This window comes from Macrobrachium rosenbergii, chromosome 33, assembly GCF_040412425.1.
Source record: "Macrobrachium rosenbergii isolate ZJJX-2024 chromosome 33, ASM4041242v1, whole genome shotgun sequence".
Classification (NCBI taxonomy): domain Eukaryota; kingdom Metazoa; phylum Arthropoda; class Malacostraca; order Decapoda; family Palaemonidae; genus Macrobrachium; species Macrobrachium rosenbergii.
The window spans coordinates 4,814,311-4,886,399 of NC_089773.1; the positions used below are offsets into that span (position 1 = coordinate 4,814,311).

Consider the following 72,089-nt stretch of genomic DNA (forward strand, 5'->3'; position numbering starts at 1 on the left):
TTATTTTTCGAACACAGAAATTCAGACATGTTTCTTGACAGTACTGTAGATTGAATCACATCATGGAATTTAGCAGACAGGTCAACTGAAGACGAATACTGTTCCCTAAAAAAATATCTCTAAGTACTGTAGAATAGAACAGAATACAGAATTTAGTCCAAAGGCCAAGTGCTGGAACCTCTGATAAGGTCATTCAGTGCTGAAACGGAAATTGACAGTAAAAAGGTTTGAAAGGTGTAACAGGAGGAAAACATCAAAGCAGTTGCACTACGAATCAGTTGTTAGGTGAGGATTGAGGAAAGTAAGATGGAAGAAAGAGAATATGAACGGAGGTACAGTAACCGAACCAGTGTCTAGAGAGACAGCTGGACTCAGCGGTAAAACCATGTGCTCTGTGAGGCTGGCCTCGGAGCTGGCGGTTGTATGCGCTCTCTGAGTGTGATATATTATGTATTGAAGTTTTTTTTTAGCGTATAAGTGATTTGTGGAATTATAATCAGACGCCAGACCACGTTCTTGGTCAGACTTGTCTGTGTATTGCCGATTTATTTATTTATTTATCTATGATATGGATTTATCTGTTTGTTGACATTTTGGATTGTACAGTCTCTCTCTCTCTCTCTCTCTCTCTCTCTCTCTCTCTCTCTCTCTCACACACACACATACACGTGTGTATATATATTTGTATATATATATATTTGTTTCTTTGTTAATTCATTTATATATATACATGTATACAGTATATGTACTACATATATATACAGTGTATGTATTTTGTATATATATATATGTGTATGTATGAGTGTATGTTTGTATGTACATATGCAAATCAACCCCCAAAAGTGAATGGAAATATAGATGGCTAGACAGTTAGCATCCAAATTCTCATTGGCCCCCCCCACCCCGCTATTTATATACATGTTCTCGATCACAGCTCACAAGAGTCGCTTCTTTAATAATTGAGAAGGCCAGGTCATGGGACATTCTTGGCAAATGAGGAGAAATGTCAGTTTTAGGAATGACGAAGGAAATGCTACTAAAACAAGTGAAAAACCCCAAAAGTCCTCGGAATGGAAATGTTTTCTGATGGCCCATGAAACAGTTAGCATCCAGTGGTGGCTCATGTTGTTGGTACCTATAGCGCTGCCAGAAGTACGTTCATGGCTAACGCTTACGTGTAAATAAAATCAAAACAGCTGAGGAGGCAAGAGAGGGCTGCAATTTGGTATGTTTGATGATTGGAGGGTGGATGATCAACGGGACATTGCAGCCTTGGCCTCAGTAGTTTTAAGATCTGAGGTCGGACAGAAAAAAGTGCGGACAGAAAATGTCGGAGAGTGCGGACAGAAAAAAGTTTAGACAAAAGTGCGGGCAGAAAAAGTGCGGACAGAAAAATTCAGACAGAAAACATGCGGGCAGAAAAAGTGCGCGCCGGGAAAAGCGCTCGGACATAAAAAGTGCGGACAGAAAAAGTTTTCTGTCGGACAAAAAAAAATTGCGGCCCAAAAAGTTCAAACAGGAAAAGTGGTGGCAGAAAAAGTGGACAGAAAAGTGCGGACAGAAAAAAGGGCAGAAAAGTAACTTTAACAGAAAAAATAAAAGTTCAAAACAGAAAAAGGCGGACAGAAAAAGTGGCAGAAAATTTGCAGATGTTTGAAAATTGGCAGAAAAAAGTGCGGGCAGAAAAAGTGCAGATATAAAAAGTGCAGACAGAAAAGAGCGGAGGCAGAGAAAGTTCAAACAGAATCTGAGGTCGGACAGAAAATGTGCAGACAGAAAAAGTGTGGACAGAAAAAAGTGTGGACAGAAAAAGTGCAGACAGAAAAGTGCAGACAGAAAAATTGCAGGTAGAAAAAAGTGCGGACGGAAAAAAGCACAGACAAAAAAAGTGCGGACAGAAAAGTGCAGACAGAAAAAAGTGTGGACAGAAAAAGTGCAGACAGAAAAAGTGCGGACAGAAAAAAGTGCAGACAGAAAAAGTGCGGGCAGAAAAAAGTGCAGACAGAAAAAGTGCAGACAGAAAAAGTGCAGACAGAAAAAGTGCAGACAGAAAAAGTGCAGACAGAAAAAGTGCGGACAGAAAAAGTGCAGACAGAAAGAAAAAGTGCGGGCAGAAAAAGTGCGGGCAGAAAAAGTGCAGATAGAAAAAGTGCAGACAGAAAAAGCGCAGGCAGAGAAAGTTCAAACAGAAAAAGTGCGGACAGAGAAAGTGCAGACAGAAAAAAGTGCAGACAGAAAAAGTGCAGACAGAAAAAAGTGCGGACAGAAAAAAGTGCGGGCAGAAAAAGTGCAGATAGAAAAAGTGCAGACAGAAAAAAGTGCGGGCAGAAAAAGTGCAGACAAAAAGTGCAGACAGAAAAAGTGCGGACAGAAAAAAGTGCGGGCAGAAAAAGTGCAGACAGAAAAGAGCGCAGGCAGAGAAAGTTCAAACAGAAAAAGTGCGGACAGAAAAAGTGCAGACAGAAAAAAGTGCAGACAGAAAAAGTGCGGACAGAAAAAAGTGCGGGCAGAAAAAAGTGCGGGCAGAAAAAGTGCAGATAGAAAAAGTGCAGACAGAAAAGAGCGCAGGCAGAGAAAGTTCAAACAGAAAAAGTGCGGACAGAGAAAGTGCAGACAGAAAAAAGTGCAGACAGAAAAAGTGCGGACAGAAAAAGTGCAGACAGAAAAAGTGCAGACAGAAAAATTGCAGATAGAAAAAGTGCAGCCAGAAAAAGTGCAGCCAGAAAAAGTAGACAGAAAAAATGGACAGAGAAAGTGCAGACAGAAAAAAGTGCAGACAGAAAAAGTGCGGACAGAAAAAGTGCAGACAGAAAAAAGTGCGGACAGAAAAAAGTACGGACAGAAAAATATGCGAACAGAAACAGTTCTCAGAAAAATTTTCTTTTACAGAAAACTACCAATAAGAGACCTAAAAGCGAAGTTCTGCACTCGGCAAGGTCACCTTCCCAGAGGAACTTTATATACTTTCACTGACAAAATAATGGAGGGTCCGCGACGCCACCGAGTTTCCCGAGGCAAAGAGGAGCACAAGAACTTTCGCATAAGAACAAGCAGCTTGTTACTTTTATGGTTACTTATTACTTCTGGAAAGTCGACTGTTACTTGCTTGACATCTGAAGACAGTTATTGTGGGTATCTACAAGGTCTCATACAATTATTGCTTATTATTTTCAGTCTGGAACGTTTCTACTTAGACATGCATAAGTATATGTATATATATATATATATATATATATATATATATATATATATATATATATATATATATATATATATATATATATATATATATATATATATATATATTTAAATGTAAAAGGAAGTAGCTTTGGCAAAACAAAAAATCCCTCTAACTGCAAAAGCGCGGAGAAACCCTAATGCTGAATACAACGAGAACATTAGTAGCCTCTTCCTGCACATGAGCCTTAGCAGCACTTCAAACCCTCCTACGCAATCTGCGTTATTCACTTTTATCCTGTGTATATTCTTCCTCTCATTCTCACCTCTCAGGATCCGTCGGCTGACGACACCAGACCCAGCCGATAACGTATCATCCCAGTAGCGGGGTAGCGCCGTCAGTGCACCTTGTGCGGTGCACTGTAGGCATTACTTAGTTTTATGTAAAAAAAGCTATTGAGGTGGCTTTGTCTGTCCGTCCGCACTTTATTCTGTCCGCACTTTTTCTGTCCGCCCTCAAATCTGAAAAACTACTGAGGCTAGAGGTCTGCAAATTGGTATGTTGGTCATCCAGCCTCTAATTATCAAGCAAACCAAATTGCAGCCCTCTAGCCTCAGTAGTTTTGATTTTATTTAAGGTTAAATTTATCCATAATCGTGCTTCTGACACCTCCATAGGTGCCAACAACACAGGCCACCAGCGGGCCGTGGCTGAAAGTCTCATGGGCTGCAGCTCACGAAGCATTATACCGAGGCCACCGAAAGATAGATCTGTTTTCGGTGGCCTTGAGTATACGCTGTACAGAAAACTCGATTGCGCCGAAGAAACTTTGACGCATTCTTGTTCATTTTTTACAAGTTTGGACTTGGCCACCTGAACAAAGCTCGGTCTGAGAGAAGAGGCAGGGTTAGATCGGGGAAACACGGAGGGAATCTTAGAATTCCATAATCTGGAAGCGATTAATGTGTATGATTGATACAGGAGTCCGAGAATTCCAGATTCTCGAATGCATTTCGGTGAATCAATAAATCAATAGATAATGTGGCGAAGATTCGATGAAATTATAAGAAAAAGGAATATTCCATAAAATGTGAAAACTATAAGCATTCAAGAAGAAATTACAGCCGTATCTACTCAAAAACCCGTATGGGGGCAGTGCCGTCAGTGCACCTCATGCGGTGCACTGTAGGCATTACTGAAGGTTCTTTGCAGCGCGCCTTCCTTAGGCCCCTAGCTGCTATATAACCCCTTTCGTTCATTTTACTGTACCTTCTTTCATATTCTCTTTCCACCCTCGCCTAACAATTAATTCATAGTGCAACTGCAAAAGGTTTTCCTCCTGTTACACCTTTCAAACCTTTCCGCTTCAGCGCTGAATGACCTCGTGGGTCCCATTGCTTGGCCTTTGGCCTAAATTCAATTCAATTCAGTTCAGAAGAAGACACCTTCCTGTCAGACCAATCGAGCACCTTTTGAGACAAACCAAGAAAATAATGATTATAAAAACAGGCCCAGTTCATATATCATTACTCACACAGCCGAGCAGAGACAAGGACGCAGAAAGTGGTGAGAACTGTGGGTAGCATTTTAGAAAGGCAGGTGTGAGCCCCGGGCACCTGTCTACCGACGGCGTGGACGAAGGTGGGCCTTGGAAAGTGCTGAGTACGCGACTCGGCGAGCTAATGGTTCCTTCAGCGAACTCGCTCACCTGGCGTCAGGTGTTGTACTGAGCAACGAGTGATCAAGTGCTGTCCAGGTAAGCACAGGTGAGTGCACATGGGCAGGGGGAGGTCTTACAACGAAGACTCGGGTTAATTGCTTTGGGAGCTGCTGGTTTATTTAGTATCGATATGGTTTTTTTCATTTGTTAGTTTTTTGTTCGAGACATCCTTGGGGCTTGTTATATTGTCCTTTTGGCAAAGATAGCATAAACTAGTTTTAGTTTTCTGCAAAAGAAAACTAGTATAGAGATGGCTATTTGTCTGTCCGTCCGCACTTTTTCTGTCCGTCCTCAGATCTTGAAAACTACTGAGGCTAGAGGGCTGCAAATCGGTATGTTGATCATCCACCCTCCAGTCATCAAACATATCAAATTGCAGCCCTCTAGCCTCCTCTAGCCGCTAGAGGTGCCAACAACACATGCCACCACCGGGCCGTGGTTGAAAGTTTCATGAACCACAGCTGAGAGTTTCATGGTCCTTGGCTGAGAGTTTCATACAGCATTATACGCTGTACAGAAAACTCGGCGCATTTTTTGCTTGTTATATTAAAGCATAGGAAATGTATATATTTTTCAGAATTTATTCTAAATTCAAATAAAGGATCCTGGAACTACCAAGCATTTTGAGGAGCTTTTGGGAACAAAGGAATTGAAACGAAAATATTTGCGATTTCTCATTACAAAATTGATCTGATATGTAACTGCTTATGCAGTTGTTGATGCTCTTATATTGATTTGGAGGAGAGAGAGAGAGAGAGAGAGAGAGAGAGAGAGAGAGAGAGAGAGAGAGAGAGAGAGAGATTGAATGAAAAATTTGGGATATAGGGAGACATGTAAAATTTCCGGGTGCCACAGAAAAATTTTGGGATTTAGGCATTACTAAAGGTTCTTTGCAGCGTCCCTTCCTAAGTCCCCTAGCTGTAACCCCTTTCATTCCTTTTACTGTACCTCCGTTCATATTATCTTTCATCCATCTTGCTATCCTTAACCTTCTCCTAACAATTATTTCATAGTGCAACTGCTTTGAGGTTTTCCTCCTGTTAAACCATTCGGACCTAACTGATCTGAATTTCCTTTCCAGCGCTGAATGACCTCATAGGTCCCAGTGCTTGGCCTTTGGCCTCAACTCTATATTCAGTTCAGTTCAATCCCACCGCTTCGTGTAGGTTTCTGCTACAGTTTGAGTGTGAATGTGGCTCTGATAATTGTCTTTTCTTTTCTGGGAACCAAGGGAAAAAGATTCAATATATGTGTATATGTATATATATATATATATATATATATATATATATATATATATATATATATATATATATATATATATATATATATATATATGTATATATACAGTATATATATTAAAAACAATTTTATATATATATATACATTTATATAAATATATGTATGTGTGTGTGTTTGTATGTCTGTTAATATATATATATATATATATATATATATATATATATATATATATATATATATATATATATATATATATATATATATATAATATATATATATATATATATATATATATGGATATACATATATATATATATATATATATATATATATATATATATATATATATATATATATGCATACAATCATTATACAATCATTACACATAACTGCCATTCTTTAACATGGAAGCTGTCTTATCAAGTTCATGGCCATATCAGTTAGTGATACAAAGTTCTCATTTTGAATAACGATTATTGTAATGGTGAGACCAACAGATGCAATGGTAGCAAATATCTAGAACTAAACCTCGAGTGTGCGTGTGTGCGTCTATCTGTATGTATGTGCGTGTGTGCATGAATTCAATAGTGCAAACATCATAAGCTTTCGCAAGACACACCAACATGTCATTTCGGGCGTGCAAAACCAGTAGATTTTTTCGCGCTTCGTCGCGTGTCCTTGGTAATGACGACCAACTCGGAACAATAAAACATTCGAATGATCTCAGGTCATTTCTCCAGAATGGCCACTTACGTTATCTTCGCCCGTTAACAGCACGGACATTACGTGCACCGCACGAACCGCGCAATACAAATGGGACAGGATCCCGAGACATTATTATAGGCGCTGGCCCTTTCGCGAGAAAGACCGTCTCACTCCGCCCCTCGGAATGGGGTCGAGTCAGGCGAGGTGCATTATGAAGTCCCGCCCTCCCAGCTTTTGACAGTTCGCCTCCCACGTGATGTGCAAACTGCCCTCCTTGGTATTATCTTTTTTTTCTTTCTTTCTTCTTAGATTCTTTCGAAAATCTCGGCAAAGATCTGCCCAAGAACCTTCGTTTAGGAAGAACGAATAGGAAAGATTTAGGGAACAGCGGAGCAGATAGAGAATTCCTAAGCTAAGTGTGCAACTCGTGGTTGTTCACTTTCAAAGACCAGATGTGGGAAGAGGTGTCCTGTCGGTTGTTTCAAGGTGCCCTAATGGAAAGACTAACCGACTTTTAGATATTTTTTGGAAGTTAGGAACTCGAGCGTCAACTGATTTAAGCCGTCTTCCTGCCTATTCCCTTTAAGAATGTGGAATTTTCCTGTCCTTCCGTATTCCATGAATCCCAAGGATCAGTTCTTAATAAAGTAAAGTCCAGTACTGCGGATTTTCATGTGAAATAACAAAATCAAGAGCGTTTGGGACTGCAAACCTCCGCCAGGGTATCTTCCCCCCACATTCATATCTCTCCCAAAATTAAATCGCTCATTCTTTCAAGTGACCTTTTGACCTTGGTCAGATTTTTGTAATTTTCCTCACGTCAGTTTTTGCTTAATCTTCCTAATAAAGCAGACATATATATATGTACACACATATATACATATATATACATATATGTGTATATATGCATATATATATATGTATGATATATATACATATATACAGTATATACACATACATAGAGAGAGAGAGAGAGAGAGAGATACACATAACCTCTTCACAAATTAGTTCATACAGGAAATTCGAGGGCCCATATCTCGTCCAGACTCAGTTGTAGAACCAGCCAGTCAGACAGACACTGAAAGATGGCTGCCACCTCAACTCGTCTTTGGAAAAGTCCTTTGGAAAAGTCCTTTGGAAAAGTCCTTTGGAAAAGTCCTTTGGAAAAGTCCTTTGTTCGCGGCTCCTGCGTAAATCAACTCGAACCCGCTTCTCTCAAAGGGATGACGTGCATGAACTGCTCTCTTTCTCCTCTTCTCCTTCTTCTTCTTCTTCTTCTTCTTTAACCTGTTGTTGCGCCAGAAATAACAGCGTTAATTGCAGTGGGGCGCGCCAGTGGCCAGGCAGTTTGCGTAAGGGATTGACCAACTCATTTAAGGACATAAACTTCGTCTTTAATCCTCTGCTAATCCCTTAATGCACGGAAGACGGCCGGGGTCGAAGTTAATCCTTTTGTTGCCTGTGTTCGCAAGGGATTACATGACCTCAGAAAGGATTATTTTCCTCGGATGGGGAGACTGATGGATGGCAATCTTTAGGTCCTTTTGTAGCCCAGACCCAGTGGAGGCAAGAAACAGGGGGGTTAAGGAATAAGAATGGGAATATCTGGAATCCTTAGGTCCTTTTGTAGCCCAGACCTAATGAAGGCAAGAAAAAGGAATAGGAATGGGAATGACTCGAATCCTTGGGACCTTTTATAGCCCAGACCCAGTGAAGGCAAGAAACAGGAATAGGAATGGGAATGTCTGGAATCCTTAGGTCCTTTTATAGGCCAGACCCAGTGAAGGCAAGAAACAGGAATAGGAATGGGAATGTCTGGAATCCTTAGGTCCTCTTACAGCCCAGACCCAATGAAGGCAAAAAACAGGAATAGGAATGGGAATGAATAATATCCTTAGGTCCTTTTATAGCCCTGACTCAATGAAGGCAAGAAACAGGAATAGGAATTGGAATGACTCGAGTCCTTAGGTCCTCTCACAGCCCAGACACAATGAAGGCAAGAAACAGGAATAGGAATGGGAATGACTCGAATCCTTAGGTCCTTTCACAGCCCAGACACAATGGAGGCAAGAAACAGGGGCGTTAAGGAATAAGAATGGGAATTTGGGGAAATTGTAGTCATTTAAAGATACTTGTTTTTAGTTTTCTGTGAAAGAAAACTATTATAGAGATGGCTATTTGTCTGTCCGTCCGCGCTTTTTCCTGTCCACCTTCAGATCTTAAAAACTACTGAGGCTAGAGGGCTGCAAATTGGTATGCTGATCATCCTCCCTCCAATTATCAAGCATACCAATTTGCAGCCCTCTAGCCTCAGTAGTTTTGATTTTATTTAAGGTTCAAGTTAGCCATGATTGTGTGTCTGGCACCGCCTACAAAGACACAATCGGGCCTTGGGTGAAAGTTTCATGGGCCGTGGCTGAGAGTTTCGTGCAGCACTATACGCTGTGCAGAAAACTCGACTGCTCCAAAGAAACTTCTGCGCATTTTGTACTTGCTACAAATGATTTCATTTCAGTCATGAAGCATAAATGAACTGGGTAATATTTCGAGGAGCCAAAGATATCGACAAGACTGACGTTTCACTCGGGTCAGAACGAGACGAAACAGAAGAAGCGAATATGATTTTCGCTGAATTTCTTAAATTCTTCTTCATTCGTGCTTTCCGGAATTGTGAATTTTACGACCAGCTCGAGGAATGATAATTTCTGACCTAATTTGCATGCATGTCTTTTATTAATTCCTCGGATGTCATCATAATACTACGGTTCCATTGCACTAAAGCATTTTGCGTTTAGGGATCCTTAATTATTCACGTCATATACAGAAATATAGTCCTTAATAATCCTTTCAAATTCTGGAGCAAAATTCTCATTCAATTTCGTCACTAGGAATGAAACTAAAACAAGTAAAAAATCTAGTTTTCTGTACAGCGTATAATGCTGTATGAAACTCTCGGCAGTGCTCAGTTGCTACCCAGATGCGGTCGAATGAAGGTGCGTCGCGACGTCTCCGGAAAGCGCTGCCAGGCGAACGATCATGGCTAATTTTAACCTTAAGTAAAATAAAAACTAAAGAGGCTAGAGGGCTGCAATTCGGTATGTTTGATGACTGGAGGGTGGATGATCAACATAGCAATTTACAGCCCTCTAGCCTCAGTAGTTTTTTAGATCTGAGGGCGGACAGGAAAAGTGCGGACGGAGAGACAAATAGCCGTCTCTACAATAGTTTTCTTTTCAACAGAAGAAGGACAATAGTCATCCTGCCTATTTTATACCGTAAGGAATCCTTTCCTTCCTCAAATATCCTACCTTTTATTCCTTTATGAAGAAAATTATATATTTTTAGGGGGTGCCTATGATTTTCGGGACTGAAGAAAGAAAACAAAAGATTCATAGGATTGTATCCATCAATTCACACGTTTGTGTAGATATGAGATTTCCATTGGATTTGAGCATGTCTGTTTATATACGAATATACACACGAACACCATACACACACACACCAGGGGCGTCATTTAAGGGGGGCTGGGGAAGGCAACTGCCCCCCCCAAGACTCAAGATGCCCCCAGCCTCAGCTTGCCCCCTCACCCCACCAAGCCCCAAGAAGTAACAGGAGCTGGTTTTCCATTGTTCCTACCGAAATTCAAATGTGTCATCACATTAAGTTATATCTTTTTATCTATCTATCTATTTTATGTGCTTCAAAAAGCACATCAACTAGCTCAAAATAAAAAAAAACCCAGGTGATTAGGCTCGCTTCGTTCGCCAAACCGCCTTTGCCTCCCCCATCAAAAATCTGAAATGACGCCCCCGATACACACACACACATATACATATCCATGTGTATGTGCCTGTATACTGTTACCTAATAGTGTTATACGAAGAGGAATACAGAAGTTTGTTCCTCTAAATATATGGGTTTTGTCGTGTAAATAGCATTTTATATATACATATATATATATATATAAATATATATATATATTATATATATATATATATATATATATATATATATATATATATACAGAGAGAGAGAGAGAGAGAGAGAGAGAGAGAGAGAGAGAGAGAGAGAGTGTAATGTTTGTGTGTATATGTTTGTGTTTGTGCATACACATACACCATGTATTTATGTAAGCGTGACCCCTTGCGCGCCCGCGCGCCTGGTTCGACCCAACAGTAGAGGAAATGAACAGACATTAAATGGCTGTATTCAGTAATGACTACCTTCTTGCTCTCGTAAATGGTTGAACATAACCGCACAAGAGCATGTGAGCTGTCACGCTCTTTATATGCTCCGACCTGTACGGGGGCGGGGGAGGCGCCCCCTGTACCCCCCTCCCCCCGTGGGTCGTATGGTATATGGGAGGCTAGTGGAGACCCCTCAATATTCTTCAGTTATTCTTACTTAACTTACTGAAGTATCTTAGCGACTATGAAAGGAGGTACAGTAAAAGGAACGAAAGGGGTTGCAGCAGCTAGGGGCCTGAGGAAGAGACGCTGCAAAGAACCTTAAGTGATGCCTGCAGTGAGCCGCATGAGTTGCACTGACGGCGCTACTCCTTACGGGGATAATTTAAAGCTGTTGTGTCAGGCATTATACAGTGTCTGGTTGTATTTAGTTTTTAGTTATATATATATTTATATATATATATATATATATATATATATATATATATTAATTATTTATTTATTTTTTCATGTTTTTATTTATCTATCTATCTATTCATTCACTCATTTAGCCGGGTGTGCCCTTGTTCACTTATTTATTAATATAGACCATATTTTTTTCAAGAAGTCGTATATATCGTAATTTTAACTCTCATTCGTCCGTGATTTAGTTTTTAATGCTTCAGAGATCAGTAATAATAATAATAATAATAATAATAATAATAATAATAATAATAATAATAATAATAATAATAATAATAATATCTGTGTTCAGTTTGACATTTGTAGATTCTCATACACAAAACTACACAAAATAAAAAAACTCTCATTAAGGCTGCGAAGATTTGTTTTTAATTATCAATATAAAACTAAATAACAGCATAAATTCGATATATATATATATATATATATATATATATATATATATATATATATATATATATATGTATGTATATATATTTAAGATCATTAAATGATGAAATGAAAAAATCGAAATTGTTCTATATAAAGAAATATAGGTGAAAATATATGTCCTCTCTCTCTCTCTCTCTCTCTCTCTCTCTCTCTCTCTCTCTCTCTCTCTCTCTCTCTCTCTCTCTCCCATGACTTTCCTGTCATGTACCGTGACAGATACCCGCAGGAAGTTAACGTGGCGTCATTTCTTTAAATCTGGAATGACCATTCCTGAAATGACCATTCCTGGAATGACCCTTCTATTATTGCTAATCATAATTCTCCTTCCCTGGATTAACAGTCTGGGAATATATATATATATATATATATATATGTATGTATATATATATGTATATATATACATACATACATATATATCTGTATATATATATACATTTTTTCTTTAATAGGTACGTGTGTTTATATTATAAGGCTATTGGGAAGATGTGTTATAGATATTGGGAAGATATGCATCCATACACACATTCATACGTACACACATATATGTGTATATAAATATATATATATATATATATATATATATATATATATATATATATATATATATATGAAAATTGACATATACGACCTGAATGCTTCCTTCCACCATCCATCAAGAAACCATGTCACTCTGGTCTCCCAAGAGGGTAGGGACAAATTAATTGGTTAATGTTACGGCACACGCATACTTACAGAGCTGGAAAAAATGCGAGAGAACAAAAAAAATGTGACAAAATAGAGTATTCGTTATTTGTAATAATAATAATAATAATAATAATAATAATAATAATAATAATAATAATAATAAAAATCTGAGTGGATCTTTCTTGTTTGTCCGCCCCGGGTGGGGGCAGGGTATGTAGGGGATCGGGAGGGTAGGGGACACATGACATATCCACCCTCCTGCAAACTTGTTTGTGCACCCGGGTGGGGTGTGGTAGGTAGGGGATCGGGAGGGTAGGGGAGATGTGATGGGCAGTGCCGGGTTCCAGCACAGCGTAGAGCACATCATCAAGCTCATAGTAATAATAATAATAATAATAATAATAATAATAATAATAATAACAATAATAATAATAATAATAATAATAATCAATACATTGGTTAATAAAATCTACAACGATTTATATTTCGAGCCAATTTTTCCACTACGACTCACTCAACATATTTCATTTTTTCTCTATGTCATAAGCGTCATTCATGCTAAACATCCCATCAGAATTTTTTAGAGAGAGACAGTGAGAGAGAGGCATGACATGGCAGAGAATGTTGTCTTATCTGTATGAATCAAATTGTAATGACAAATAAAGAAAAAGTTTTGGATCTTTCCTAGATAGTGACCCTAAGGACTTTAAACCAATATTATCCACCTTTGCGGTGTGTTTAGTACAAACCCCTTGGGAATGACTGTAAAAACATAACAAAAGACTGTAAATATCCTAAAGATAATGACCCCAGGAAATATTAATATTCCTAGATGATGACCCCTGAAAACCCTTGGGGTCACTATCTAGGAAAGATCCTTGTAAATATCATAAAGATAATGACCCCCAAGAAATATTAGTATTCCTAGATAACGACCCCTGAAAACATTTGGGGGGTCACTATCTAGAAAGATCCCTGTAAATATCATAAAGATAATGACCCCTAAGAAATATTAGTAGTCCTAGCTAATGACCCCCGAAAACCCCTGGGGGTCACTATCTAGGAAAGATCCCTGTAAATATCATAAAGATAATGACCCCTAAGAAATATTAGTAGTCCTAGCTAATGACCCCCGAAAACCTTGGGGATCACCATTATGAAAGATCCCTGTAAATATCATAAAGATAATGACCCCTAAGAAATATTAGTTAGTCTTACATAACGACCCCCGAAAACCCTTGTGGGTCACTATCTAGGGAAGATCCTTGTAAATATCATAAATTTAATGACCCCCAAAGAAATATCAGTCCTAGATAACGACCCCGAAAACCCTTGGAGGTCACTATCTAGAAAAGATAAAAAGAAATCTTTTACGTCTTTTTCGTCTCTATTCCTGCGTACTAATTGATAGAGTGAAAAGCCTTATAGCTCTCCGTCTTTGTTTGTTTTGGCCTAATAGTACAACCTCCTGTGGTCTTATGCAAGTACCGATTGGTGGCAGATAGTGGGCTGACCACACGCAGAGGGTTTTGTCAAGATCTTATGGCGTCATTACCAACATGCTAGATTGGGGTGATAGCGAACTAATGATGAAGAAGGAACTAACGATGCGTAGATTGTATTTTGATGGGTAATTATTATTATTATTATTATTATTATTATTATTATTATTATTATTATTATTATTGATGTAAGATCAGTAGGTTCTACTATACCGATTTATGGACATTTATTTGATTTGAAACAATCATTGCTAATTTCTTCACTGGAATAATGATAATAATAATAATAATAATAATAATAATAATAATAATAATAATAATAATAATAATAATTATTATTATTATTATTATTATTATTATTATTATTAAAAAGACTTCATTCCACAACATTATTATTATTATTATTATTATTATTATTATTATTATTTAAAATATTTCTTTCCATATAAGCTTATTATTATTATTATTATTATTATTATTATTATTATGATTATTATTATTAAAAAGACCAGTTACTGTGTGATCCTTTGTCCAAAAATCAGCGGGACTGAAGGAAGGAAGGAAGAAGAGAGAGAGAGAGAGAGAGAGAGAGAGAGAGAGAGAGAGAGAGAGCACCCCCAGCTGACATGCTACACGGCTATCATCAGCAATTACAGCAACCAGTTGCTAGCACTAATTGCTACATTGGTTTCTCTCGCACGAGAGGGTCAGGAGACAGGTCGGGGGCATTTCAGCTGGAATTATTAATTTGCTGGTGTTTGTGCATTGTATGTTTATGTCCTCGTTTGTTGGTTTTGTTTGTTTGTTTACTGCCTTTGTCTGTGTTTTTTCGTAATGCCTCTGGATTTAATTGCGTAGACAATTGCTTTTTAGTTTTCCGTAAAAGAAAACTATTTGTCTGTCCGTCCGCACTTTTTTTCTGTCCGCCCTCAGATCTTGAAAACTGCTGAGGCTAGAGGGCTGCAAATTGGCATGTTGATCATCCACCCTCCAATCATCAAACATTCCAAATTGCAGCCCTCTAGCCTCCTCTGTAGTTTTGATTTTATTTAAGGTTAAGGTTAGTCATAATCATACCTCTGGCTCCGCCTATAGGTGCCAAAAACAAAGGCCACCAGCGGGCCGTGGGTGAAAGTTTCGTGGGCCGCGGCAGAGAGTTTCATACAGCATTATAGACTGTACAGAAAACTCGATTGCGCCGAAGAAACTTCGCCACATGTCTTACTTGTTTTATTTTCCTTATTCCACACAAATATACACTTATAATAATATAATCGTTATGGCTGGTCATCCAATCAGCGAAGGTATGCAACGTCGGGTCTGGTCAGTACTTGGAAGGGTGACCAAGAAATTCCCAAGTTCGTCGGCAGATCAGCTAACTGAACATGTCTGGCCGAGTGTAGGCCTGGCAACCTCATTCCAGATAATAAAAGATAGGAAAAAACATACTCTTGAGGCGCCATGGCTTCCCCCACCCCAAAACACATTTATGAATAAACACACATACACACGCACATGCACACACATACACACACACACACACACACTTCGAAGGGGAAACGAATTATGATAAAAAAAAAAGGCCTATGATAATTACGTCTTTTTTTGTCATAGTCAGGCAGCGGATGAACCCAGTACTGCGACTTAGACGAATCCAAAGTTATTCCAGTGCCAGTCTAGGGTTTTATGGGTTCATTATCTAGGACTATTATTTCTTGAGGGTCATTATCTAGGACTAATATTTCTTGGGGGTCATTATCTGGGACTAATATTTTTTGAGGGTCATTGTCTAGGACTAATATTTCTTGGGGGTCATTATCTAGGACTAATATTTCTTGGGGGTCATTATCTAGGACTAATATTTCTTGGGGGTCATTATCTGGGACTAATATTTCTTGGGGGTCATTATCTTTATGATATTTACAGTCTTTTGTTTATGTTTTTACAGTCATCCCCAGCACGCTTGTGCTAAACATGCCTCAAAGGTGGATACATACAAGGTTTTGATAAAACATGTGGGGCTCACTATCGAGGAAAGATCCTAACTCATTTCAGTAATCAATCTCAGGTGTCTTACCTGTCCCATTCGACCTCTGACACACTGACAGGGGGGTCAACACAGGCGAGGGCGTGATGGACATAGGGGTTGTTTCCAGAGGCAGGGCAGTCATGAGCACCCAGCTGCAGAGGTTGGAGGCACCACCATCTGTCACGTTGACAGTGAGGTTGAATGAGCCTGCTCTTGTGTACTGGTGCTGGACGCTCTGCCAGAAGGTCTCTGCAAGAGAAGGTGGTAATTAGCATTCACATGTTGCAATGGATCTTTCCTAGATAGTGACCACTAAGGGTTAAACGAAAACCCTTGAAGGTCACTATCTAGGAAAGGTCCGCAATGGATCTTTCCTAGATAGTGACCACAAGGGTTAAATGAAAACCCTTGAGGGTCATTATCTAGGAAAGATCGACGGATCTTTTCGTCGATAGTGACCCCAAGGATTAAACAAAATCTTGAGGGTCACTATCTAGAAAAGATCCGCAGATGGATCTTTCCTAGATAGTGACCACAAGGGTTAAATGAAAACCCTTGAGGGTCATTATCTAGGAAAGATTCGCAATGGATCTTTCCTAGATAGTGACCACAAGAGTTAAACGAAAACGCTTGGGGGTCACTATCTAGGAAAGATCCTTGGCGATTTAGCACCCTTGTGATGGAATTTCTGGACAGTTCAATGTCTAACTAAACAAATACTAGCGCATTAGGCTTATAGATAATTTCATAAACTTATTTTATTGCTCCATTAACTCTCGGGGCCTACACTGAGTCGCTCTTAAGATTTTAGATGAGTTAACCACGAAAAATGAGTTTTCTTTAAGACAGCGTTCGTCCAATAACAGAAAACTACAGACCTCTCGTTATTAAAGCGTCTTTTTTTTTTTTATTCATAAAAGATCAAGCATGAAAAAGTATAATGTATGCCTGGAACAACAAACAAAATCGACAAATATATATATATATATATATATATATATATATATATATATATATATATATATATATATATATGGTAACTATATAGGCTATATTAGCTCCGCGCCTGTTTTTACCTTTTCAACTGTTTTTTTCTACACTTCTAGGGGCTCTGATACTGGCGGTGCATCCGTTTGTTGTCGGCCAAATGGAATGTCCCTTCGCCGTGTTTAGTACTGGCCCGGGGGTGGGGGCCACCCATACTTTAACAAGTTATTGCACTTGCCGGACGGGATATGAACCGTTCGAAACAGACGTACCCGTGCTCTATCTTGTGAAGATCGCGTATGGAAACCCCTTGTTGGATGGACTTCGGGGGTTAATTACAGGTTAATTAGACTCGAGAGCCAAAAATGAAAGGTAAATTCATAATTAGCAACCAAAAAACTGTAGAAAAAGTCAAGTTATAGTGCCGTCGGCGGCTACGCTATGAGCTACCCTATAGTTCTATATATATATATATATATATATATATATATATATATATATATATATATATATATATATATATATATATATATATATATATATATATATATATATATATATATATAATAGCGGCTATATTTTACTGCCTTGATGAGGACGTTATCCATTTTTTCTATTTCCAGAGCAGGAGTAGGCATTTAATTTTTTTTATTTGGTCATTTGACAATAATTTCAATATGAGAAGAAATTCATGCGAAACATCACCTTCCTACCTACCTACCTCGATTCTGGCGCACTTGCAATTCCTGAAGCCATTTTCTTATAGCTTGGATTTTAATGAAGAAAAAATGCATTTCTTAAACAGGTAAGAAATGCGCCGAAGTTTCTTCAGCGCAGTCGAGTTTTCTGTACAGCTGCTGTAGCGTATAATCAAGGCCACAGAAACTAGATCTATCTTTCGGTGGTCTCGGTGTAATGCTGTATGAGCCGCGGCTTATGAATCTTTAACCACGGCCCAGTGGTGGCATATCCTATATGATAAACAGACCAATTTGCAGCCCTCTAGCCTCGGTAGTTTTTAAGATCTGAGGGCGGACAGAAAAAGTGCGGACAGGAAAAAGTGCCGACAGAAAAAGTGCAGACAGGAAAAAGTGCAGACAGAAAAAGTGTGGACAGGAAAAAGTGCAGACAGAAAAAGTGCAGACAGGAAAAAGTGCAGACAGAAAAAGTGCAGACAGGAAAAAGTGCAGACAGAAAAAGTGCAGACAGGAAAAAGTGCAGACAGAAAAAGTGCAGACAGGAAAAAGTGCAGACAGAAAAAGTGCAGACAAAAAGTGTGGACACAAAAAGTGCAGAGAAAAAAGTGCAGACGGGAAAAATGCTGACAGGAAAAAGTGCAGACAGACAAAAAGTGTGCAGAGTGCAGGAAAAAGTGCAGACAGAAAAAGTGCAGACAGGAAAAAAAGTGCAGGAAAAGTGCAGACAGAAAAGTGCAGACAGGAAAAAGTGACAGAAAAAGTGCAGACAGGAAAAACAGGAAAAAGTGTGGACAGGAAAAGTGCAGACAGACAGGAAAAAGTGCAGAACAGGAAAAAGTGTGGACAGGAAAAAGTGCAGACAGAAAAAGTGTGGACAGGAAAAAGTGCAGACAGAAAAAGTGTGGACAGGAAAAAGTGCAGACAGAATAAAGTGCAGATGGACAGACAAAGCTGTCACAATAGTTTTCTTTTACAGAAAACTAAAAATCAAAAGTGAAATTTTTCCTACTTTCCCTCCAGTCATAATCATAATGATAATTCTATGTAAATACCTTCAAAATCTCCTCTGACTGGCCCTGAGTTGTCTCCAAAGTCGAGAACAAATTTCAGATTCATCCAGTTTTGTGCAAAGACCTGCCAAAAAAAAAAAAAAAATCAGACCCTTGGTGTTTACATTGTATGTTTGCTAATATTCCACAGTGCAATGCATTTGTCATGCAGTTATTATATATATATATATATATATATATATATATATATATATATATATATATATATATATGCATATGCATTTCTATGCTTGTATGTGGATTAAGTTAAAATTACCGATAAGTCATTTGCTTCAGGTTCTATGTAAAGTGACTATGAAGGACTTTAAAATGAGCAATCTTATTATTATTATTATTATTATTATTATTATTATTATTATTATTATTATTATTATTATTATTATTATTATTATTACTTGAAAAGCACCATAAGTTGTCTTGAACTTCCTGGTTAAAAAAACTTTATTTAAAATGAACATTCACAAGAATGAATTTTTATTATTATTATTATTATTATTATTATTATTATTATTATTAATTAATGTGGGATCTTTCTAAATAGGGACCCCCAAGGGTTCTAACCCAGTATGTATATCCACCTTTGTGGCGTGTTTAGTACAAGCCCATTGGGGATGACCGTAAAAACACAAACAAAAGACTGTAAATATTATATAAAGATAATGACCCCAAGAAATATTAGTCCTAGAAAACGACTCCCGAAAATCCTTGGGGGTAACTATCTAGGAAAGATCCCTGTAAATATCATAATGATAATGACCCCTAAGAAGTATGAGTCCTAGATAAGGACCCCCAAAAACCCTTGGGGGTCGCTATCTAGGAAAGATCCAGAGATCTATAGAGACAAATACAAGTGGAAATAAAGATCAATATATTCTGAAGCACTGACCTCTATGTGGACAGTGAACGTCTCCAGGACAAAGACAGAGTCGCCTGGTTCCACCATGACGAGGGTCGTTATGCTCCCGGCGCCTTCGGAGTCGAACAGGCCACCAGCCCTGGGCAGGCGTCTGACAGGGCAAGCAGTGCACAGGTTAGGCATACCTTAGTTTAACCAGACCACTGAGCTGATTAACAGCTCTCCTAGGGCTGGCCTGAAGGATTAGATTCATTTTACGTGGCTAAGAACCAATTGGTTACCTAGCAACGGGACCTACAGCTTATTGTGGAATCCGAACCACATTATAGCGAGAAATGAATTTCTGTTACCAGAAATAAATTCCTCTTATTCTTCATTGGCCGGTCGGAGATTCGAACTCGCGGCCAGCAGAGTGCTAGCTGAGAGCGGAACCCACTCGCCCAACGAGGAACTAAGCAGACCTTCATGATAACTACTGTTATGATTGACTAGAAGTGTTAGTTTTCATATACAAAATGTGCACTAAAACTTCGGATTATTATTATTATTATTATTATTATTATTATTATTGTATTCTAACACTCACCCTCTCTTCATCTTCTTGCTTGCGAGAGCCTTTGTGAGATCCTCGACGTACTGGATGTCTTGTGGGGAATACTGACCCAGTGCCTCATTCCCGCCGTTGGAAAGGTCAGTGGAACTGACCCTCTCCCTCGTGATGACGTCATCTGCACCTCGCCTTGTGAACAGGACCAAAGCTCCTTTGCCCAAGCTTTCCAAGCTCACCAAGGCCACTGTCGGTGGAGAATAAGAGGATATGTTAACCTGTAATAATAAAATCCGAGTGGATCTTGTTTGTCCGGCCCGGATGGGGGCGGGCTAGGTAGGGGATTGGGAGGGTAGGAGAGACATGACACATCCACCCTCCTCCTGCAAACCTGTTTGTCTGCCCCAGTTAGCAGCGGGGTAGGTAGGGGAGACATGACACATCCACCCTCCTCCTGCAAACCTGTTCGTCCTCCCTGGGTTGGGGCAGGGTAGGTAGGGGATTGGGAGGGTAGGGAGACATGACAAGCAGTGCCAGGTTCCAGCACAGCATAGCGCACGCCTTCAAGCCGGTACTTTATACTAACGTTATAAGTAATGCTTCTGTTTCTCATTCTTCCTGCAATGCAAATGATGGTTTTCCAAATAACAACAGTGAGCCATTTCACATCCCAGGGGTGGCACCAGAGAGATAGAGCACAATTGTCACTGCCAAAGTTATGTCTACCATATGTATCTATACATATATATATATATATATATATATATATATATATATATATATATAAATCAAAATAAAAATAATCACCACACAATCGTGGAACAGAAAATAATTTCTGACTCACATCAGGATCGAACCCAGGACTTTCAATTGAAAGGCAAAGGTGCTGCCCACTAGGCCATACAAGTCATAAAAGAAGTTGGAGCCTGAGTGGGCAACGCCCTTGCCTTTCAATTGAAAGACCTGGGTTCGATCCTGATGTGAGTCAGAAATTTATATCTATATATATGTGTGTGTGTTTGTATATGTGTATATACATATACACATATGCAAAATCTTATGATGGCAAACTAAAGGTGTCTTTGATGGTCCTGTGATGTAATCTTAACAATTAAGAACAAGTGTAACCTATTTGTATCAAAACTGAAAAGATATTGGCCTTTAGGTACAAGATTTGGTCGTTAGATGCCAAAAGAACCCAGGAAAAAGAACTTATGTTCCAAGTGGCCGAGGAACGAAAATCCTACAGTCAATCAGAATACAAAAATTGGTGCCACCTTGGCTTGTTCTCTACTCCAAGGGGCTGGTACTAAACACGGCGTCCCAAGAGCTCCCGCCATGTTTAGTGCTAGCACTTCGGAGATAATTATATTGGTGCTATTTTGGCTCGTTACCTAAACCGAGGGGCTAGTACTGACACGGCATCCCAAGGAGCTTCTGCCATGTTTAGTACTAGCCCCTCGGGAATCAAAGATATCGTTTATTAATATACTTTGTCGACCACACAATACAGAAATGGGTGTATATAATACTTTGATCCCCAAGGGGCTAGTACTAAACACGACATCCCAAGGAGCTTCCGCCATGTTTAGTACTAGCACCTTGGAGGTGAGCGTGAAAACATGAACATAACAAATATATAACACAGAGAAAATGTAATTAGAATATTAAAAAATGTTCTATTAATTATATTCTAGTGATAAACAGTGTACATCGCATGCCAAAGTAGATTCATGACGTGTAGAGAGCTAGCCAATGTAGCATCTAAAAACTTAATGATGGTGAATATGTCATCAGAGTACTACTGTATCTTACCTAGAAATGTAGCCAGCCATCTAGTCTGCAAAGAGGAAAGATTTTATTTTAGAATAAAATGAATTATGTCCCTTATGAGCAAATGAAATCAGAACGTATGTTAAACCACATTAGATCACAAAAGCGCGTGTTATTGTTCATTAGTTGAATCCACTTGGAAAGTTCAAAATGAAACGACGGGGTGCCAAGTACTTTCGTGTATATTTTACACATCTTCGGGGCACTATTTGCACTTTGTGCCCCGAAGATGTGCTAAAAATACGCGAAAGCACTAGGCACTTTGTCGTTTTGAACTTTCCCAGTGGCTTCAGCTAATAATATTAAATCATGTGCATGTTAGTGTTTGTGTGTCTCAAAATTCAGTTTGTTTCCTTTCAGAGTTTAACCACCTGCCATTAAGTAAGCAAAGGGTGAGCTGAGGAGATTGACAAGCTTACAAACTAAAGTACAAATGGGCAAAGTAAAGGTTCATTTTGTAAGTCAGGGTTAAGGTCACCAGAATTCATGTGAGCTCAATACTAAACTTTCAATTTAGAACAACTTTTCAGGCTGTGAACCCTTCACTTCTTCTACTGTGCATGTTTGTGTGAATGTACTTGAAATTGGCAAAGTTTTTTAGTTATTAGTTCATTAGTTATGTTTATTAGTTTATTAGTTAAATGAGAATGAAGTACGAAATAAGATTCTATATGTTTTGGCGTTCTTGAATTAATGTAACTCTTGAAGCTTTTGGGTTTTAGATGATTTTCATAGGGGTCTGGGCCTTCTTTTAAGTTTTTTTTTAATTGCTTTAGTAACTCTCTCTCTCTCTCTCTCTCTCTCTCTCTCTCTCTCTCTCTCTCTCTCTCTCTCTCTCTCTCTCTCTCTCTCTCTCTCTCAAGAAACATTAAACTTCCTGTTAATGAAGAGATCTAAATATGCCTTTCAAAATAAATCGAAGCTACGTAGAAGAAATATAAAACGTGTTTCTGCGACATTATACCTTATGTCAAGTGACTACAAAGGCCAGGTGTCTCAACACAATTCAGGAACTTCTAATGAAAGCTTAGACCTAAATTTTATAGTTGCTTTGGAAAGAATATTGCCTCTTGGATATGTCTAGTTTCCATTTTTCAATTTTCTGTAAAAGAGAACTCTTGAGATGGCTTTGTCTGTCCATCTGCACTTTTTCTGTCCGCAGTTTTTCTTTCTGCTCTCAGATCTTAAAAACTACTGAGGCTAGAGGGTTGCAAATTGGTATGTTAATCATCCACCCTCCAGTCATCAAACATACCAAATTGCAGCCCTCTAGCCTCCTCAGTAGTTTTTATTTTATTTAAGATTAAAGTTAGCCATGATCGTGCGTCTGGCGTAGTGTACGATACTAATGAACCTTACCCTGACAGGACAAGCCATGAAGAACTGCTTCAGAGGTCTGCCTCTCACGTCCAAGAATTCCGCTCCGTCTCACTTCGAGTCTTCCAGGTGAGTCCTGGAACAGACAGAACTGGAAGATGGAGGCGATTCGGGTCAGCGCCCAAATCCCGCGACACTGGTGGGAACGATCATTAGCGGGTATTTAGTCCGATGGCGTGACTGATAAGATTTTCTTTTACCGCCCTTGCCACTAACGAAGTACTCCAGATTGTTGTGGGTCGTGGTTTGTAGTTGTGTATGTACGTATGTACAGGCCACTCAGAACTAACGGTTTCATGAGTATTTTTGGATAAGACTGTTGCTAGCCGTATAGAATGCAGCTAAGGCACTCTGCCTAGCTAAGAGAATCAAGCACGGGCATTGCAGAGTGTTTCTTCAATTACGCAGCAATATTTACATTTCATTAGCTCAAAAAACCTTAGCAACAAAACTTATGGCCTCGGAAGACCTTCCGTAGAGGTGATATGGTCTCTAGTTAGGGAGGCAATTCATTAGCAGTCCCAAAACATATGCAATTAGCGGGCGCCTGCTAAAACGACTTAGGAATACGCGATGTTTTTGTTTATCAGATGGTCGCTTATCTCACTGCGACATGTCTTCGCCTCCTTTCATATTCTCTTTCTTCCATCTTACTTTCCTCAACCCTCTCCTAACGATTATTCACAGTGCAACTGCGAAAGGTTTTCCTCCTGTTACGCCTTTCAAACTTTTATTGTCAATTTCCGTTTCAGCGCTGAATGACCTCATAGGTCCCAGTGCTTGGACTTTGACCTAAATTCTATATTCATGTCAATTCACTTCACAAGGTCGTGTTGTGTTTTGGAAATACATGTCTCTCTCTCTCTCTCTCTCTCTCTCTCTCTCTCTCTCTCTCTCTCTCTCTCTCTCTCTCTCTCTCACCATAGATGTTATGTCGTTCTAGATAGAATGAATCAAAAAGCATATTCTTATTAAAATTACACCACAACAGAATATGAACATGCAGCATGAAAAATAGTTTCATGATGGTTTTTATTTTGTAAACGAATTTTTTTAAAATAAATGATAAAGGGAAAATATAACAAAAAGTGTTAATGCAAAAGGGAAAATAGTTTGGATTTCCTTTCGCAGAAAGAACACAGAAACACGTTTTCTTAAGTAAATGCAAAACCTTTTGTTGTATTTGTCTAATCAGAAAAAAACCATTTAAAGTACATATGAGGCGTTCAGCAATAGAAGGACCTCTCTCCACAAAAAAAAAGTTTTGGAAATTCAACCAGCTCTGATTTCTTTATTCTTCAAGATACAAAGTTCAGTTTTGTGTGAGGTGAAGTATTTGCAATCAGGAATAGAACAGTATGCATAAAAGAATTATAGTTCAACCCCACCCACTTTTTTGGGACAAAAAGGGGGATTACTTTAAAGCTGATCAGGCGAAAAACGCCATTTTCAAAAGTTGGGGCAAGAGGTCCTTCTTCCAATGCTGAACGCTTGATATCCAAAAGAAAAAAGTTGAGGGAATTGCTGTCTTTATGTATACATTAGAAATAAAGAAGAACCCAGAACGCAATCGCTTCGCAGACAGTGAGGAAAGGGCAACTGTCAACCCAGCTTTCAAGAATCATAGGGATGTCGACAATCTTTAGAATCACATCGACCAATGTCCTAATGTTTGTTGCCTGGTTTTCTAAACAGTGTTGTACCCACCCACAGCTCTTTTGCAAATCTTGAAGGGAACAATATCTTGCTTGAAAACCAGCAGTAATAAAACAAAAACTGTTCCACTGAATCAGTTTTGTGCTCTGTAATAAAGGAACCTTCAGAATATATTCCAACGAATGCCCAGCATTTCTAGTGTTGGACATCCGTGCAGAATTCGACATTGTAGTACGCCAATCTCTATGACCATAATTGTTGTGACACCAGTCTTTATAAAGCAAGCACTCAGTCAAGCTTATAGACTTGAAACTGATAGGGGTGCACTGTAGGTATTGCTAAAGGTTCTTGACAGCGTCCTTTCGGCCCATAGCTGCAACCCCTTTCATTCCCTTTACTGTACCTCCATTCATATTATCTTTCTTCCATCTTGCCATCCATCATCCCCTAAAAATTATTTCATAGTGCAACTGCTTTGAGGTTTTCCTCCTGTTATACCTCTGTAACCTTTTACTCTCAATTTTACTTTCAGCACTGAGTGACCTCTTAGGTCCCAGTGCTTGGCCTTTGGCCTAAATTCTATATTCCACTTCCACAACTCTGTAACTGCATCTTCTGGTCCTTCTCTGAATACTTGCAGCCTTCCATCTGAAGACCTCGAAAAGGCATGCAGACACGTCACAAACTTGTCTCATGAGGTAAGCGGTCATCCTCATATCCTGGAAAACGCTTCACCTCCAAAACAGAACCTTAAACTTGATACAGAAATGTTTTATATCACTAACTTTAGCCATAACTATTTTCCTTGTCCAGACTCACAACTGTTCTTCACTTGTGAGTCCTTCTGTTATCAGTTTTATTTCCTCAGTCAATATCCTACCAGATACCTTCCTGGGTATTCTAAGCAATATGTCACTATAATTTTTAGGGTTGCCTGCACAAGGGGCACTTGTAGTGGAAAGTGGCCAGCCATTAAGTGGCCGGCCACTTAAATAAAAAAATTAAACACACGTTTATGTGGAAGAAAAGAAGTCAAGTATACCTTAGTTTAACCAGGCCACTAAGCTGATTAACAGCTCTCCTAGGGCTGGCCCGAAGGATTAGATTTATTTTACGTGGCTAAGAACCAATTGGTTACCTAGCAATGGGACCTACAGCTTATTTTGGAATCCAAACCTCATTATGGCGAGAAATGAATTTCTATCACCAGAAATAAATTCCTCTAACTCTTCATTGACCGGTCGGAGAATCGAACGCGGGACCAGCAGAGTGCTAGCTGAGAACGATACCCACCCATCCAATGAGGAACTGTTTATATGGAAGACCAGGGGGGGCAATGAAAGTTGACGACACTAAAGCTGCCTGCATAATAATAATAATAATAATAATAATAATAATAATAATAATGGTCTGTTGATCCTTACAGATAAAATAAATAATATGAACTTGTTACTAAGGCGCCCAGTATGACAACGTGAAGTTCAGCTTAGCGATGCATGTCCAGATTAATTAATAAATTTCTCCTGGAGTTGAGAGAGAGAGAGATGCTGGAGATTGTATGTGAAGTTAGGCCACATATACCGTTGCTCACTTCTCATTATGTAATCTTATTATTAACTTAGCGGGTTTGACCTCTGAGCTGTGGGACACGAAAACCATGATATCAAGAAAGTACGACCTCAAGGAATTACCGAAAAATAAAGCAATACTTATTAAATATTTATATAATGAACTAAAGGAGCCTAAAATTGGCCATTTAGATTAGATTTTTAAGTGATAAACTACGGATATAGAGGTAAAACATATAAAAATAAGCTTCGATAAGAGGATTCAACGTAACGGCCATGTCAGCATTGTTCGCTGGCACATTAACGTAAACAAATGTGACAGCTGTTTGTTATTATTCCCGTCGACGTGGTCATAAGGACTCGAAGGAACCTGCTGATTTACCCAGAGGATACTGTAAATAGCGTAGTCTGCCGTTAATGTAAAAAGGTATACCATATTATTACCGTAATTATTACGAAGAATGCGTTTGCTTCATAATACTTTAGTTTGATCAAAAGCAAAACCTCCTTGAGGGTTGTAGTCATTACTTAAGGGCCTTTGCAGCGTCCCTAAGGCCCCTAGCTGCAACCCCTTTCGTTTCTTTTACTGCACCTCCTTCATATTCTCTTTCTCCCATCTGACTTTCCATCCCCTCTAACAATTGTTTCATAGTGCAACTGCGAAAGGTTTTACTCCTGTTACACCTTTCAAACATACCTACTCTTGTTTCCTTTCCAGCACTGAATGACCTCATGGGTCCCAGCGCTTGGACTTTGGCTTAAATAGGGATATTCAGTGTTAGCCTACTTTGGAGGCCCAAGGTGGGGGCGATGCCTCCCTGGCCAGGCAGGGCACAATGCCCAAAGTTAGGTTAGGAAGGTAAGGTCTGGTTAGGGCATCACACGGCATTCTAGAAATGGTTGAGTGAAAACAAAGTAATTTTTACGGATATTTTGCGAGCAGTAATCATCTCAAGACTTAAGAGATTGCGATAGGCTATGATCCTGTACAATGACTGGACATGGTTTAGGAACATTGAAGATTCATTTATTTATAACTAGGTCAAGATCTGTGGTATCTGTAAGGTGGCAGTAGTGTACAGTATTGGCCATTTTTAGTTTTCTGTAAAGAAAACTGTTGTGCCGTCTTTGTCTATCCGTGCGCTTTATTCTGTTCGCACTTTTTTCTGTCCGCACTTTATCTTTCCGCCCTCAGATTTTAAAAACTGCTGAGGCTAGAGGGCTGCAAATTTGTATGTTGATCATCCACCCTCCAGTCATCAAACATACCAAACTGCAGCCCTCTAGCCACCAGTAGCTTTTATTTTATTTAAGGTTAAGGTTAGCCATAATTGTGCATCTGGCAACAATATAGGACAGGCCACCACCAGGCCGTAGTTAAAGTTTCATGGGCCACAGCTCATACAGCATTATACCAAGACCACTGAAAGACAGATCTATTTTCGGTGGCCTTGATTATACGCTGTACAGAAAACTTGATTGCACTGAAGAAACTGAGGCGCCTTGTGTACTTGTATATGAATGACATTAAGTGTATTTCTTGGTAATGTGGCCTAAACAGTTTAATATCTTGTGCAATGACCTTAGACAAGTTAAATGAACTTAGATATGGTTAGTCTGGTACGTACACTGTTGGTGTTTCCATCTAAATATGTCTCCCCTTCAGTTAGACTGTATTTTCTTCATTCCCCTTCATTTAGTATTTTTGCTCAACCATCAACTTAATCTAGCCTACCATGAGCTAATACTCAGACTTTTAAAGTACAGTATTGTTAGTCATATGTTAGTGATTTTATAATCTGTTGAAAAGCACAGGCAGTCCCGCTTACCGGCGGTATCAGTTAATGGCGAACCGGTTTTACAGCACTTGTCTAGCGTCACTATTAACTGTATTTTCGGAGTCAATCTCCAGTTAACGGCACCATTAGGCAGGTCATTAGTGCTGTTATCACCAGTTTTTGGTTAGTAGCACTTGACCGGGAATGGAACCCCCGCCGTTAACTGGGGACTTCCTGTACTGTAAATCTAGAAAAGTACTGTAAATGAACCTTGCTTAAGCTAAACTGCTATATTTTAATGTATTTTTTTACACAAAGCAGTAGGTTAATTATTGGTCAGTTTAGCATAGCTGTTGGTTATAGTTTTTCTTATTTACTTTGTTATTTAAACTTTATCACTCCATTTTTCCCCACAAACATATCACTCCATTTTTCCCCACAAACAGTTGGTTTTTGAGTTTCATCGCAAGTTGTATTGAAATTACTGTGAGACACTTGAACTAAAACTGAGGTATCAGGATGAAAATACAATAAAAGCTAGGCAATTAATGATTTAGCAGTGATAAAGAAGTACCAGTGATAAAGAAGTACAGTTGAAACAAAGAAATAAATAAAGTACATTCAGGTGATGAAATTGTGTTTGATAATTACATGTATATTTTCTGAGCTCTACATTCAGTACCTAACTAACCCCAGAGTCTAATTTTTCTTATTCTAGAAAAAATTCTTCATAAAACAACCTGATTCTCAACTCATTAATACCATATCCCAATATATGACTCGGTTCTGATGCTCCCTTAGGAAAATTTATGAATAATCAAACACCTCATGTACTTAGGTCTAAAGCCAGTGGTAGGTTTGTGTAGATGACATAGTGACAGTATACTGTGTTGACTTCTTTTGGTTGTTTTGGGGCACTCTGAAAAAGGTTTATGTTCAATACTTACATTGGGCTACATAAATAGTGGTTGCATGATGTCAGAAAGTTGCTTTTTAAACCAAAACTGTGGGATAATACTGAAAGGGGCGATGATGATTCCTCCAAGTGTTCGTGAGTAATACTGTCAGAAATGATGGCAATATAAGACAGGGTTGAGTTGTCACATTCTTATTTTAGGAACATGTTGCACCATTCCAAAGCTCAGACCATGGTACCTTCATTCTCATCATTATCATCATACAGTTTTATGGCAGATTATCCTTGTAAGGGATGAGCCGTGACATGAGTTCTCTCTGTTCTTCGCTGCCATGTTCTTTTTCTGCCCGAACATGCATCAGGTCTAGGTCTTCATCTATCCCCTTTTGTTATGATCTCCTGGACTTTTCCTATTGCATGTCTTCACTCTACTGCATCTCTGACCAACTGTTCTTCATTCCTCATCATATGTCCAGACTGTCTCAGTCTAATCACAGTTTTTTCTAGCCTCTTGATACCACATCTTCCCACCATTTTCTCATTCAGATTGTGATCTTCCCGCGATGCTCTAGCCTTAAATTTTAACATTCTTTGGTCACTCCTTTGCATAATGTCTTCCATTCTCTTTATCAGTGCTCAAGTTTCTGCTTTATTGAGGCCTTTATACATACCTTATGCATCCATTGTAGTTTCGTTTTGCACAGTTTTGTAGGGACCTTTAGTGAAAGAGTGACTTTGGGCTTGAATGACATTGTGTGTGAATGTAATGTTCATTACCAAAGACCTCTTTGACTGATGTTGTTATACACACTGAAAAAATTAACTTAAATAAATGCATATTGGATTTCATGATATAGAGCTTCTGAAATTTAAGTTATTTTATAGTAGCTGTATCTTTATGATGAATTTATGATGCTCTAAATTTGTTTTTGAGTATGTACAGTATTTCGTGCATTGCAAATAGAATTTTAAGCTTCTTCCCGTAGAAGTCAAACTTATGAGCAGTACAATAGTTAAAAAATGTGAAAGTTTTCAATATATGAAAAATACTGCTCATGATGCAGATAGATTTTATTAAACTGTATGTCTATTTGCTTATCAGGGTTCTGTAGTTCCTGGAGTGATTGCCATTACGCCGGATTCCTTCATATCGACAACTCTAGAGAGCAATGACACCTAGCAAACAACCAATAGATTTCTTGATATACCTTATATTATTTGGATCAACAATCTTTGTTAATAAGGTAAGCTATTGTGTATTATTGTTTTTGTACCTTGAAGTTATTACAGGCAGTCCTCGCTTATTGGTGGCATTGGTTAACAGTGTTCCGATTTTACAGTGCTTGGCTAACGACGTTGTTAACCAGATTTTCGAAGACAGTAAGCAGTTTATTGGTGTTGGTAAGTGGTTTATCAGCGTTGATAAGCAATTTATTGCCACTTGCGACGTCTTAAATGCCATTTATTACCATAATTATCAACAATTTTTGGTTAGCGCCGCTCGGCCGGGAACAGAACCCCCGCCGTTAACCGGGGACTGCCTGTATGTAGTAGTAATATTTTAGTGAGGCCACCAAGTGGGCAGAAGGGATGTTATAAAAACCAGCACTTGAAATTGTGTTGCAGCAGTCACACTAAGTAGCAGCCATGCTACTTAGAAGTTATTGTCAAAACTTTACTCCTTCATGTGTGTAACATAGGATTTTACTTTTTTTTTTTTATTTGTAGACTTTGGTGATATAATGTTCAGCTTAAAGCAAGTCCGGGGATCCAGTAGGCCATGATTAGTTTTGTATGTTTCTGATGATTTTGTATGATGTGATATACAACTTTTTTTTTTATAAGTCATTCATTCTCGTATAGTACTTTATTTAGATTGTGCCTTATTCATTTGCACATATGCCCTTTTAGGGGTTATTGTTACAGTGTTCTTTGTGTGGCAGACTGTAAACAATACTAAGGGTTCTTCTTTACATCATCCTTCGATCCACAGTTGCCTCGAAGCCTGACTTAATTTTCACATGCATTTTCCTTCCCTACTGAGCTGTATAATTTTTTTTTACTTTATGTTTTCCAATTTTTCCCTCTTCTTTAAGAACAAATTCTGTGGCAAGTCCTGTGAAAATTTAGGAATATGGTTTGGGTGTCTCATTAAATCAGTTTATAATAATGAGAATGAGCAGATATCCACATTATTTACTTGGTCTAACTCATACTTGGTTCGCAATTTAATTACTTTGTGAATTGTATGTTGTTTCAAAGGATCTTCATGTAATGTATGAGTGAATTATACTCTGTACATGGTAGAAAGTACAAATGAAAACCCATTTTAAGGCATTCTTGAATCTAGAGGAATCACAACAGATTTTAGCCACACTAGACTCCTGAAGAGGAGCCTAGCATGACTGGAAACTCGTGAATCCTCGAGATTCAAGGATGCCACGAAAAATGGGGTTTTATTTGATCTTTAAATAAATAATTGGATAAAGTCCAGTGAAGGACTAAATTTTTTATTGGATGGGATTGTAATTTCATCAATAGTTTTTACAGTCTAATTTTAATTGTAAATATTGTGACTACATTCTTAGAAGACAAACCAAAAGGCCATTAATGTAACTGGAAAGCTTCTGCAAAGTGAAGTTCTGGTATATGAGAAAAGAAAGAGCAGACAGAAGAAAAAAGAAATATTAGTTTCAGAATTACCCAGTCATAAACTGGTAGCTACAAATAAGATGTACAGACTGCTGAATAGATGTATGATCATTTTATATAGCATCGTAACTGTTCTTAAACTTCTAATTGTCAGCATCCACAGTGTTGAAAGAAGACAGTTTCACAGTTACGTAAAAGAGTTTGAAGGATCTTTGCCTCTGGTCTGAGAGGTTGGATTATTCTTAGGGGTTCAACTTTTTCAAACTTTTCAGTGGAGTTATGATACAGATATGGTCCTATATTTCGTAGTGAGGTTTTTCTTTAGCATTACGGTATAACAGTCATCAATAAGTATTTTAGAAGCTTAATGTCAAGCCTTTTTATGACCAGCTCATTTTAAATTCCTCAGGTATAGTCTTTCAAGCAGTCTAAGATTGCTAGGGTTGGGAAAGCAAGGAATTCGTGCGTTGCCAAATGTCTCATTATGATTAAAAGTTTTGTCTTGTTAGAGCCTGCTCAATTGAAATTTTAAAAAGATATATTTTTATTCATTTCAATTTAATATTGTAAACATAATTCACTTCACATATTTTCAGTACAAACCTAATTTTCACAAAAACAAAGAGAGACAGCATAATTTTTGGCTGCTGCTGCCAAATCTCAGTTTCTCTGACACGCAGTCAGCGAGGACATTTAAAAGGCCAGCTTGATCAAGAAAAGCAAGCGGCCAGTGTCACTGGAAAGTATGAATAACCAAAAGCAGAAACAGAGCTCCCCACTGCCAACATCTTCAATCTCAGGCCAAGGAAATTGTCTATAACATTAAAATACTTCATTATGGAGAAACAACAAGGGGCCCTGAAATAATATTAAATTATTTTTGTCTCCTGTATGATGAATGGTTTATTTAACCTGCTGAGGCACTGAAAAAATACGGTCGCTTAAACAATAAGCAACTACCACAATGGAATATTTGTAATTAATGGCTTGAGTTATTCCTGCCGAATCACCCACACAAATTTCAAGAGTGTTAATGCATTAATCACAATATGGTATTAATAAAAAGTGTGATTATTATATCCAAAAAGCATGACAAAGAAATGAAAATCAGCAAGGACAGCCAAAATAAACTCTGTGCTGTTTCTTTAGTAAACAAAGTACAGTAAATGGCAGATCTCAGGTAAAGCCATAAACAAGGGATTAACCTCAAGGGTAAGATCTAAAAGGATAAATAGATCAGGCAGCGCTGAAGTGTTTTCCTGGCCACACTCTAGCGATCTTAAAGTGTTTGAAAGACTATAGTAGTCAGGTCTTTATATATAAATAGTAGAATAGAAAGGGGCAGCTGTACAATGCAACATTTTCTTCATTAAGTTGGCAATATCCAGAATGTCTTTCTCATGTGAATCAAATATATTGAATGAATTATTATAAAAATTTACTGAATTCATTATAAAGGTTATGCTAATTAATAATTATAGTCATCTTAATGTTCAGTATTTTTTTTAAACAGATTTGTTTTTCCATTTCAGTACGTACTGTCAGTTCTTAATTTCACTTACCCGACTATCTACCAAGGATGGCAGACACTCGTGGGCGGAATTCTGTTGCGTGTCTTGCTGTCCAACAAATGCCTCTCTGTATCAGCCACAGATCTTGACAAACCCGGTTTTATATCCTTGTTGCCGTCATTTCTGTTTTTCTCCGCTGGAATCGTTGCGAGCTCGAAAGCCTTAGCCAATCTGGTGAGTACTATTTCGTTTGCTGTTCGTATTTAATCTGTAATAAACTGTAGTTTCAAATTATAGGATGCTGTTGTAGTATTAAGTGTATGAGGCATTACTTTTCAAGTGAAGTGCTTACTATGGTACTGTTCTTCAACCCTCAAGATATATTTGTTCCTACACGTAAACAAACCTTTGGTCTTTACATATGGGATTTACTTTCAGAGTAAGCTGGAACCGGCCATTTAACTTAAAACAAACTGGTTATTCGTTTATGAGTATAATTGTTGTTTTGAGATATTTTGCTTATTTGGAAATACTGCAACCCCACAACATGTTCTACTCTATTTACGTCGACACTTTTTCTTTTTTATCAACTCTTTTTAGCCTATATGAGCCTTTCTCTTTCATATTCTTGCTAACTTGTTTTGCTTTTTGACGTAACGCAAACCCAACTCTTGTTGTAGCCTTGGTGTTTGTTTCTTTTTTTGTTATATCTCCAGTACTATTTTGCATCCAAGGAGAGAAGGACTGGCCTCTCTCCTCCAACTTTTTCTATTTTTAGACACCTTCTCAACCTTGTTTTAATGAACATCCTTGATCTGCATCTCTTCTCTGTGTGTTCTGAGTGTTTTCTCTCTGAAACAAGTTGGGTTTTTATTTCGACCACACAATTACTTGGAATGTCGTAATGTCTTAGTCTTCCAGATGTTGTAGAGCTTGAGAGGCTTGAGTCGGAGGTGGGTTCACTTGCTACAGTGTGGTGGTGTTGTAACCCGTTGTGCGAGAGCTTCTGCTTGCCTTCACATTCTTCGTTGTTGTATGCTGTATCGCAACTCTTTGTCTTCTTCCTTGTCTTTCAAGAGATGATGGGTAGGCCATGGCCATGAGGAAGGATACACAGTGGCTGTATGGAAGACGGCACACCATTGGAGGGACAGCCATCGGCCATGTTTGGGCAGCCGTCACCATTCTCCATGTACAGAATCCTTTATGGCCAAGCAATCAGTCAGTCGACTTCGGTTCGGGTGTTTGTGCATCGTTGTAGTTTCAAGAGCTACTTCACCCCCCCTCCCTGCATTCGACATTGTGCAGTAGAAATTGAGCCTTCACCTTCGTCTTTTGCTGTAGGCCGCGGCCTTGTCTTCCTGGGCGTACCTCCTCGACCATGCGTCTCCCGTCAGTGCAGTTCCTGCCCAGATCATCTGTATCCCCTTCCTTCCTTCAGGGCATGGCCAAACGTATCTTCAGTACCAGAACGAGAGTTCTTAGTGTTGTTGTGCTTACTCTTCCCCTGCAAGTTTCCTTTTGGGAACAGTTCCTGGTTGCCATTTTCATCGATGTCTCTGCAACATTCCGGACGTCTGAGCAGAAGATATGCTCTCCAAGGCAGGAAGAATATGCAGCCATGTAAATTTTGAACATCCATGTCTTTGTTTCGTGTTGTACCACTGAGGAGGAAAGACAGAGGGCCTGGGTAGGCAGAAGTAAGCTTTGCCATTGCCACAATGTTGCACGGCTGTGACATTTTGACGTTGCTGCAGTATGCTGGACGTCTTAAACTGGGCTCAGTTATAATGCTTACAGTTTAACGGTAGAAAGAATGGAAGATTTTGGGCATTAGATAGTATGGTACTTGGGCAGAATGTAAATGCCGATTCTCTTACAGGGAATATCACACAGGAGATCATTGGTGAGGTACTATACCACTAATGTAAGTTTCCAATTGAAATTGAGAATATGGAAGGTGCTCAAACAAAATGTTTTATTAGTGGTTTAGACTGTAATCACCATAGTTGGAAGGCAGAACCTCCATTCTAAGCTATTTTCCCATAAAAATTAAGTCCATGGGAGGTGTAGACATCCAGACAGAACAGTAAACATATTCCATAAATAACAGGTTTTGACGTAGGAAAAACCTATTTTTGGTAGTCGCTGTTTCATCCTCTGGGAGTTACCTTCCATGGTCTACCAGAGCTCCATGGTGACGAAACTAATATCAAAGAATTCTCTTCTATCTCTGAAGTTTTTTGCTCTAATGCTATCATGCCTGTAGATACAAAAAGTTCTGACTTGAGGGCCATCTCTAACTACGGCATGAAAAATACTGTGATCTTCAAGGTAAATTCTTAAGAAGTCATCTCTTCATATCAGTTTGACAGGAACCAGTAAGGCAGTGGATAGTATCTATGAACCTTAAAATATGCCTTAACAACCATTTATTTTAATACTGTACATTGTAATTTTTGCTACCATTAATGCTTTAGACTGAGTTGGTGTTCAAGTTATCCCAAACAAGTTTTTCATTAATTCCAGTTTTGTGTATATTCAATGCTCTATGTTTAAGTTTTGTTACCCATAACTGTTAGGATTCAGCAAATGTATTTCATGAGCCCATAGGATTCTGTATTATTTTTTCAGGATATCTCTTTTATTGCTTGTGGTTTTTGCAGAGTGTTCCTGTGTTCTTGTGTTTACAAAATACGCTCGGTGCAACTTTGTATCTGATGGAGATTGCCCCAAGCTTCCGAGGCGGTGCTGGTCCTGTGGCCCTTGCTGCGAGCTTGATCACCATAGGTTCAGCTGTGGCAGCTGTACTGGCAGACATCGATATGACAGTATGTAAAGATGTGCATTTGAGTTCAGGGAAATGTTGCTGATTGTTCATAATTGCAGATATTTGTAGATTTTAAAAAGTGTAGTCAGTATAGTATTTTGAAATACAGTATCATGTACAATGTTTTTATTTCAGTTTTCAGATTCCCCGTATTTTTGGATGTTGGTGTATTTAGCATGCATGGCTGTACAGACTCTCCACTCCAAAATAGCTGACGCGCGTTATACTGACGTTGATCGTTTATACTTCTCGTATGTTTTCAGGTAGGCTAATTGTTTATATTCAGAACGAACCTGGGTCTTAACATAAGGATAAATCTTTTGGCACCAGCTGGAAACTAGTAAAAATAATCAAAATTTCGTAATGCAACACCCACTCACACAATATGCAGGACATATCGCAAAACAGAAAATCAAACCAAATGAAACACGGGCAAACAAAGAACACCAGCTTTGGGAGGAGGACAAAGAGATGTCCTACCAGCAAGGCAGTAAGAAGAAAACTGGCTACATCACAGGTTCAAAGCAGGTCGACCACCGGGCCTCACACATACCAGCAGATGAACCCCAATGCCATCGATTCCTTGCATTACAGTTTTGATTATTTTTACCAGTTTCCAGCTGCCGCCAGAAGATTTATCCTTATGTAAAGACCGCAGGTTTGTTAGCTATGAAAAATGCAAATTAATTATAAATTCGTCATTTCATGTACAAAGTAAACCTTCAAAGATCCGGGGTAATTGGAGGTGCCCCTCCCTCCTCCCCCTTTGTTGGGTCTTTGCAGTGTTTTATAATTGCTTTCGTGAGAGGATGGATGAGTGACTCAAATCCCTCCCAGCATGGGACCCATTTCAGTTGGTGTCTGTATTCCTCATTTTCTCATGTTTTGTTGGAACAGGCGGTACATTTTACTGTAGTTTATTTTTTCTTTAATCCTTAATTCAGGTGCTTGAAATTTTAACAGAAAATACAATACCATATTTCTTTTGACTTTTTTTAAAGTTTATTTAATCTTTTCTTCTAGTTATTTTTGGTTGGAAATAAGAAACAAACACTAGTCTTCTATTGACTTTTTTTAAAGTTTATTTAATCTCTTTTCTTCTAGTTATTTTTGGTTGGAAATAAGAAACAAACACTAGTCTTATGTGGGGATTTCTCAGTGAATGTATCACTATGGATAAAATGAATATAAAAGTAATAAGAGAGGTTTTCATCTATTGTTTTGTTTTTAAGAGAGATAATAGGTTAAGTCTCCTGTACTGCAAGATCCATTTCCGAGCAGTTTCCATGCTTTTAAATCATATGTCCTTTGAACCATCTCTGTAATATTTACTGTTTTGATAAAGTTGCTCTGTAGCTAATGGTTGTTTCATCACAAACGAATTACTTTGCATTAGCCATATTGTTCATCTGCGCAATCCTTGAGACACTGAAGACTCCATACCTGCAATCCTTGAGACACTGAAGACTCCATACCTGGTCCACTTGATTGAGTATGAATCCAAATTCCACACCAGGAGGTGTGCAAACTCAGGTACTCTTGTGTTAGGTGCCTAAAACCATCTGCATGTCCCAAACCCTGTTGTTTTCACATTGTATAGTATTGGATACACTCTTATGTGTCACTTGAAGTATTCTCAGGGCTAGAAGCTCGCATTATCACCCAAAGACACTTAACTGAGGTCCCACTCTGCTATATTATCACCACCAAGTAGAGGAAACATCTTCGAGTGGTCACCGCAGGCTCTCAAGTTTAACAGGGTTATGGTTAGACTAGATGTATTGATCTTGTCAAAATACTTTACAATAAGAGGAGTTGGTTTACCAAGTCACACAGCACCCTTTTCTATAATTGGCAAGTAGTTATGTCTTCATCATTAGCCATCTGATGCTAATTATCTGGAAGTGATTGCTCAGTGGATGTTTTCATCAGGTTTCATCAAAATCCCTCCATCCATTCGCTGGATATTTTTTGTCATAGGCACGCTTGAAAACATTACCTTCTCCTGTGTGTACCAATCAGCTAATAAACACACTAAATTCCCATGTGACGAGAGAGAGAGAGAGAGAGAGAGAGAGATTGCAATATGTAGCAAGGCAAGAAGGATAGTGCTAATGGTGTGTGTAGTAACTTCCAAACACTGGGCAGTTTACTCGTATTTAAAACAACAAATAAGGCCTTTTGAATTCTAATTTATTTATTAATTGATGTTACTGAAGCTTCAGTGAGTTGTAAAGCAATGGTTTCTCTCTTAGAAATTGGTAAATTGCTTCCATACACTGTACGGTAACAATTTTATGCGACCCTTATGTGTTTCACAAAATTCCGTTTCCTTCATCAGTGCATTTCAAGCTTTATTTATGTCTTACACTTGTACTTCTGATTCTTTGCAGTGTCGTTGTCCTGGCTCCTGCGTCTTTGTACTTGGAAGAGGCTTTTGAAGTCCTCCGTTTCCCCCATGCTAGTCGCTACGACTTTTACGCTGGTTGTCTTCTGTCAGGAGTGTTGGGATTGTTCCTTAATCTCTCTCTTATGAAGGTAAGTTTCCCAAACAAAGGTTAAAGAAGGATAAGTAGAATCCTAAGAGTGTTAGATTATTGTTGGGAAAATTTTTATTCTTATCTTTGGAATATAGAATAATTACTATACTGTAGTCACATTCATATTCAGTTCAGGACCACTTATTTTGTTCTGTAGTTCTAAAGTTTACAAATCCTGAGGATAACAGATTCTAATTTAATTCAAAACATTTTGAAATGCATAGAAAATTAAGTATTATTTCATGTATATGGCATAATTGCTCAGCATCTTGCCAGTGACAGGGAGACCTTATCAGGGTGGGAAGTCATTGGTCTCCGCATTTTCATCCTACATTATGTCAAAGTTTGACATATTTTTCTTGTACTTCTATCACATTTAATACATTTTTTCATATTATAGGTAGAATGCTGCATACATTGCATGTCAGATAATGGGCATTGTTTTTATACTATTTCCTTTTATTTTGCATCTTTTATGTAATGTTACAAGGCAACTTTTCTTCTTTTGTTTCCATTTTTTTCTAGCACATGCTGTAAGTAAAAATCATTCCACCTTTTCATACATCTGTAAGCTCATAAAATGAAAGATTTTATAAGCTTACAGATGTAGGGAATGACAAAATGATTTTTACTTAAAGCATGTTCTAGAGAAAAATGGAAACAAAAGAAGAAAAGTTGCCTTGTGACATTACAGGCAGTCCCCGCTTACCGGCAGGCTTGGTTAACGGCATTTCAGTGTTAAGGCACTTGGCTAGTGATGTAGTTAACCAGATTTTCAGCGCCAATCTCCTGTTAACATTGCTGTTGAGTGGTGTTTTCGGCGCTGATCTCCGGTTAACGTCGCTGTTGAGTGGGGATTTCAACACCGATCTCCGGTTAACGTTGCCGTTGAGTGGGGATTTTGGCGCCGATCTCCGGTTAATGTTGCTGTTGAGTGGGGATTTTGGCACCGATCTCCGGTTAACGTCGCCATCGAGTGGGGATTTCGGCGCCGATCTGCGGTTACCATCACTGTTGAGTGGTGATCTCGGCGACGATCTCTGGTTAATGTCGCCGTTGAGTGGGGATTTCGGCGCCGATCTCTGGTTAATGTTGCCACTGAGTGGGGATTTCGGTGCCGATCTCTGGTTAACGGTGCCATTAAGCAAGGTTTTCGGCACTATTATCGCTCGGCCGGGGACTGAACCCCTGCCGTTAACCGGGGACTGCCTTACATAAAAGATGCAAAATATTTGCAAATCAAATAATATAAAAATGATGCCCACTGTCTGACATGAAATGTATTCAGTACCTATAATATAAATGAAATGTATTAAATGTGATAGAAGTACAAGAAAAATATGTCAAACTTTGACATAATGTAGGATGGAAATGAGAACAGTGACTTCCCACCCTGAACTAACAATGTCAACTTGATGAACCATCATGTTAAAGTTTAATGGATACTTAGTTATTGTTAGGTTATGTAATTATAACTGTTTCTAGGGTGGAAGTTTTTGTTTATATGTATAGTTATTAATTCACATGTGCAGGCAGTCCCCGGGTTATGGCGTCTGTGCTTGGCTCACGGCTCTGTTAACAGGATTTTACAGCACAGTAACCCGGTTTTACGGTGCTTACAGCGCCATAAGCCCCATTTATTCCCATTATTATGATGTTCGGTTTACAGCATTTTTTGGGTTACAGTGCACCACCAGGAACGGAACCCCCACCATAAACTGGGGACTGCCCTGTACTTACAGACACGCTTATAAATTATGATTTGTGGCTTCCATTTCAAAAAGATAAATGAGGCATACGAAAAATGTATTACACATTCTGAAGTGTAAAAGAAATCAGATTGAGATTACCTGACCTATGGTAATGTTGATTGTAGCCATGCTATGCCACACATTTTTAATATATATCATCAGAGTAATTACTGAGTAGTTATCTTTTTAAGGTAAAACTTTAGATATTACTGCATGAAATATTACTGTTGTTGTGTTAAATAGACCCCATGTTTGAGTTTTTCTATGATTAAAGTCTTGAGCAATTCTTAATTTACATTTAAAATTTCAGTATTTGCACAGAGTTTTTGGTTAATGAGGTATATTGTGTTATGAAGGGTGTGTTTGGAACTTCTTATATCAAAATATTAATGTTTATACTTTCTGACCCAAGTTCAGTAAGTGTGTTCGTACGATTTACAAACCTCTCCTTTTGACACTCACTCCTGCCTAAGGTGGGAAAACTGAGCCCTGAATAGCTGTTTAAAATATGATCAAAGTAGTAATTATATAAGAGACACCCTTCTCAGGAATGTTGAGCTCTCTTTACTACTTGAAGCTCTCACTTCCTGTCTCCAGGAGACTTGGGTGTCAAGATCAAGTGCTAATCTGGTTGCATTTCTGTCCTTTTTATTAGTATTTTGTAAATGAAAACTATTGTGCCGGCTTTGTCTGTCTGTCCGCACTTCTTCTGTCCACACTTTTTCTGTCCATCTTCAGATCTTAAAAACTACTAAGGCTAGAGGGCTACAAATTGGTATGTTGATCATCCACCCTCCAATCATCAAACATACCAAATTGCAGCCCTCTTGCTTCAGTAGTTTTTTTTTTTATTTAAGGTTAAACTTAGGCATGATCATGCATCTGATACTACTATAGGTGCCAACAACACAGGCCACTATGGGTCTGTGGCTGAAAGTTTCATGGGCCACAGCTGAGAGTGACATGGGCCATAGCTGAGAGTTTCATACAGCATTAAACACTGTACAGAAAACTCAACTGTGCCGAAGAAACTTCAGCACAATTTTTACTTGTCTTCATTTCCTCGCCAATGTCACATCAAAGCCAGCCATTGTTTTTATCCTAATCCCCATCTCTATCCTTAAAATGTAGTGCAGTTGTAAGTTTTCATGTGAATGTGATAGGATTGTGTGAGTTTGAGTATTTGCCCAACTGGCTTATGTGGTATTGCAGTAATTGTCATTTGATAATTAGATGTGTTATGTTCTTTATTCATGTCTGTGTGTATTCAATATTCATGGAACTGTATGCAGACGTACTACAGGCAAATACCCCGTGGGGGGCTGTCAGTGTACCTCATGCGGTGCATTGTAGGCATTACTTAAGGTTCTTTGCAGTGTCTCTTCCCTAGGCCCCCTAGCTGCAACCCCTTTCGTTCCTATTACTGTACTTACTTTCATATTTTCTTCCATAATTTCCACCCTCTCCTGACAATTGTTTCCTAGTGCAACTGCAAAAGGTTTTCCTCCTGTTACACCTTTCAAACCTTTTACTGTTGATTTCCGTTTCAGCGCTGAATAACCTCATAGGTCACAGTGCTTGACCTTTGGCGTAAATTCTATAGTATTTAATTTATTTCACAGGCAAAATAAAACAATGGTTATAAATCTGGTTTTGTCTATAATTTTTTTGTCTGTAGTTTTCAAAACAACTTCAAGATGACTGATGCTTAGTGGAAGAAATTGACAATATGTGTGTAAGTGACAGAATGACAGCACAAACAAACAGTTGGTTGAGAATATTTTTTGCACTTGACAAGTATAAAAAAAGGGTAGGAGCAGTAAACTTATTAGCTTCTGAAGTCTGTGCTCCATTAAAAATCTTGTTTATCAATGCAGGTGGCCTCCCACATTTTCTGTGGCCCCAAGTAAACTCAAACATATAATTGAAAATTGTATCTGAATATATCAGTGGTATGTCTGCATATATACATCTTTTACTCTGTTGATTTCTAGCATGAAACTGTATATGGTTGTTTGTTGAAGTAATTCTTACAAGAAAATGGTCATTGGTAAGATTAACCTTTGCTACAGACTTCAGGTTTTGGGAAGGATGTTTATAGACCAGTGCCTTTCACAATGCGGGATTTTTTATCTTTCTGGAAGAGGATTAGTATGCCTGTATTTAGTCAGTAAGGGTACATCGTACTTGTCTCAAGATTCTGAGATCTTATTGGCTGGTGTTCCAGTCTCTCTGTTTCAAGTAATGCTCCACCATAATAAGTGTAATATCACACATCTTTGTACAGTAGGTAGAAAGCTGATCAGCTTTCTGCACACATCATCTTTGCTTCATAGCCTTAAAAGCGTTTGACATTAACACAACTTGTCTATAACTGGTATTGGAGTCCCATACCCATTGTGGAGATGACGACTGAAAAGCTCAGTAGGTCACTCAGCCCCCTCTGAAGTCATTGTTCAGCATAATTGCAAGTACAGGCAGTCCCCGGGCTACAGCGGTTTCAGGTTATGGCAGTCTCGGGTTATGGTGTTCTGACTTTACGGTGTGTGCCTCACAGTGTTGTTAACCTGATTTTACGGCACCATAAGCAGTTTTACAGCATTGTACCTGGTTTTATGGCTCTGTAACCCAGTTTTACAGCGCCGTAAGCGCCATTTACTCCCATTATCATTGTGATGTTCTGGTTTACAGCATTTTTCGGGTAATGGCGTGCCACCAGGAATGCAACCTCTGTCATAAACTGGGGACTGCTTAAATCACGTTTTCTGCATAAACACAAAGAAGTTTTCCACAACTTTTGTTTCAATAATGTAAACCTTGCTGTTCCTTAGGTGCTCTCTTCCCAGTACCTGTTACTGGTCCACATCACAGGTGCATAGACCATATCAGTTATTTATTTGTCAATAAATTAGTTAGACAAGACAAGTGAGTCATAGACAGTCCCGGGTTACAGAGTTCCGACTTTACGGCACTTGGCTCATGGCGCCATTAGCCTGATTGTAACTGGTTTTACAGTGCTGTACCCAGTTTTATTGCGCCGTAACCCGGTTTTATGGCACCTTAAGGTGCTGTAAGCCCCATTTATTATTATGATGTTCTGGTTTACGGCGTTTTTCGGGTTACAGCGTGCCGCCGGGAATGGAACCCCCGCTGTAAACCAGGAACTGCCTGCATATATGTAAATGCCTGTATTTATTATTGAATACCTGTACTGTACAGGTATGTGTAAATATCAAAGGTTTTTTGTATTTGTACTAGTACTCACAAAAATTCAGCTACAAATGTCATTTCATTCCAGATTCACTCGACCTTGGAATAAACATGCAAGGGAATGTATAAGTGATAAGCGATTTGTCCCCAGGTGGATTTGAACCACTGATTGGTTGGGAACGATGACTTTTCAGGGAGGCTACCACTGAGCTGTTCATCATTCCACAACCATTTAGTGGTTCAAGTCCAATTGATGAAGGATTGCTGATACTTTCCCTTGGATGTTTGTCCCAAGGATAAGTGAATTTGATATTAAACAACATTTGTAGCCTAATATCATGGTGTATGTGACAAAGATTCATACTAGAGTACATTTATATAATGTGAATGTTGTTTAAAATTATGTTTATTACATGAAATAAGTCTGTAAATCTTTTTAGGTTCGGAGGCATAATTACTTTGCAATAGTCGATGCATCTGGAAGACTGCTGACGTCGCTTCTTGCCCTGGGTACTTTTCCTGATATAACTCCGGTAATGGTGAAGATTCTAGTCTGTTTAAATCTTGTTTCAGCTGTATTTGTTCCACTACCCATTCCCAAATCTGTTGAGGAATCTGTAGAAGAAGTTAGTGAACTTATGAAAGAAGGAGTATAAAGCCAATTGTTTATGGTGTACGACAGTTTAGGATGTCTGACTGAACAATGTGTTTTCTAATCTTTTGATATATAAAATTATGGTTGCCATTTTATATTTTAGTAACATTTGAGTGAGTCATATTCAGGATTGACTTTTGTTGACTTATTTATAGGGCATGCAGTTTCTGTTATAGATTCTCTGTAAGAGAGGGAGGATAGCTGCAGTGTAAAAATTCTAGGTATTGCACTCTCTGCCAATTACTGTCTAGGTAACTGGGGCCATAGCGTAGTGTTAGGGCGTTGGAATGCAGAGTCAGAACTTGAATTTTAGAGTAATTCATTCATGCAATAGTAAATAGTATTACAATTTCTTCCAGAACTATATCATATTATGGTGTATAGTGTAATATAAGTAAGTAAATGTACTATAACTGGAATCACTTATTTCTGTGAGTTGTGGCAGTTACAAGGACATAAGAATCTGGTTTTTAATGCATGCCGTGTGTGGTGATGGAAGTTTTTGCTAAGAGCATTCTTTGGAGAAAGTTAAATTGCCTTGTTAGGTCACTCGTGATTTGCCTTATATTTGGCTTTTTGGTTTGCGTTTCCATGGAAAGGGACGAAGAGTGGCTGGGAGTGGACTTTCGTAGTTTGAAGAAAATTACTATGGTAGTTTTACTGTGCAGAAAACACTGTATTTTGAAGCCAAAATCCTGTTAAGATATCTTAGTTTTAAGAATATTTTTATATTTAAAAGTGTAGGACATTTGTTTGTTCAGCTTCATTTTTAAATGCTACCTTGACTGTATATCGCTCCATTTTCGTTTCATCCGTCATGTTACATAATCATTTGCCTATTTAAGCTTTAAGTCTTCCCTGTAGATTATAGATTTATGAAATATATATGTTTGTTATGTATTTATGTACAGTAAATACATTTAAAGCTGTATTATTTGGGGATGTGGATTGGTGATCTTTGATTAAGTAGTAATATGGTACATGAATTTATAAGATTGCCATTACGGATCTGAGCAAAGGTCTTACAGAATTATCTCTGTAGTATACTTGTATTCATGAACTGATTGTGCTCTGAAGCTATCAGAATACCTCATAACTTTATTTTGGACAATTGGAAAACACTCAATAGAGAACAGTGCACTGCATTTTATATTACAGTATAATGTGATACAGTATTTCAAGAGCTTAGACTTTACAACTGAGGCCAATAGTCTAACCTCTGTTCATAAACTAGTATTTGTTAGACCTTACGTTCATATGTGCCTCACATCTTTCACTGTGCACACTGCAGTGCATGGCATCATATGCAGTACAGTGCTGTGCTTGGCTCCAAGGCATCTTAAGGTGCATTGTCGATGCAGCGACCAAAGCGTCTGTAGCCTTGTGGCTCCCAATTTTCACTCATTTCCATTATATCTGATGAGAAGGTTTTCAGTGACACGTCTACAGCCGTAGACTTGTCATTGAAAACCTTTTCATTTGATGTAATGGAAATGAGTGGAAATTGGGAATCGCAAGGCTACAGCCTCGTGGGTACAGACAAATTCAGCCCGCTGCATTGACAATGCAACTTTGCTCATCTGCTTTTCATTTGCAGTATTAAGTTAAGACTAGCTTCATCAATGTGATTTTACCCCAGATAAGAAGAATGAAGACTTTTAGTTTCTGTACGACTGTGGCAGTCCAAAAGCCGGAGCTGGGGAGCTGAAGGTGTGGGTGGTGCACGTGGAGGTAAAAATGTTGAAGCAGCAACATTTCCTTACAATTAGTAGAAGATGTATTTCTTTTTTAACCTAGCAGCTCTTGTTAGCTACAAAAATTTAGTCACTTTTTTTTTATCGGCAGCAGAATAAATCTTGTGATTATTTTTTAAGAGTAGCCAAAGAAAAGATAATCAAAGTTAATTGGGTACAATTTAGCATCCGTGTGTGCTTCTTTGTATACTGTAAATTGTACCAAGAGGTTATTGCTTGTCAAGTTATGTCTTAAAGAGATTTATTTAGAATTTCTTAGCAGCTGTAGGCTTACCAAATTCTTGAAGGTTTCTTTTATATCTTACTTTATCCGTAGATCTTGAGAATGATGTTAAAATCATGAAGTTGATGACACTTGAAGGAAGAAATAAGAATAAAGTATGAAAATGTTCTAGAATATCCTTGATATGCAGTGTAATTATACTTGGATTCCTCTAGAGAGAGCTTGGCGGCTATAACGATAAGAAGTAATGGAGAATAAAATAGCCATAACTAAGTGTTGCAATGAAAAGATGTTACCAATATGGATATTAGCATTGTTCTTATTGTAATTTAGGAAAAGGCATTTTTGCCTTGTACAGGCAGTCCCCAGGTTACGCCAGGGGTTCCGTTCCTGAAGCGTGATGTAAGCCAGAAATCGACATAAACTGGAACACTATTAAAAAATCGCTAAAATTGAGAAATGAAGCGATGAAAGCCTTACTTTTAATTCTTTGATTCCTGAAAACTTCCAAATTGATTTACCTTGCTTCTGGTGAGGTATGCATCCATGATCTTGTAAATTTCCTCCAAAAATGTACAATATTCTTCCATCGCGTACAGCGTACCATAAGACTGCAACGACATAACTTCAGAGCTTCTGCTGTAACCCGTAACAGATTTTTTGATGAGTATATTTGAAAAGCACCGTAAGCTCGGAACGTAAGCTGAGACTGACATAACCCGGGGACTGCCTGTAATCTCAAATGAACACTATCGTTCATATTTTAGAATGTCTAATGATAAGCAAAAGTTGTACGATTTTAAAAAATTTGATTTAGTAGTGCACTGAGAAGTGTGATTCAATGATTTAGAATATCCAGGGAGATTAGTGCAAAATGGATACTGCCCCAACTTGTGAGTGGGGTGATTTTCCTGAGTATTAGCTGTAAGCCTGAATGGAACTAATTACTGAACTGTGTATATTGTACTGATGACAATTTCTTTACTTAACTGTACACTGTGTAGCATCTCCACTCAGTTCTTGACATGAATGTGGATTTCAATTTATGTAACATTTATTACTCCACAATGAGGCCCTATGAGACAACAGAATGAGTTGCATTATATTCGTTGTAGTATAACCCTTCTCCCACTCACAGTTTGAATGGCTAAATCAAGTTTTAATTTAAAACATTCATATTGAACTGTACAAGTATTTAACAAATATTTCAAATATAACCTTTAATATTAGAAGACATGGCTTCAGGGAGAGAAACTTTGAAGGAGGTGCAGTACAGGGATGCTGCAAAAACAAAGTATTGAAGTTGATTCTTAAGGAGAGTGGAGTACGTGAAACATCAGTTGAGAAGTTTAGGTGCCAAAGATGATTATCAGGCAGACTTAACATGAACATCTACTGCTGTGTGCTGAGTTCACAGAAAAGGAGAGAAAGAAGATGAAGCCAGAGGCTTTGAAGAGAATAAAATCATAGAACAGAAGACGTGAAGACACCAAAAGCAATGTAAAATGATAAGTGTACTCAATAATAGAATAAAAAGAAGGTGGATATTACTGAGAAATGGCGTACAAAAGGTGAGACATCTGAAAGGTATATTGAAGAAGAGTGAGAGAGATGTGCGGTGGAATCAAGGTGGATAAAGAGCTATTGCATAGAAGAATAAGCCTGCAGACGCTGGCAAAAGTACACAAGAGGATACATATAAGGGACAAGAGGAGCGGAGTCAGAATCTCAATGCAGCAGAGTGGATTAGGAAAGATAGAAAAGATGCATGAGGGGCAAAATGTTAAACAGTAAAATAGGTAAAAGAAATGTTAAAGTTGAAGAGAAAGAAATAATGGAATTATGAGAGTCTAGACATGGGACTCAGTGGTGTTAAATTTTTAGTGATAACAATCAAATTAAAAAACAATAGTTGTAGTAGATTAAGTTTAATGATCCCAAAAATGCAGATTTCATGGTGTGAATTGAGAGCAATATTAAATTTTTAGTCTTCAGAGATTCTTGTGAAACCAGGTTCTTGGGGTTGGCAAAGAAGGGGGTGCTATTCAAGAGAGAGAAATACTGTACCGAGAGAGGCCGAGGAGCATTTGCTACTAGGGGTCCTGCCTATGGTTATTCCCTCTTCTTTTCATGGGAATCAGTGTCTTTATCATCTCTTTGGGAATAGGTTACCAGATTATGTCCCCAATGGTAGCAAAATTATTTTGCAGTAGATTACTTGTATTTTGAATCTCTCTCTCTCTCTCTCTCTCTCTCTCTCTCTCTCTCTCTCTCTCTCTCTCTCTCTCTCTCTCTCTCTCTCTCTCTCTCTTTTATTGTAATGTTATGAATAATAAAGTTTCTGTGCAATAACAAGTAACTTTAATAAATAATTGAATAGTAAAGGTTACTGTATCTTTGAAACTTGGGCATTTACTTTTCTTTTGACAGGATGATTATTATCTACATGCAAAAAATTTATGATAACTATGCCTTTCATGAAGCAGACTTTACTGGTTCAGATATTGAAAATAATGTGAAATACATCAAAGAACATGGGCCAGCTTACCAGAGGACTGCTTTAATGATTTAGCCCAGCGTTAGGCTATCCACAAACCTTGTTTCTGGAAGGACAGGCATTTCATAAGAGTCTGTTGACACTGTCGACAGTGGACAGGGATTTAATCCTAATCTTTGGTGAATTCATCTTCAAGCTGTTTAGGAACATGATAGAGAGGAAGTCTTTTTTTTTATTGTAAACTACTGTAGTATTATGAGATTGGCAGTAAAGAGAATTTTTTTCACTTGAGAAAGGCCTGCCAGATAATTAGGTGAGAAGTAAGGTAAATTTTATTTGCATAAATTGTGGGAGATGGTTGGCCAGTGCTGAGATGTTTTTAGAATGAGTTTTTGTTATGTTAGTTCATATTTCACACAATGAAGAAAGCCCTAGGCAGTCCCTGGGTTACAGTGGGGGGTTTCCGTTCCAGCGGCGTGCCGTAAGTCGGAAATAGCTATAACCCAGAACGTCATAAGATAAATTTATAAAAATGAGAGAGATACTTTAATTACAGTGCTTACAGCGCCGTAGTCTTAGTTACGTCCCCAGAATATCAGCCATAACCCAGCACCAATTTACCGATGAATATATTTGAAAAAGCACTGTAAGTACGGAACACAGTAGGTCGAGACAGCCATGACCCAGGGACTACCTGTATTTTGCTTATGCATAATGTTTGTTGTGCCATTGGTTGGCTAAGGTATAGAGTTATCCCTACAAATTTCCATTGTTCTCCTGGATGAGTATTCTGCCACCAGCAGAACTCCATATTCACTGAGTCATCAGACGTCATTCCAACACATGGATGGCTACTGACTGGACACTTTTCTCTTACCCGTGCAGCTTAACTGTTTTTCTTTTTGTAATATCACATTCTCGGATCATGTCAGTATACCTCGGTCTGCTTATTTATGGTTGGGGAACAGTGATGGGAAGGTTTTACCATTTTTAATTCATAATACTGAAAGATCCCAACCTTGTATGAGAACTCTTAGAAGGAAAGCTGAAAATTAATAGAAATTTGTGTAAGATAAAGTACATTGAAGACCCGAGTGGTAACATTTGACAGGTGCCCAATGTGTCACTTGGTGTTGAAGGTAATGATCACGAATACTCTATTTTGTCACAAGATAAGGTGCTAGTGTTAATATAGTGCACTGTAGTAGTTGAGACTGGTAATTATTGTTTAGTACCCCCATAGACAGTAAAGTACTGCGCATGTAATTATATCCTCTCTTAGGGGCTGATAATGATATATATTTATGTGAGGGTGTTTTCTGCCTCCATATTTATCTTATTTTTTTTTTTATTGTAGACTTCAGTTGACATAGTTCACTCTGGTATGCATTATTTGTTTTTTATTTTCTATACTTGTTCAGTTTATCTGACATGTTTATGCAAAGATGATTGTGTTTGTTCTGATTGTGAAGCTTGATGCCCAGAGAAGCTATATAGTCCCCCATTCTTTTCATGATGGTGACAGAGAAGGGGTTCTCAACCTTTTCCTAGACAAGCTCTCCTTGAATTACCAGACCATCCATCCATTCCCGTTTTTACCAGAAACATGTCATGGAATGGTTTGATGTTAAAACTGATAATATTCTGATGCATGTTTAACCAATGAATTTAAATTATAATAAACTTATTAAAAATAGTTAGTCATTAACATCATTATTAATGTATATTACAATGCCTGAAAGGAATGAACCAAAATGGCTTGACAAAGTACAGTACACATTGATTCCCTTTTTTAAACTACCAATTGAGGACCCCTGATCTAGAGAGATATGTGCTGAGCACTCTTCTTGGTCCAAAGAGACGCTGGATAGATAATAGCTTAAGGACAAGTATCAGACTGAAATAAGAAAAGCAAGGACATTTAGGCCTCAGAGTTACAGAGATCATGTGCAGCACTTGGCATTTTGTTTCCCTTTTCTATCGTATATTTTTAGCTCACGGAGTCCAAGGAGGGACATTGATGAGGGGGAATTATGTTAACGCTTCATTTATCGAGAATAGTTCCATCTCTTGGGGTAACCGGTTGTTTAGCAAGCAGCATGCATAAGTGAAATACAGTACAGTAATAGGTTTGTATTTAGAACACAAAGCATTTTACATATATATGCAGAATCTACTGGTCACTTTTTACCAGATACAAATGTAATTGTAGTAGCCACAATGCCCTCTTAACTCCTCGAATTCTTTGCGCTTTTTTGGATATACTTGTCACTACAAAGTCTTAAGATCCAAGTGCAAGAAATATGAAGAAATTATGATGTGCGAAAGCGGGAAACGAACCCGGGTTACCATAATTTCTTCATATTTCTTGCACTTGGATCTTAAGTCTTTGTAGTGACAACCGTATCCAAAAAAGCACGAAGAATTCGAGAAGTTAAGAGGGCACTGTGGCTATTACAATTTTACATATGTGTAGGGTGTGAGAAAATATTTGTTACAATTCTGTAAGTGCCAAAAGAGGAATTAAGTCTTAATGATGTACAGCATCAATACTTTTATAGTTTTAGGGTAATGGTAATAATTGATCCACGGTTCATACAGAAAAAAAAAGAGGCCTGTTTAGAAGAAAGTATGTTTGTTTATGAAAAGAACACTTTCAAGTTAAGGTTTCATGAAACAAGAAAAAAGAATCTCGTTTAAGAAAAATGAGGTACGTATAAAAGTTTGTACAATAGAGCATCTTGCTAGGTTTATTCATTTGGGCCATATACAGCTATAGTGAGGAAATAGGAAAAAATTTGCAAAAATGGCAGTAACACTGATTAAATTGTGTTTTCAAGCTCCTAAAGGGGAATGAATAATGTACTGCAGAAAAACCTTAAAAAGGTGAAGAATGTAATTCAGTATATACCAGTAATCCACATATTTGAGAAATGATCAATTAAAATGCTCTCGTATAAAAGAAAGGTCTGTCTTGTTTCAATGTTATTTCTTTTTAAAAGGAGTGCCCTTCATGTGACCTACGTTTTTGTGTGTACCTAAAATTTTTACAAGACGCTATGTGAAACAAGCAGCAAATATTTTCAGTGTTGTGGCAATCATTTTACATGATGAAAATTACATATTGTTTGAGGCAGCTTGCTGAAGAAGGTATATCGCTGATACACAGAAACTGTTGGGTTGATGGAAGGTCAAATATCCTTGAAAAGCAAGTGACTGGAACTGATAGCTTAGCATCACCAAACATTTATAACGAACCTGCCCTGAAAGAAAAGCGAGCTCTGTTGGAAAGTGTGGGCATTAGTTTGTTTAATAGCAAATATCAAGAGGAATTCTTGTGAGGACAAGGCACCATTGGTGGTTCTTGATCTTTCCACGCTGCCAAATGTCTTGATTTGCAGTTTTGCAGTCTTAATGGAGATACTTATTGTGGATATTTATCTATTTATAATACTGTAGCATCTAAGTAAGGTTTAAACAAGAATTTCATGAAATGTGAATAAGCTTTATTCTCATCCTCTGTGTTCAGAAATAAATAATTGTCGAATAATAGTCAGTAGATTACGTGTCGAGGTGTTGAGTTGTGATTTTGATATATAAGACGGTCAAAATAATTTGTACATTAGAACTTATGAATATTTATTAAACTGTATAACTAATAAATGAATATCGACTCTGAAGTCCAGTAATTTATGTACAGTATAAACCTTTGTTTAAGATGTTTACTCGGTATAACTGTATCCATTCCTTTTACTGCAAATTGGTTTGTTTAATAAATCTGTTATTTTTTTATAGCAAGTGTTTCATTATATAAACCTGTTGTGTGCTTATTCCCTTTCATGTGTTTTGTGCATTGCAGTCATTGTTGAAAATGTTACGTGAAATAGCGAACTGGAAAAAATCCATTAAGTAGCTTGGATATTTGCCGCTACACTGGTGCCGGCTTTATTACCCAGAGTGCACTGTGCTGAAGACATTTCCAGGTAAAGTATATGCCTGATTTAACACATTTCCATGGAAGGGACTCTGCTAAATACAGACTTAACATAGAACCCAATTCAGGTTGCAGAATCCCTTCAGTCTGGTCAACCTTGATAAGAAACAGTAAACTGTATGTTGGGAATTTGTTGATGTCAGTACACTAAACTTCCCAAGATTCATTTTTTCGTGGGGGAAGAAAAGCAATTGCTCCATGAAACCTCTAGTAAGAAAGGAGAATGGAATCAGCGCAGCTGCATAAACATGTCAGCTTCTAGCACACATTAAGGAACATGACATCATTACACTGAGCATCCCAACTTTTCATCTTGTTCAGAGGACAAAGTACACCTCAAATTAAGTCCTGAGTAGGAAGAGAGAAAAGACCTCTCTCACTTGTGCATGAGGGTCATGCAGGCTTCTCGACCCCACCCAGAAAGCAATTCAGGGAAAAGATAGATCATGCAATTTTTTTCACCATTGTGAACACTTAACTCCAGTGCACTTGGTCCATTGATAGTCAAGCCTTGCTGTTCTGTTGCAAAAGTAGGTTGCATTCTGAGCCTCAAAATACTCTGACAAGTCATGGATGATGACTTCATTATTGGCTCCAAAATGGTGAAAATACAGGTTGGGCTTGAGTTTTCGGAAATGCGTAGAAAGTTGGGTAGTGCCACTTCATTTGAGTGAGGAGCATGCGGTATCAATTCAAACCCACAATTGGCCTCTTCAGCCAGTGCCTTCTCTGCTGTGTGGATAATAGAGTCACTGTTCTGGAGCAACACGTGCTTGCTTGCAGCTTTTCCCAGCATTTGATCTTGATTTCCTTTTTCAACCATTGCAGTTTTGAGGCATGACACCCCACATTAATAGTTTGAGTCTGTTATGATAACACATTATGATCCCAACACAGAAGCCATCACCTCATCACCTTGCTGACAGATAAAACTGTACCCTTTGAATTTTTTGGGGATATGAAAAACAATGGTATAGTATCTATATTGCTTACTTGAAATGTCAATTGGTAAACTGCACAGAGCTAACGATGGTGCCCAAGGTCTTGGCAACCTGCTGGACTGTCAGACATCTATTATGTAGTGTTATTTGAGGTATGCCACTCGTTTTTGCATCAGTGGTTGATATTTATCCATGTCCCAACCAAGACATGGATAAACATCAACCTGTGCTGTCCCTGACCTGCTTGAATTCCGGCAGCCCACTTCTTGATGGTGCAATGGAGAGAAAAACTCAAACCGAGAGGGTCGACCATGTTCCCGTGGATTTCTTAAGGATTATACCCATCTTTGGCCATATACAAGCAGTGCCTGGGTACAATGGGGGTTTCGTTCCAGCTTCATGCCGTAAGTCGGGAAACGCTGTGACTTAGAGCATCAGTCCTTGCGGTGCTTACAGTGCCGTAATCCTAGTTACGGTGTCATAATCCTAGTTACCGGGCCATAATCCAACTTACGGCTCCGTAATGCAGGTTACGGTGCCGTAATCCAAGTTACGGCGCCACAACTTTAGGGTCACAGAGCCGTAACTTCGGAACATCAGCTGTAACCCGGAACCGATTTTTTCACGAATGCATTTGAAAAAGCGCCATAAATTGGAGCAACCGTAAGCCGGGGACTACCCGTAGTGCTAGGCGATGTTGCACATCTCTCTTTTGCCTATTTCACACTTTGGGTTTCACATAGTGTCTTTTAAAGGACCCCACTTGCATTGTTGTAAATGCAAATACAGTAATTGAGTCCTTGTATGGTTGTAACTTGCCGTCATACCAAAAAATTGAACTCTTTCTTTCCTTGGCAAGGCCAAGAACTTTTTGAATAACCTTTGTAATGAAGTCAGATTTCAGGACAAAATCTGTCAAACTGGGTGACATGGCAGATTTTTTCATTGATTATAGAAATATAATTTTTAACTTGTAACAAGACTACAGATGTGAAATCATTACTAATATCCTTCTTTCTTTACAGTTGTGCAATGAAGAAATTAAAGAGTAAATAAATGAAGGGAATTTGAGAACTTGATAACTGAAGTGAAGTATATTCTAAGTTATATAACTGTACTGTACAAGCACAAACAGAGAGGTAAGTACATTGCAATACAGTACTGTATATCGTTAATAACCTCCCGTGCAAATATTTAATTTACATATGTATGCAAATGATATTGACTTGAAAAGGAATGGTGTCCTAAGCTAGTTATGCCTTTAAACCTTCCTATTTAAGGAATCTCTCAAATTGCAAGATAAACTTAGCTTATTGAATATACACTTAATTAGGTATTTTCCTTATGGCACATTAGTTGTCATGGTGACGCAGTGGTAAGGTTCTCTCCTTCCAGTTGAGAGGACCAGGATTCAAATCCTGCCGCTCACTTGTGGTTTAGGGATGGTGCCATTGCATAAACCTGGTAGCCCGCCAACCTAGCGGTCTGAAAACTCGAGAGGGTTAGTAAGAAAATGGGTACCAGCCCTCAGGCTGGGGGGTTAAACAGTGGGCCTAGCGGCACTCTGGCCATGTGTCTTAGACAACGGGACTCCTTCCCCACTGGCTGTCGGCCAGAGTTCACCGCCAGCCCTATGATCCTTGCGAGGCCCAGGAGGACTTTAACCTTTAACATTAGTGCATGTAAAGTCAAAGCATTAAGGCCCTAATACTATTTCTGCTCTTTGCATTTTAATATATTTTTATCTATTTATTAATTTATTTTTTCTTTTTTTTTAATAAGTGGGATCTCTTCTTTCTGCATTTCCCTTTACTTCCTCTTACTTCTTCTTAATGAACACCTTCATATTCTTTGGAAGCTTCTTGAATTTCAAGTCAGTGGCCCCTTTGGTGGGCTTGTTCCATATGAGTAGGTTTCATCTTCTGAATAATATATATACTGTATATATATATATATATATATATATATATATATATATATATATATATATATATATATATATATATATATATATATATATATATATATATATATATTGTTTACAGTCGTGCATGCACGCACGTGTGATTATGCACGCGAGAGAGACGAGACAGGGAGCATTATACACACACACCAAAAAAATAATCAAGACGCTGTTTGCCATTCGCTAGACCGAGAAAATCCCATCTCGTTATTTTTGTCTTAAATTTGATGACCACCATAAATTAAGCAACGTTTTTTTTTATCTCTCTCTCTCTCTCCCTCCTCTCTCATTTACATTTTAATAATTATAGGATGGCGCCACCCGCATTATTATAGTCTGGGTAAACGGTAAGGAATTGCCAGAGAAATATGTAGAAGTCGATGTTTACGCTTCTGCCCGCCTTTTTTGTTCGGCCGTGAAGGGACCCGGTTTCCAGTAGGAGGCGATAAGAAGAATTCCTCCGACTTATATGTAAGAAAAACGCCACGAAATATAGTTAAAAGCATTTCTAGTTGTAAAATAAAGTTAAAGGCATTTCAATTTATAATATACAGTTAAAAGTATCGCTATTTAGAACGCAGGACGATGAAAAAGGCTTCAGAACGAATCTATTGTTATCTCTAAGAAGAATCAATCTGACACAAGTACGAAAAGCGCCGGGGAATACAGTTCAAAGCATTTCTAGTTATAATATAGGCTACAGTTAAAAGCATTTCTAGGTATAAAATACATTTAAAAGTATTGCTATTTAGAGCGCAAGACGAGGAGAAAAGGTTTCAGAACGAATCTATTGTTATCTCCAAGAAGAATTCCTCCGACTTATATATACAGTATATGTATATATATATATATATATATATATATATATATATATATATATATATATATATATATATATATATATATATATATATATATATAAAATATATATATATATATATATATATATATATATATATATATATATGTATGTATACGAAAGGGCCACGGAATGCAGTTAAAAGCATTTCTAGTTATAATATACAGTTAAAAGCATTTCTGGTTATAAGATGCAGTTAAAATATTGCTATTTAGAGCGCAGAACGAGTAAAAAAAGGCTTCAGAACGAATCTTTTATTATCTCTAAGAAGAATTTATCAGATTTACATTACGAAATGCAGTTAAAGGCATTTCTAGTTGTAAAATACAGTTAAAAGTATTTCTAGGTATAAAGTACGGTTAAAAGTATCGCTATTTAGAGCGCAGGACAAGGGAAAAAGGCTTCAGAACGAATCTATTATTATATCTCTAAGAAGAATTCCTCCCACTTGAGTACGAAATGCGTTAGAGAATGCAGTTAAAAGTAGGCCTATTTCTAGTTATAAAATACAGTTAAAAGCATCGCTATTTAGAACACAAGACAAGGGAAAAAGGCTTCAGAACGATTCTCTAAGACGAATTCCTCTAATTTATATTGAGAAATGAGCCACGGAGTACAGTTAAATACAGTTAAAAGTATTCCTCTTTAGAGCGCCGGACGAGGTGAAAAGGCTTCAGAACGAATCCCTGGCGTCGAAAGGGCCAGGAAGTTTATTGGGCTACGAGATCGTTTTCAAGCCAAAAGAAGTTCACTGAAGTTCATAGAGAAGTTATAATAGAGTCTGTGGTGCGGGTCCCCCCAACACACACACACACACACACACACACACACACACACACACACTCACATCATGAGTGAGTCAGTCTGGCTGGGGCCACCGTACGAGTTGGGTATTATCCGTCTCGGTGCTTGCTCGTCCTTCTCTCTCTCTCTCTCTCTCTCCTCCTTCTCACGCTACCTCACATACCCAGTGCCCTTTTCACTCTTGCCTTCCATTAAGTTATTGGAAGGCTGTCACGTGGGGAGGAGGCGGGGCGCCTGTTATTTGAGTGAATTCTCGCGAGTGTCCATAGACTAAGAAGTGGTTTATAGAAGTTACGTCAAAATGAAACTATAATTTTTCGCGTCCGACCTATGGTAAATAGACGCCCTTCAGGTAGATGCGGAGGATAGCCGAGGTTCTCTCTCTCTCTCTCTCTCTCTCTCTCTCTCTCTCTCTCTCTCTCTCTCTCTCTCTCTCTGTTCGACTCTGTTCTTGACAGTGATATTGTTCATTTATAACAGTGGTGATCTGTTCCTACCCCGAATTCGACCTGTGTTTTAACGAACTGTTGTTTCTAGTATAAGTGCTTCTCAGGTACTGCTGTGTTAATTATATATATATATATATATATATATATATATATATATATATATATAATGTATATATATACATATATATATATACACCAGATCTCATTGCATGTAAATAATAATATATATCTACGTTACTTTTTACGTGATTATTTTAAATAATATATTTGTGAACATAAAGAGATCAGAATAAATAGTGATGGTAGACCTTTTATATATATATATATATATATATATATATATATATATATATATATATATATATATATATGTAAATATAGATTATATATAATGTGTATTATGTGATTGATGTGATAAGAGAGAACCCATTCGCTAAAAATAAAAAAAAAAGAATTAAATGCCTTAATAATAAAACCAAATCAAATGGCAGAGAGCTCTCGGTAGAAAACAGTCGGGGACAGAGAGAGAGAGAAGTTAATACTCTCCCCCTCGAGCACTCCACTGAAGGATAAGTACCGTTCGAAGGTCGGCCTCGAGAAAGTGAAACACCTTTTAAAGGAAGGCGTAAAAGACGGTCCTTCTCCAACCGAGTCGATACTTAGATTGACGGCGAATGTTTACCTTTGATAAGAGAGAAGAAAGAGCTTTTTCTTCTTCTTCTTTCGCGTTTGACGGTAACAATCGCCTCCATCTTCGTTTCAGGTTGAAAAAAAAAGCGCGGTTTTTGTTGACGCACGCGCTTGCGCAAACATACAAACCATAAAAGAGCCTATGTAATAACCTTTTGACGACTGCCTTTTCCGGTGGACGAAGTGATTGGCCGAAAGAAGAGAGAAAGAGAGAAAGAGAGGCGCCAGAAACGAAGCGACAGCGACGCAGCGAGAGCGAGCGAGCGAGCGAGCATGCGCGGTGTGTGGGATGATGTCGTAGCCTTAGGCCGAAGTTCTAAATGGAAGGATTTTAAAAACCGCCCTAATTTGGCTTTCCACGTAGACCCCGAAGGATTCTGAAAGGAGAACATGATCTTATCGCCCGATCCTGCCTCCTGCCGCCGAGAGAGAGAGAGAGAGATAGATACAACGTCCTTATTTCAAGGATATCTTTCAGCCTTTGAAGGATCTTTGCCGCCAACACTCTCTTCTGAGGTGAGCTCTGAACTTCCTCCTCTGGAGGTGTGCTTGTTTATTCATCGCTGTTTTTCTTCGCGTAAACTGTTTGTTGTTTGTTTTGACTTCGTTTTGGTTTATTTGCGATGTTGTAGATGTTGTTTTGCGTGCAGAAACCCGATGCAGAGAGAAAAGTGTAAGTGAGGACACAGATAAAGAACTCGCGGAAGAACAAGATGCGCGACTGGTATCAATCAAATAAAACATACTTAAAGTGACTTTTTATTTTGCTTATTTGACTTATGCGCTATTTTAAAGACATCTCAGGCATCCAGATGTTCGACAGCGTCACTTTGACATCAGGAGTTACCGTAAATGAAATGGTTATTTTGTAAATCATCGTCCCATTCATGTTTTTTATGTAGACCTAACACGGATCATCCATTAGCTGGCTCACAGATAAGATCTATAGTAGGAGTAGTATCATGGCGCTTGTGTCTCAGCCGCCCAGTTTATGCTCAAGGTAAACGGTAACAGATCCTTTTTAATTTAAACGGACCTAACCAGGGATCTTTCCTAGATAGTGACCCCCCTCCCTCCCCGAGGGGTTTCGGGGTCGTTATATAGGACTGATATTTCTTTTGTGGGGGTCATTATCTTTATGATATTTACAGGGATCTTTCCTAGTTAGTGACTCCCCCCAGGGTTTTTGGGGTCGTTATCTAGGATTAATATTTATTTTGGAGGGGGTCATTGTCTTTATAATATTTACAGGGATCTTTCCTAGACAGTGACCCCCAAGGGTTTTCGGGGGTCGTTATCTATGACTAATATTTCTTTGGGGGGGTCATTGTCTTTATGATATTTACAGGGATCTTTCTTATATAGTGACCCCAAGGGTTTTTGGGGGTCGTTATCTAGGACTGATATTGCTTTGGCGGGTCATTGTCTTTATGATATTTACAAGGATCTTTCCTAGATAGTGACCCCAAAGGGTTTTGGGGGTTCGTTATCTTGGACTAATATTCCTTTAGGGGTGGGAGTCATTGTCTTTATGATATTTACAGTCTTTTGTTTATGTTTTTACAGTCATCCCCTGTGGGCTTGAACTAAACACGCCTCAGAGGTGGGTACATACAGAGTTAAAATCCTTTGGGGCGGTCACTATCTAGGAATGATCCCAAAACAGTTACAAGTCCCTGTAAGTGAACCAAAGTGGGCCAAAATAATACAACTTCCTTAAAGCAGAAAAACAAAATTATAGCAAATGCCTTCACATGGACTGAAATATTAATAAATCAATTTTAAGACAACGTATGACCAACAGATCCATTGAAATAGATTAGAACACTGGAAAACGCCTTGAAAAATGCTCCAGAAGTCCCTTTAGGTGGACCAAAGTTTTGTCAAATTATTATTATTATTATTATTATTATTATTATTATTATTATTATTATTATTATTATTATTATTATTATTTCAGTAGATGAAGCCTATTCACATGGAACAAGCACACCAAAGGGGCCACTGACTTGAAATTCTGTAAGCTTCCAAAGAATGTTGGTTTCAACCTCCCACCACAGCAGTCCCCCACAACACTGCAGCAGTAAGTGATCATGATACAGAGCCAGTGATTTTTTTTCCAACACCCTTCGGGAGAAGCGAACCCGCCACATCAGAATGGCATGCCACGACAATAACCACTAAGTACCAGCGTTCCAAAAGGACAAAAAAAAAAAAAAAAATCTGTTGTAACAGACCAAACTGACAACAAATCCTATTTAAAGTACAAGACCAAGCAAAGCTGTTCAAACGGAATTACAATGAGAACTCAATTAGAGAATCGTGAACGACAGAGCCCTTTACAGGGACCCAGCAAAAAAAATACCAGAAAAAAGCCCCAAAATGGCCGTCAAAGATTGCAAACCTCTGCTGATGCAATTAGCCCACTCACCCAAATACTCTGCATCGTTAGTGTTTGACTCTCACGAATGCTAGGAAGTGATTAGCATAGGTAGCCAATTATCTGGCATCATTAATAATAATAATAATAATAATAATAATAATACTGTTCTTTATTTCAGTTCAGGCCCACATACATGGAATATACAAAGTAGAGACATTGCAATAGATAGACACAATCTAGATACACGAGATGAAATTATAAAAATGGTAATTGGCTGGTAATTGGCAATATCCACACAGTTGCTGAGGTAGCAGTAAAAATAGTCATTATATTAATGTTAGTGACAGTACTCATATTGAGAATAACAGTAAACAAGTGAAAAATGCGCCGAAGTTTCTTTGGTGCAATCGAGTTTCCTGTACATAGTATAATCAAGGACACCGAAAATAGATCTATCTTTCGGTGGTCTCGGTATATTGCTGTATGAGCCGCGGCCCGTGAGACTTTTAACCACGGCTAACCTTAACCTTAAATAAAATTAAAACTATTGAGGAGGCTAGAGGGCTGCAATTTGGTATGTTTGATGATTGGAGGGTGGACGACCAGCTTACCAGTTTGCAGCCCTCTAGCCTCAGTATAGTTTTTAAGATCTGAGGGCGGACAGGCAAGGCCGGCACAATAGTTTTCTTTTACAGAAAACTAAAGATCTTGTAGGATTCACATACAGATTCGTTTGTACAAAGTAGCATAGCTATGTCATTCTGGTACCAGAGACAGACAAACCAAACCAGAAATTTGTCAAATCTTGGGAAATGGTTTGTGGATTAAAGTACTGTCTGGAATTCGAGACGGAAATCGTCACTGAAGCCCAAATTCCCTTCAAAGAAGCCAGATGGATAGCTAATCCCCCTTTAGTAGAACCGAAACAGGATCTTTCCTTGATAGTGACCCCCAGTCACTGTCGAGTCAGTGCACCTCATGCGGTGTACTGTAGGCATTACTTAAGGTTCTTGGCAGTGTCCTTTCGGCCCCTGGCTGCAACCCCTGTCATTCCTTTTACTGTACCGCTTTTCCATATTCTCTTTCTTCCATCTTACTTTCCAACCTCTCCCAACGATTTGATTCATAGTGCAACTGCGAGATTTTCCTCCTGTTACACCTTTCAGACCTATTTACTGTCAGTTCCCGTTTCAGCACTGAATGACCTCATAGGTCCTAGCACTTGGCCTTTGGCTTAAATTCCATATATTCTAGATAGTGACCCCCAAGGATTTTAAACCGTTGTGCATCCACCTTTGCAGCGTGTTTAGTACAAGCCCGTTGGGGATGACCGTAAAAACATAAAAGACTGTAAATATCATAAAGAAAATGACCCCAAGAAATATTAGTCCTAGATAACGAAAACTCTTTGGGGTCACTATCTAGGAAAGATCCCCGAGACATGACTCAGTCTATTCAAACAAACAATAAGAATTTCGAGTTTTCTGTACAGCGTATAATCAAGGCCACCGAAAAAATATTTATCTTTCCCAGGTCTCGGTACAATGCTGTATGAACCGTGACCCGTGAATCTTTAACCACGGCCTGGTGGTGGCCTGTATCGTTGCCAGACGCATGATTATGGCTAACTTTAATCTTAAATAAGATAAAAACTACTGAGGCTAGAGGGCTGCAATTTGGTATGCTTGATGATTGGAGGGTGGATGATCAACATACCAACTTGTAGCCCTCTAGCCTCGGTAGGTTGTAAGATATGATGGCACAATAGTTTTCTTTTACAGAAAACTAAAAGCAAAAGTAACGGGATGTCCATTTAAGCGAATCAGGGTTGCTGTGAGTTCCTCTAAGGAGACTTAAAACAATAACAGATTCCTTGAAGTGAATAAAAAATGTCACTGGTATTAACAGACCAGTTCAGTGAATCACAATTAAAAGACTTAAACAACATCAAATCGTTTTACACAGGCCAGAGCAATATTAAATACCGTTAGATTAACGATTACAAATAGCAGATCTCTTCAAGTGAATCGAGGCGTACAAAAACCCCGTCCATGGCCCGAAAAAATAGCTGGTCCTTTTAGAAATGCAAAATCAGTTCAATATCATATCAGCTCTGTATTGTAGCTTTCTGATTTTTTATTTCAGCAATTCAGTGGGCGCGGGAACAGACCGCTGATTTGAAAGGGGTGCACACACTGAATAGGGCTAGGAACCACTGCTGTAAATGAACAAGCCATGATAAGTCCCCTTTAAATCTAACCCAACTACACAAACATAAATCTTCTGGAGAAGTCGAATGGATGCCTCCATTCTGACAGAGAGCTGTTTTCCCAATTATATTCTCTTTTGTTCAAGGGCTCTCATAATTATGCATACCAGCGCGGAGGATCGTCTACTTGTATATTTGACAGATACAAGGGTAATGTTTACTGTTTAATCTCCATCTTTATTTTTATTTATTTTTCTTATATGAAGGGCTGAAGAAGTGAGGCGGCCATATTAAACCTAACCTGATGTACCGTAGCTTAGTAGGAGTTATACTGATATTAATATCTTTTTTATTGTTATTTGCATATTGAGTTTCGTTGTATGAAGATATATTGTGAGCTTGTTGGCGCATGTGTCTCCCTTACCCTACCGATCCCCTACCCACCCTGCCCTCCACCCAGGGCGGACAAATAGGTTTGCAGGAGGAGGGTGGATGTCTCCCTACAATCCCAATCCCCTACCTACCCCGCCCTGACCCGGGGCAGACAAACAGGTTTGCAAGGGTTGAGTGGCTGTGTCTCCCCTACCCTCCCGTTCCCCTGCCTACCTTGCCCCCACCTAGGGCGGACAAACCGATTTGCAGGGGGTGGGTGGCTGTGTCATGTCTCCCCTACTGTCACGCGGGGGAGGAGAAACAAGATCCACCCAGATTTTATTATCATAGATATTCTTGTGGTATGCTGTAATTATGTTTTTATACGATTCTGCCAAACGTCTTTGTTTGTGAATCCTGTTTTATATTGTTATGAGTCGAGGTCACTGTGTGTCCCATGTTAGATACGTAGTATCGCCCTTGATCACGACAAGAACAAGAATGATCAGAAACCGTCCTGTGAGAGTAGAGGCAGTTCTGGGAACTCTGCACACCTGTCGTTATTATACTTCAAATGTTATGAAGGGAGTAAAACTATATTATTTGTTGTTCAGCTACAATATTTGGCAGATGGAAAATCTTCTGATAACCGACGTAGGCCACTGAGAACTCAGTTTGGGGTTAGACTGACACAGAATTCAAACATACAGTTGAAGGTTTTTAGTTTTCTTTAGAAGAAAACTATTGTGCCAGCTTTGTCTGTCCGCCCTCAGATCTTGAAAACTACTGAGGCTAGAGGCCTGCAAATTGGTATATTGATCATCCACCCTCCCGTCATTAAGCATACCAAAATTGCATCCCTCTAGACTCGGTAGTTTTTATTTTATTTAAGGTTAAAGTTAGCCATGATCGTGCAGCTGGCACCTATTCTGGCGCTGCTATAGGTGCCAACAACAGAGGCCCCCACCGGGCCGTGGGTGAAAGTTTCATGGGCCGTGGCTGAGAGTTTCATGGGCACATTTTTTCCTTGTTTTGACATTACCCTCCTGTTGGGAATGCTGCATGTACTCAGGTGGTTCTTTAGAGCTTTCGTTTCCCCATGGTGAAAGTTTCATTGCTTTGGCAATTTTGGTGCTTTCCTTGAAATTGTCAAATTCTCTCAAAGGATAAAGAATAAAGCAGAATAACAGTATGATAATATATATTGAAATTCTTCAAGCTTCCAAAGAATATGTGGTTTCAGCCTCCCACCGCAGCAGACCCCACACTGCAGCAGTAACTGGTCATGATACAGAGCCAGTGATTTTTTTCCATCGCCCTGGGGGAGACGCGAACCCCCGCGACATCTGAGTGGCATGCCACGACACTAACCACTATACCAGCGAGCAGTATTAACATAAATGAGACGGAGTGGGAGATGTATGATTTCACAGTCAGTCTGGATTTAAGATTTAGTGCCGTCAGTACATCTCACGCGGTGCACTGTAGGCATTACTTAAGGTTCTTTGCAGCGTGCCTTTCGTGGCCCCTAGCTTGCTGCACCCCCTTTCGATCCTTTTACTGTACCTCCTTTCATATTCTCTTTCTTCCACGTTACTTTCCTCGACCCTCTCCTAACAATTGATTGATAGTGCAACTGCAAAAAGATTTTCCTCGTATTACACCTTTCAAGCCTTATACTGTCAATTTCCATTTCAGCGCTGAATGACCTCTTAGGTCCCAGTGCTTGGCCTTTGGCCTAAATTCTATGTTCAGTTCAATTCATTTAGAAAACATATGTTAGAGTCTATATACCCTATTTTGCTTAAGGAAAAATCTCTTCCTTGGAATGTCGAGTCATTTTACTTAGATGTGAGAGCTGATAGGAGGAGGTAGGAGGAGGAGGAAGAGGAGGAGGAGGTAGGAGGAGGAGGAGGAGGTCCAGCCGACATGCTAATGATATTCCAATATCCCTCCCGGAGGCGATTCCGCCCACGGAGAATAATAACTCGTTCTTCGTTAGGTTTTTTTTTTTTTTCCTTATTGCTTTTTTTTTTGCTTTCTTGTATTATTGGGTGCCAAACAAGGGTAGCTGGTTTAGTTTTGAATTGTATGTTTTCTCTCTCTCTCTCTCTCTCTCTCTCTCTCTCTCTCTCTCTCTCTCTCTCGTTTTGACGATTTGCTTGGGATGACAGCTCTCTCTCTCTCTCTCTCTCTCTCTCTCTCTCTCTCTCTCTCTCTCTCTCTCTCTCTCCTAGTCTTTGCATTTTACAATTTCTATAATGCTCTCTCTCTCTCTCTCTCTCTCTCTCTCTCTCTCTCTCTCTAGTTCCTCATTGGGTTCCGTTCTCAGCTAGCACTCTGCTGACCGCGAGTCCGAATCTCTGACGGGCCAATGAAGAATTAGAGGAATGTATTTCTAGTGACAGAAATTAATTTCTCACTATAATTTGGTTCGGATTCCACAATAAGCTGTAGGTCCCGTTGCTAAGTAACCAATTGGTTCCTGGCCACGTAAAGTAAGTCTAATCCTTCGGGCCAGCCCTCTCTAGGAGAGCTGTTAATCAGCTCAGTGGTCTGGTTAAACTAAGGTATACTTAACTTTCTCTCTCTCTCTCTCTCTCTCTCTCTCTCTCTCTCTCTCTCTCTCTCTCTCTCTCTCTCTCCTCATATTTTTTTTTAATAAACAAGAAATTCGACTGACAGCATTCATGTCGCGTTTGTTTAATTAGAATATCTACAGGGGAGTGTCTTAATTCCTTTACCTGCAGGGATAAGAATAATGTGTATATATATGTATGTATATATATAATTTATTTATTTATTTATTATATATATATTCAAATCCTACGTACGTGGGAAGATAATTGAATGCCAGAGTTTCTTCAACCTGTACAAGTAATAAACTGTAGAGCCTACACACTAGCTGTAAGAAGCTCCCTCACGCCCATTCACTGCCGTCAGTGCACCTCACGAGGTGCACTGTAGGCGTTACCTAAGGTTCTTTGCAGCCTGCCTTCCTTAGGCCCCTAGCTGCTATATAACCACTCTCGTTCCTTTGACTGTACCTCCGTTCATATTCTCTTTCTTCCATCTTATACTTCCCTCAACCCTATCCTGAAAATTGATTCATAGTGCAACTGAAAAAAGGTTTTCCTCCCGTCACACCTTCCAGACCTTTTACTGTCAATTTCCGCCTCAGCGCTGAATGACCTCATCGTCATAGGTCCCAGCGCTTGGCGTTTGGCTTTAATTCTATGTTTTATTCCATTACAATGAATGTAGAAAGAGTGAAAAGAGAGGAGTGACTACAGTGAAGGCCCTCGAAGGCCCTACGTAATCAGGAAGGAGAGGAATTCCCTTTGAATTCTGCATATCTGGAATCGACAATTGTTTTGCATCGAAGGTGCTATGCATTACTAATGGTATTCTCCTTCATTTTAATACATTTTTATCTATTTATCTCTTTGTTAATTTAATTTTTCTTTTTTAGTAAGTGGGGTCTCTTCTTTCTGTGTTTGCCTTTACTTCCTCTTACGCCTTCCCAATGAATACCTTCATATTCTTTGGAAGCTTCAAGAGTTTCAAGTCATGGCCCCTTTGGTGGGCTTGTTCCTTATGAATAGGTTTCATCTTCTGAAATGATAATAATAATAATAATAATAATAATAATAATAATAATAATAATAATAATAATAATAATAATAATAATAATAATAATAATAATAATAATAATATTCTTTGGAAGCTTCAAGAAATTCAAGTCAGTGGCCCCTTTGGTGGGCTTGTTCCACATTAATAGGTTTCATCTGCTGAATAATAATAATAATAATAATAATAATAATAATAATAATAATAATAATAATAATAATAATAATAATAATAATAAATCAGTAGCCTTGCATGCTCTAAGACTTCCTGCACCCCTGTCAAAGGTTCCAAACGATACAAATTTGCCACTTCATCTGCCGTCTCCCATTCGCCCTCCATGAACAGACCACCTCACGTCACACTTCTCTTGTATTTATGCATGCAAACCCTTCCATCAGCCTTTCTCCCTGTAGGAGGGTAGTGCACCTCATGCGTTGCACTGTAGGCATTATTACTTAAGGTTCTTTGAAGCGTGCCTTTCTCAGGCCCCTAGCTGCAACCCCTTTCGTTTCTTTTACTGTACCTTCTTTCATATTCTCTTCCGTCTTTTCCTCCTGTTACACCTTTCAGACCTTTTACTGTCAGTTTCTCTTTCAGCGCTGAACGACCTCATAGGTCCCAGAGCTTGGCCTTTGGCCTAAATTCTGTATTTGATCAATCATCAACCTTTCATCAGCAGACAATCTTGTGATGGCATCTTCCACTATTTTCCTGTGATTTGCATTCATTTCTTCCATTCACGCATTCTGCCAAGCGCTTCAAAGCACGTATTAGCGCCTGTATCATTTGTTTTTGTATATTTTAATTGTTTCCCTTCATTTTTATGTAACATTATTGTTATTATTGGAGAAACAAATCCACAGTTATGTCTATGTGCATATATCTAAAGACAAAACTGTACAGATAGCTTTCGGGAATCTGTACAGATTCATCTTTAAATATATGGACATAGACATAACAGTGGACTTGTTTCTCCATTTCAAGACTCAAGCCACTATGATTATTTTTCAATTATTATTATTGTTGTTATTATTTTTCAAGCGCGTCAGTCACCTTCGGAAAATGACAGCTTGCGAACCGAGCTCCCAATAAATGCAGAGAAGAAGCAGAGAAGAAAGTAACGACAGAACAGCAAATAGATAAAGATAAAACCACATTCAGACCATTCTTGGCTCTCTCGAAAGCACGATTTTGTCTTGGCCTGCGATAAGTCGACTTTTCCCGAGTCAAATCGGGCCTAGAACCGCTGAACGAGAGGTGCCCAGACATACCCTATACCCTCGTCGTCATAAAGGCGGGCGCGCTCGTGGGCGCAATATATGCAGCGTAATAATAGGAGAGAAAAAAAATCGCGATTGGCTAATGGCGTGTGGGCGACATGGCAGTATCGGCAGGCGGCATAGTACTAGGATTTCAGAGGGAGACCCGTAGAGGGTTAATGCCGTCAGTGCACCTCATGCGGTGCACTGTAGGCGTTCCTTCGGTCCCTAAGCTGCTGTAACCTCTTTCGTTCCTTTTACTGTACCCCCTTTCGTATTCTCTTTCTTCCATCTGACTTTCCATCCCCTCTAACAATTGTTTCATTGTGCAAGTGCAGAAGGTTTTCCCTCTTGTTACACCTCAATATCCGTTTCAGCACTGGATGACCTCATGGGTCCCAGCGCTTGACCTTTGGCCCAAATTCTGTATTCAGTTCAGTACGAGAGAGAGAGAGAGAGAGAGAGAGAGAGAGAGAGAGAGAGAGAGAGAGAGAGAGAGCTTGCTACTTAATCCAGGTGTGTTGGGAACTCACCTGGAATCTTTCGGCTTATATCTTCTTCTTCTTCTTCTTCTTCTTCTTCTTCTTCTTCTTCTTCTTCTTCTTCTTCTTCTTCTCCCGTCCAGTATTGACACTTTAGAGCTGATATACTTAACAAGAGAGTTTTCACAATTGCTTTTAGTTTTCCTGAAAAGAAAACTATTGTGCCGGCTTTGTCTGTCCGTCCGCACTTTTTCTGTCCGCCCTCAGATCTTAAAAACTACTGAGGCTAGAGGGCTGCAAATTGGTATGTTCATCAATCACCCTCCAATCACCAAACATACCAAATTGCAGCCCTCTAGCCTCAGCAGTTTTTATTCTATATTAAGGTTATAGTTTTGGCATCTATATAGAAAAGGCCACCACCGGCCCGTTGTTAAAGTTTCATGGGCCACGGCTCATACAACATTATTCCGAGACCACCGAAAGATAGATCTTTTTTCGGTGGCCTTGATTATTCACTGTAGCGGCTGCACAGAAAATTCGATTGCGCCGAAGAAACTTCGGCGCATTCTTTACTGTATTAATTGTTATTATTTTTAATATATTTTTTTATTATTAGTCTCTATATTACTGTCATTACTATTATTATGAATATCATTTTTTTTCTACTTCATCATGTTATCTCATTTATCTAGATTGTGTATATAATATTTTCTTTATTTTGTATATTCTGTGTATTATTAGTATTATTATTATTATTATTATTATTATTATTATTATTAATCAGTGCATTCTGTCTGTTTCAGGTTCCCAGTTGCTGGAATAGAGTCCTTAAGGTAAGCTTGCCTCCATTTCTCTCCTGTACGGAATTTTCTACCTTCCTCTGTCTTTCCAGACTTCTGTAACCTTCCTCTGGCGCATCTGCGGCCCATGAAACTCTCAGGTGTTGGCCTGTGTTGTTGACCTTAAATAAAATCAAAACTACTGAGGCTAAAGGGCTGTAATTTGGTATGTTTGATGATTGAAGGGTGGATGATCGACATACCAATTTGCAGCCCTCTAGCCTCAGTAGTTTTTAAGATCTGAGGGCGGAGAGAGAAAGCGCGGACGGACAGACGAAGCCGGCACAATAGTTTTCTTTGACAGATTGTATCAGCGTCCCGAAGGAGATCGGTTTCTTGGCCTCCAGAGGTATACCCATTATGGGACACAAATTGCCCTCTCTCTCTCTCTCTCTCTCTCTCTCTCTCTCTCTCTCTCTCTCTCTCTCTCTCTCTCTCTCTCTTTCGTAGACGGGACATTCCTGAAGGACCATCGTCACATCAGGAGGAGTTTGGGTTGATGGATGATCGGTCTACGGCACGTAGTCCACTGCATATAATAAGTGCTTCATTCTTTCACTTTAAAAGGTGATTGGTTCTTGTGGTGCTTATATATATATATATATATATATATATATATATATATATATATATATATATATATATATATATATATATATATATATATATACTAGGCACCTCAAAAAAATGGGAAATGATTTGTAAAGTGGCTGTCTCGTGAGCTAATTGGCCATGCCATGCAAAAATGTGTATTTCAAAGAGTTCCGATAAGAGAGAGAGAGAGAGAGAGATTAGGAGTCTCAAAGACTTAGAGAGAGAGAGAGAGAGAGAGAGAGAGAGACTTACAAGGAGTTACAAGGATTAGGACGTCTCAAAGACTTTTTAGCGAGAGAGAGAGAGAGAGAGAGAGAGAGAGAGTTACAAAGATTAGGATGTCTCAAAGACTTATTAGTGAGAGAGAGAGAGAGAGAGAGAGAGAGAGAGAGAGAGAGAGAGAGAGAGAGAGAGAGAGAAATGATGAAGTCACCACTCGGATCTACCTAATTTCTATTGAGAGCTTCTGCAAGGCTGGGTGCTGGGGCCGCTTCCGAATTCCTTCCACAATTGGTGCCATGTGTTCCCACCTCGCGATGTGGTGTTGGTCCTTTTCATTTTCACCGTTCCTAAATCTAATTCCCCGTTAGGGGGTAATAGTCCTCCTGTTACACCTGTCAAACCTACCTATTGTCAATTTCCTTCCCAGGGCTGGATGACCTGACAGGCGCCAGCGCCTGGCCTTAGGTCTAAATTCTGTAGCCAATTCTATAACCATCCGGTCTCTCCTTTTCGTGTTCTTGATTTAATATCATTTTCCCTCTGTTTCACTTTGTTTGGTTTTCTGTACAGCCCTCCACAGGGATAATTCCCTCTCTGGGGGGGCCGATGTACGTTTTCAGAATCAGGCGCTTCTTATATTTTACAATTTTATTTCAGTGTTTCCTCGTCAGTATCGTAGCGATTCAGTCTTTTAGTTCTTTTTTAAATATGCCTTCTTCATGTAGTCTCTTCATTCAGGCGGTATTTTGTTGTACAGTCTTGGTGCTCAGTGTACAAATGCCCTCTCGCCTGACTTACAATTTGTTCTAGGTTCAAATAGCCTCTACGATGCTTCACTCGAATGTCTGATTACAATTTTCATTTCGGGTCCAAAGGAGCTCAAAGTACGAACAACACAGTAAGTAAAAGAGGCAGAGGCTTAAACCTCGTTGATAGTGTGAATGAAATCTTATGTAACAACCTTTGTCATGTGAATAACAAACCTCTTGTCTTCAATAACTCATCAATAACTCGTCATGAACACTAAGGAGCCACCTCGCTGGCTGAACTGAATGGAATATGATCCAAACGCCTCCCGACAATCAATCATCTCGGCGAGTGGACTCGGCCCTTTTGACAGGGGGAAAAACGAGATGGCTTCCGTAGTTGAATAGAATATAGAATTTAGGCCAAAGGCCAAGCACTGGGACCTATGAGGTCATTCAGTGCTGAAAGGGAAATTGACAGTAAGAAGTTCGAAAGGTGTAACAGGAGGAAAATCATTTGCAGTTGCACTGTGAATCAGTTATTAGGAGAGGGTTGAGGAAAGTAAGAAGGAAGAAAGAGAATATGAACGGAGGTACGGT

The 72,089-nt window shown here is 38.7% G+C and overlaps 1 protein-coding gene across 2 annotated transcripts; it reads left to right on the plus strand.

Moving 5' to 3' along the window:
* Positions 1-27,017: 27,017 nt before the first annotated feature.
* Positions 27,018-55,104, plus strand: LOC136855821 (UDP-N-acetylglucosamine transporter TMEM241-like). Of its 2 annotated transcripts, XM_067133179.1 has the most exons (8): positions 27,030-27,160; positions 30,530-30,671; positions 33,612-33,824; positions 36,257-36,421; positions 36,556-36,683; positions 38,814-38,958; positions 44,362-44,454; positions 55,011-55,104. In XM_067133179.1, exons 2-8 carry the CDS (start codon positions 30,597-30,599, stop codon positions 55,035-55,037), a joined length of 846 nt encoding a protein of 281 aa, XP_066989280.1. In that variant the 5' UTR covers positions 27,030-27,160; positions 30,530-30,596; the 3' UTR covers positions 55,038-55,104. The 2 variants fall into 2 exon arrangements, with proteins under 2 accessions (XP_066989279.1, XP_066989280.1); XM_067133178.1 differs by lacking the exon at positions 55,011-55,104 and having other exon boundaries at positions 27,018-27,160; positions 44,362-48,385.
* The last annotated feature ends 16,985 nt before the right edge of the window (positions 55,105-72,089 follow it).

Excerpts from the sequence above, each read along its gene's own strand:
- LOC136855821 (XM_067133178.1), top strand. The coding sequence starts at position 30,597 with ATGACACCTAGCAAACAACCAATAGATTTCTTGATATACCTTATATTA. Across the intron at positions 33,825-36,256 it reads CGAAAGCCTTAGCCAATCTG|AGTGTTCCTGTGTTCTTGTG; the intron begins GTGAGTACTATT and ends TGGTTTTTGCAG. Across the intron at positions 36,684-38,813 it reads TACTTCTCGTATGTTTTCAG|TGTCGTTGTCCTGGCTCCTG; the intron begins GTAGGCTAATTG and ends GATTCTTTGCAG.